Source organism: Rhipicephalus sanguineus, chromosome 4, assembly GCF_013339695.2.
Source record: "Rhipicephalus sanguineus isolate Rsan-2018 chromosome 4, BIME_Rsan_1.4, whole genome shotgun sequence".
In the NCBI taxonomy this organism is placed as follows: Eukaryota; Metazoa; Arthropoda; class Arachnida; order Ixodida; family Ixodidae; genus Rhipicephalus; species Rhipicephalus sanguineus.
In genome coordinates this window covers 67,741,558-67,802,505 of record NC_051179.1, presented here as the reverse complement: position 1 = coordinate 67,802,505, position 60,948 = coordinate 67,741,558, and the positions used below count along the sequence as shown (strand labels likewise).

Sequence of the window (60,948 nt, the reverse complement as noted above, 5' to 3'; positions counted from 1 at the left end):
ACTAATACACAAATAGAGAAGAAAGCTGATTGTGAAAGAGAAGATTGTGCGGATGCGAGTGCACGCGTAAATCAGATTAGCGCCTTTTTATTACAAACAAACGCACGCACACCTACCCACACGTTAAAGACGTGTGACTCACTTTATCCTCGAGCGATGAACTCTCCTGTTTAGCAAGAAATAAATCTGATTTCGGACATTCAGAGCCAGGTGTCTCACGCTTATTTAAACAGGCCAGACGCAATCAATATTGCACTGTTGCTTTGTTTCAACAACACAGCTCGGACGAAGTCGGCTTTCGCTTGAATCTCCTGCGGGCGAACATTGCTCACCTGGACGCCGACAATGCAGTGCACCCGTGCGTCGTTTCTATTGTTGATGCAAGATATATCATTATTCTTATTTTTATTTTATCATTCACGCCAGAAGTCTTGCGGCGCGTCCAGTGGCGATAAACGCCTCTGTAGCTGCGAGCCCACCACTTTATATGCGTTCCCGTCGGAGCAAATAGCTGAGGGAACTTACGCAATCTTTTAAGAAATAAGTTGGTGCGGTAAGAACAACAGAATAGTTGCCATTTGCAGGACCGGGTCACACGAACGCAGGAGCTCGAGAATTCAGTTTGCAGAGTGAGTAACAGTGGTGCTCATTGAACGCTCAGCTACACATGTATAATTGATATAACAAGAAAGCGTCGTCATCGCCATATACGTTGTGTACATTGTAGTATAGATGATTTAGGCTACGTCTTAGTTAATTATGGTATGTTGTGCCTATCTCTGTCAGTAAATTGATTACAGAAAATTTATAATTGAATGCTGAGGACCTTTCGTGAGGCGTGTTTAAGAATTCGATCTTTTTGCGATGGTAGTCCCCTACTTTTGTCGTGAGGCCTTCACCACAGCGTAGCCGCTGCCCATGTACCATACGAGGAAGCTTACATTTGCCGCATTGTAGTGAAAACACTAAAAAAAATTGAGGTAGCTTCGCGCTATTGGTGCCAAGCTTGAAGGAAGTGCGCAGCTGGGCAGCCTTCTTTGTTTCTCTTCTGTTTTCTCTTTCTTTCCTCCTCTCTTTCATACTTTTTCTCTTTTTACGCTTTTTTTTCTCTCTTTATTTCTATGCATTTCTATTTTTCTACCTATTCTTTCCCTTTTTTATCTCTCTTTCTATTTATCGTTTGCTTCCTCTTTTTTTGTTGCTTTTATACGTGGTTTTGCCTGCGTTACGCCAAGCGACGACGGCATACGACAGTCCGGGCCCCTGAAGTGCTCCACACGTAAAAAATCATTACGTGCGTATGTGCTGCGCCAACAGCAGCAATAAAGAATCGTTCTGATAGCTATAATCGCTTGCATAGACGAAGGCGAGAATTTAGGATAAAAGCGACCATCGTCTGTACGTGAGGCCACCCAGTATTTTGCCAAAACCTAATAGGCGCTGAAGACTGCAGTGTAGGTGATGTAGATTAAGGTATCTGCCATAAACATGGAAGGTAGGAGCCATAACAAAAGGGTTGGAACGCATGGAAACACGATGTGGGGATTTGCATGAAAAATGTGAAATTTTAGCTTGAAGAGAAATTGTATGGCACAAATTGTTGCTTGAAGTTAGTAATAGTGCTAGTAGCAGCAGGAGCAGTAGGCCGTACGAAAAACAGCAGCAGCAGTAGTAGTAGCAGTTGTAGCAGTAACAGCTGTAAGTGTTGAGTAGGTGTTCATGTTGCATTGGTGGCGTCATGAAGCACGTCCACTCGGAAACAGGCAATCATCGTGGGTCATACACATTAGACGAAGCAGACTGTATTTCTGGACAATAATATAATTTGTGCGGTTTTATTTACCAAAACCACAATATGATTATGAGGCACGCGTAGTGGAGGGCTCCGGAAATTTCGACCGTCTGGTGGTCTTTAACTTGCACTGTCATCACACAGTACACAGGCCTCTTGCATTTCGCCTGCATCGAAATGCGACCTTCATGGCCGGCATCGAGCCCGCAGACTTCAAGTCAACAGACGAGCACCGTAACCACTATACCACCGTGGCGGACCAGTATTCCAGGAGTAGTGATGATTAGGTCAGGGGAAGCCAAGCCAATCTAAAAGCCGGATACAGTTTTATGTTAGCACGAACGTGATTAAATATTTATTGCCTCAGAATAACAGAGATATGGTATCGGGTAGTTAAGTTATTCCTTTCACAGTGACGCAGATAAAACAAAAAAATGGTGTAAACAAGTGTGTCAAGGCTTCATAGCATCACAGTAAATATACCACGTTGTGTACCGACAGATGTAGTAGCGGACAAATGAAAAAGAAATCACACTGCTGCACGCTGTGATCCATTCACCCAGAATTGCAGGTACCATCGACATCATCGGGAGGCGCAAGTATGGTGAACAGGGCAGCCTTTCCTCTCCTGTGTGAGTGTGTCACACCATTCTTTTCAAGGTGCTTGATAGCACAACTGAAAATAAATGCTACGCTATATAACGCAGTGCTTGCGGCAGCGGTGGGAGCCCAAAGGCCGTGTGAACAATATACTACGACAATTAAGGCTCTGGTGAGTGAACGGTACAGATATAAATTCATCGCCGGAATCACTGGGTTCTTTGTAGCTGAAGTAAGAAGGGGTAGTTCTCTTAGATTTGCGAGTAAATTACTGGACTTTTATTGCAGCTAGTTTCTCAGTTCTGCTCCAAAGTCCTGCAACAACGAAGCGTAGAAAATCTGAAAGGAACACAAATAAAATGGTCATCTTGTTCTAGAGGGTGTCACAAAACCACGTATAGCTTCTGCACTAACAGTGAGGGTCCAAATCACTTAATTAGTTTACCGTGTGTCACATGACAATGCGCGAATTTCCACATTGTGATGACGCTAACACGACAAGCCAGCAACTAAAAAAATTTGGGAAGGGCCGAAGCATGTAGGGAAGGGTGTTTCAGCTTCATTAACGTGAAAGCTATGGTGGGGCGAAGTATGCAGTGTGCGCCGGTGTTTCCTACAGCAGAATCACTGCTAATGGGCAATGAGAGACAGAAGAAATTACACACAGAGACCCGCAGTCAGCCTTTAGTTAACGCTTGTTGTTAAGCTTTGTTGTTCAACTACGCACAAGAGAAATCTCCCAGCGGCACTACATTGTAGGTCAAAATCCAGTGCCCATATATACGGGGTGCAGAAGAGTGGTAAGTTGGGCTAGTTGGTAATGATCCATACTTAATGTAACTGCGGGGTGGCCGGTGAACGGTTGTGCTGTGCGAGCAGTCAGTTTTTTCAAGAAAATCACTAGCAGAAGCTTCCTGCGTCGGCGTTGTCTCTCACGGGTGAGGGCGCGTTCTCGTTACTCGCGAGCTGACAGTTCACCGTTCATCGCAGAAAGAGCGTTTCCATAGTCAACGCGCGCCGTTCACTCTCTCTCGCCACACGGCGAGCGCTGAGGCGGTGGTGCCCTCTCTTGCGCTCAAGCAAATGGACAGGACACGACAATGCAGGCAAGCAAATGGTCACGACGATGCACGCGGCGACAGCAGACGACGATGCACAGCCGACGAGCCGAGACCCTAAGGTGCTTTGCCCCTAGCAGGACGGTAAACGCAAAGAAATGGAGCAGCTTAAGATATGGCAAAAACATGTGAATTATTCATTCCTACAATTTGAGTAAATTGAGTAATTGATATGTACATATAAGTAAACACATATTACACAATATCATATTACTCATTTTTGTCGCTTCAATTGGATAGGAGCCTACTGCGTACTCCCTGAAAGACACAACCTTGCTCAGCCCACATGCACTTATTCCCTGGAACGTAGTTACCAGGAGAAGTGAATCAGTGCACTTGTCATAGAAACGACGGCCACATTTGTTGCATGAGCAATGAAATGATGAATTTGTGACGGAAGAGTCCGGTTAGATGTTGCATGCTTCTTTTGAAGACCTACTTTGCCAGTGCTATGTTGGTGATACAACTTCACATGCGCCGATTACGTCTTCTGTTCTTTGTAAAGTGTATGTTGAATTATGCATCTCGATCTAGAACGTTTGTAAATTTTTAACTGCAGGAACAGAGCACATGTATTCTTAGGAACACAACAAAATTTGAGGATGCCTTTGGCGGGTTCAATGGAACGCGGTGCAGGTCGACCTTGGTAAGTTGTTTTATTGCCATCGCACGCTTGATCAGAATTAGCAAACTCATTTTCTAATATTGTTCATATCCCGTGTTGGCGGAAGCCGATAGAAAGCTATTTAGAAATTAATGTCCGGCGCCCTAAAAATATGAAAACAAAATGAAGAAGGAACGCTAACTTTTTCGCAAGAAACATGTCTTGCAAAGGCATTTCGTGGCACTACAGCTCGGTATTTAAAAAAGGAGTTCCCATACGACGGAATAATATAAGAAATAAAGCTGTGAAACTATAAATAAAACAGCTCATGCTAGCTAACAATAAGATGGAAAACGAAGATGGCCTGACAATGTGCGTGGCCAGAGGTTTCTTCTGGGGGGGGGGGGGGAGATTGGGGGAGGGGTTCAGGCGTTTGTTTATGTATGTTCGTTAGTGTGTTCGTAAGTGTGCGCGCATAGATATATTGAGATACAAAATAAAAAAATATCGAGGGATGAAGCTTTTAAACCCTCAAACCAACTGGTCCAGTGGCTACCCAAGCATTACGGGGTCTGGTCCAGTGGCTACGCCACTGGACCAGACCCTGTAATGCTTGGGCTCATGCAGCGTGGTATATCATAGCTAAATATAAGGCGATAAAAGAAGCGAATCGCAGTCGAGTACGGTATATAATTGAGTAACCTGATGTAATTAGGAATCTGGCAGGTTCAGCTAGCAGCTCAGCCTCACATAGCAAAAGACAACGGTAAATGGAGATTTATGGGTGGGCCTGTCATCACACAGCGGACGGGAAAAACAACTGATGATGATAATAATTTAAGTCGTCATAAGTCGATATTTTGTATAAGCCTATTGCCCCAGGCGCTCATATGATCATATGATACTTAAACTTCAGTGAAACATTGCTCGCTTAACACGCGGGCATTGTATTTGCCCATCATGTAGTTGCATAGATACAGCGTAAAGTGCAGAAGAGACAAATGTTCTCTAATAACATATCCTCGCCCTCATCGTGCTTTAGTTAGTTCGACGCCTACAAATGTCTGTTTCTTCTGATGGGTATGTCTAATGCAGTTAGAAGTACATCGATGAACTTTTTTTTTTATTGACATGATGTAAGGAGATGTTGGCGCACAAATAAGGCGCCGGCTAGTCCTTAGCTCTTGGAGTACATAGGGTGCATAAACATAAAGTACATAGGGTCCAAATTTCTAATCACAGTTAACCCGCAGTACATAAAATCATAAAATATGCAACTTAGCGTAACAGTCAAGACATAACATAACAGTCAAAACAACATATTCAACAATCACATATATGTGCACACACGGTGATGTTAAAAAAAATAACAGCAACTGTTGCATAACATAACCAAGACAAAAATAGTCAACACACATAAATATACACCCTGCCGTTAATACAAAACAAAGCTTAAATGCGCTAGTAATGGCCAAGGATGCCACTCTCTTCAAGAAAAAATTCCGATGCTTTTAAAGCGCACTTCTGTAAGCCTCTTGTTGGCCACGGGCCCAAAAGTTTCCCTAAACTTAGTGGTCTGCGGTCTAATGTTATTAACGATGATTTTAGTCGGCGTCTTGGTGCGTCGTGCTGTGGGCATTCTAGCAGGAGGTGATATACGTCTTCATCTACGAATCCACAATCACATTCAGGAGTTTCAGCGCGGCTAATTTTGTGTAAAAAATGCTTGGTGTAGGCAGTTCCTAGCCTTAATCGGTGAATGAGGGTCTCCACACTTCTCTCTATAGATAACGGAATTTTAAATTCGATAAGTCGATCTACATGATATAAATCACAGCTTTTAGAATTTTCGTCGAACCACGTATTTCTACACATGTTGAAAGATTGTGTCTTTAAAATACTTCGCAATTCATTTTTCGATATTGGGATAGAAACGATATCTTTTTTGCTGTGTGCTTGTCGTGCTGCTTCATCAGCTGCTGTATTGCCAGGAATGTTGCAATGTCCCGGTATCCACTGGAACATAGTGTTAATTATGCTCTTCCATGTCTACAAAGTGTTTAAGCTAGCAACAAGATTTTTATTTACTTATTTCAGAGAGTCACGAGCAACTGCTCATGCACGGACGGAAGGGCTGCAGTGACCAAGCGATACTGTGCGGTATGACAATGAGCTGATTGCATCGCAATCTACTTTTACAGCGAAAGTTGTTATCAGATCATTTCACCGGCCGTTTTTGGCGCCGTAGTTGTCCGCCGCCGCCGCCGCCACCGGTGTCCGTAACCAGTATCGCTCGAAATAAGAAAAAAAACGAAATAAGAAAAAAATTCCAGGAGGAAACGAGGTTCGAACCTGGGCCCTCTGCGTGGGAGCCCAGTATTCACCCTCTGAGCCATGCCGGTGTTTGAAACTGCTTTGCAAAAAAGGTCCTATACAGGCTTCATGTCGGGAAGGAACCAGATTAGCATATGCAATATAGCGTGGTAGAAGCGTGAAATAAGCACCAAGCGTCGCACAACGCGAATTCTGTAACCAGGCGTCACACAATCCGAATTGCGCAACGAGTAGGTTGTTGAATGCTTCCAACCCATTACAAAGGGCTCTGCCATAATTCTTCATCGTCATCAGGCACAGCATCAACAAAGTGCGCATAATGCCTTACATGCGTTTAGCAGGTACCAACGCTCTCCGTAGAATGACGAAAAATGGCACAGTGCCTGCTGCCCTACTTCTCAAAAATTACAGTGATTAATAGCGTAGTGGGTTCCTCGCAAGTGCACTTGTATTGGTTGCCAAGGAAGCCCATAAGCGCATGATCCATTTCCTCGGGGTCTCAGTAAAGTTCTTCGCCCCCCCCCCCCCGTCTCTATCCCACGTCAACGTATGTTATACAGCATGACGGGAGAGGGAAATCGCGACCGGGCGTCACCCAATGCAAATTACATAACTGGTGGGCCGTTTAAAGATTCCAACCCATTACAAAGGGCTGAGCCATAATTCTTCATCGTCATCAGTCGTCGCGTCAACAAAGTGCACATAATGCCTTACAGACGTGTAGCTGGTGCCTCGCTTCTCCGCAGAATGACGAATAATGGCTTAGTAGGTGCTTCCCAACTTCACAAAAATTGTGATTTATGGCGTAGTGGGTACCTTTCTAGTGTACTTGTATTGTAGCCCCAAGAGAGCTTAACGGGCTCTAGAAACGCCGCTCTTCCAGCTTTCGCTGTGACTGTGCTGCGGTTTCAGCGCAGGCCTGGCGTTTTTTTCTCTACCAGGAGGAAAGTCTTAATTGAGAAATAACGATTTTCCGTGCAGCTTTGCGCCTTTTATCTGGAGCCCTATAGTTTCTTTCATTCCAGGTCGCACTTAGCCTATAGAGCGAAAAAGAGCCCTTGACATAGCTGTTCTAGATCAAATGTACTGCTTTTAAAGGAGGCATATATGCTTTCAATGGAGACGTCTGCAGGTCATAAGTATTTCTTTAAAATGTTCTCTATACCCAGCTTTTTATTTTTGAGTAACTTTCTAGTTGCGAGAAGGCAAGCTACGCGAGAGCCTGTAAACCGAACTTGCAGTTATAAAGTTCAAGCTTGGGTCTAGCCGGGTGGTGCGGGATCTTCCCTGCGTGTTCTCTGGGCCAGAATGAAGTTATTTCAACAACAACAACAATTCCTTTCTTCATATAACACGTACGCATATTCCATGAAAACCGCTCCGTAATAAACTCCCACCTCTTCTTTTCTAAGAAACGCAAATAAAAACATACAGAAGGGTACACACCGTTGCAACAGTAATAAACTTCTGAACTATCCCAAGATGCTGCATTAAGTTCATTGACAAATTTTGAAAAACACTGTTGAATGCAGCCAGTCACTGAAAAGGTTATAGAGAACATAAGAAAAGAAAACAAAATGAAAAAAAAGCAGATGAAGGGAGCAACATTGGGTATAAGCGGGAGGAAGCCCACTTTGATAGCGTGTTGCTAGAAGAAGAACAACCTATCAAGACCCAAAATGTTAAACGAGAGTGTAAGCTCTACAGTATGCAGAATCACGATGAACAAGCGCAGCCGAAACTTTTTTTCTTTCTTCGCGCAATGACCTGTACCGATGCCTCACGTGGTACATAGCATACCGGCTAGCTTACGCTTTGAGTATCTGCACATAATATCGATTTGCAAGTCGTTCTTCATGAACATGGCTAGTCGGTGGAGTTATTGCAGTGTTTTTACACGGAAGTGTACCATACATATTAACGGAATGACTAACGCACCACGAACCTGCGTAAAATGTCTTACAAGGGCGTGTGACACCGAAAAAAATTATAACCATGACATAACTGACAATTGACATTAACAAGGAGGACATAATCGATATATTTTTTTTTGGAATGAGGACGGAAGGAGATTGCACGTTGGGGCGCCAACAGATTCATGCTGCCAAAAATCTTTTAATATTGCTTTATGCTACTGTTCCATTACGGTGCAGCACAGTATTTTTTACACGAAAGACGAAAACGCAGTGAACGTTACTCTCGGATACTGCAATGATAAAGGATACTGCAGCATCAAAGACATTGAAGCATATTGGGAAGTGGACGTCAAAGCACCAGAGGTGGCAGGTAGGGACCAACTTAAATACTTTGTAAAATAACTTTCATTTTTTTATAGACTTGGGAGTCTGCATGCATTTGTTTAAACGCAGCAAGTAAAGAATAAATAAATAATGAGATATTGCTTTATGAGTAAGGTTTCTGAATCAAATATTTGCCACAATAGGCAAATACAAATGTTTTTGGAAAAGCGAACAAATATTTCAAATCATTTACCTCAATTTATGAAATACAATACTGGACGAAACATTTGTACTGCATACACGATGTGATTTGCTTATGTGAACGAGCTACTTATTGGTTGTAACTACGTCACATATTTCAAAAAACAATATGTATTTTAATGACATAAATATGAAGCTGCTGCGTATGCTAGCGATGTGAAATCTTGTTTGTTACACACAGCCGCTGAATATTTTTGTACTCTTCGAAGCGTACTCCTTTTTCGATTTTAAGCAGTTGTTGCGTTATTCGAAGTTTAGATCATTCGAATTAGAAACTCTACTATTCGGACACTCCCGCTACTTGTGCCATTGGAAAATCCTGTCGTGTTCATCGAAGCGACGTGAAAAGTAATTCTCTTAGCTAAATTCTGAGTGAAACTAAAAGTAAGAATATTTAAGGCGTGAATAAAACGCAAATTAGGCAGGACACACGGAAATGCATTCGCAAGTTCATTTTATTTTGCCATGCTTCACTTCAGATTTCGAATCTACTACTTTTTCTCTACCAGGAGGGAAGTCTTAATTGAGAAATAACGATTTTACGTGCAGCTTTGCGCCTGTTCTCTAGAGTCCTATAGTTAGTTTTATTCCAGGTCGCACTTAGACTAGAGCCAAAAAGAGCCCTTGACATAGTCTCTAATAATCATATCGTGGTTATGGGACGTTAAACCCCTGATATTATTATTATTATTATTATTATTATTATTATTATTATTATTATTATTATTATTATTATTATTATTATTATTATTTGCTTCAGATAGTTGTTCGCGTGCCCTCAAGAACACAACAAACGATTTATCGGCAGGCACACGTAGTTTACCACCTCCCATCATCAAAAGAAAAATAAACAAATTCGTGTAATTTGACAATGAAAGGTTACTGACACCGTTCACAAATTTGCTTAAAAATATAGCCTCTGGAAGTTTCGGCGCAATGAAAAGTCTACATTTCAGCATTATTTCAGCACAGGGTAAACACGATCACCCTGTCGCTTTTGGAATTTAATCACAAGGCGAACACTGGCAGGCGATCGCTTATACACCGACCGATTCGGCCGATGTAAACACTGCCGCCACATAATGAAATCAAACATGACTCCTCCAGAACATTAAAAAAATATCTGCGTGTTTCTCCTGTACTCAGCAGTGAGCGCTGCAATGCGAGCTCGAATGCATATCAACTATCCCGCATGTTGGCGTTTCCAATACCAATAGATTACGCATAACGATTCCGTGAGTGAATAATTTACTTGTGAATACCTTAAATATGAGCAATACACTGAAGGATTCTGCACCACGTGTCCTAGAGAATACAACAAATTGTACGGTCAGATACAATAGGAGCAGTGTATAACAACGTAACGAGCGTACTGCGTTGTACGAAGGTATCGATATGTATGGCGTTTCAGATGAGACATCAGGAAGTCCATTCCCAGGCTTTGCGTTTTGAGGTTATATGTTTAGGGCAAGCAGGTGTCTCTCGCTGTATATACGCTTTCTGTGGCACGAATGGAAATCTGCGCGATAATTTAGATCAAATCCATTTTTTACAGAACGACTTAAAGCCTACCCCAGACCGCCGTGCGTTGCTCCAAGCATTAATGTGTCACCTGAGGTGAGATGGCAGTCTCGCTCCGTTCTGGGATGGTGCACTTCTAACTCCCATATATGCGCAATTACAGACTTGGCGGTTGTGTGCACATAGCTTGGAGATAGCCTCCCGAGTCGCAAATAGGTGTTTACGTCACCACAATGGCTAACAATGTTAGTAAATGTCCTCTCCTTGCCGATGCGGCATAGCGAAGTCGCATCAGAGTAATAAATGCGCAATGGCAGTTTTATATTTGGAAAATGATGATTCAGCTTAGTATGCAGCCCACAGATGAGGTGTTGAGTAAATGCGCTCAATAGTGTGAATGAAATAACACTTTCCTAGCAAAGAGGCTTTTGATCGAGGTTCCTCAGATGGCTGACCGAGTGACATTTTTCGACGAAGTCATCAGGGTGCTAGTGGAATGTCCTGGAACCCACCGCGATATGCTGTCATATTGTTTACCGAGATCGTGGTTATTCTTTCCTGTCACCTATAACAATAGCTCACGAGTCCTGCAGCTCATGAAAAACTTTGAGCTCCGAACGCCGCAAAATGAAATCAGTTTGAGCAGCTGCCCTTGCAGGATGTAGTTTATATAGCAAGCAACTACGCATGGGCTCTGCGGATGTTGTTTTATGCGACAAAGTAACGACAAAGCAACTGTGGTTGTGATTATCGTGACCGCAATGGCAACACACCTGGCGGACGAAACCGACCCATTGGTATATATGGGCGTTGAATGTTGTCAATAATTATAACGCTATCGGTTTCCGAAACAATCTTAGGCGATTCGCCTTCCTCGTTGTTCCCGGAATAGTAATCTGTGTTTGTGATTGATGGAGATGCCACAAAGTTGAAAGTGTTCAGGCTCGCCGTGTAGCTCGGGGTAATTGTGGGATGCAAGAAGGCCACATGACGATCGAGAGTGCGGAAAAGGCGAATGTAAGACCTGAGACCATTGACAGGGGTGCATGTAGGCAGGGGATGATCTAAAGCAAGCGTGATTAGACCACAAGGAAATATACCATTGAAGAAAGTCCCAGGCTATTACAGAGATTCTTTCTGTCTAATGAACGGAAATTGGGCTCGCACAAAATGGCCAACACTGGCAAGCTGTACAGACGGAATGACACTTATCTAGAGCGGTGGAGCGCGAGGCTGTGGACGCTGTTGTTGTGCGCAGCTGCTACCTCACCTTAGCTACGAGCTTCCGTTCGTGCTTTAATTATAGCACAAGGACCTAAAATGCGGTATGAATACGTTTGGTATCATTTGATATCATTTGATATTATATTTATGCAGAAAACGGCAGCTGAAGCGGCCGGCTAGGCGCCCTACACAAATGCATTCCGTCTGCATAGTGTGATAATCCCTGCATCAAATCTCTGCATAAATGTAGCATGATATGCATTATTCTGTGGCTTGATATCGCGTGCATGGCTTTCAGTGCATGCTGTAATAATACGTACGAGCCTGTCGGGATAACATTTTTGGTCGTATGTAAGATAGTGCTACCTTTAAGTTCTAAAAACATATATGCCTCTATGTTTTGGTGTTGCTTCACAGCTTACTGCAGTGGCTGGTTGCGAGTTCTTCTGTTATAAAGGGCGTAACAAGGACATCGATGACGGAAGGCCATGCGTGGTAAGTAATGCAGTGGCAAAGAGTACGCTGTTTTGTGTCTCGTCTTTTGGTAAAAGCCTTGAAATATATTGCCGTATGATTGCAAAATGGTGTTACCGAGGTGGTTGCCAGTGGCATCAATGTGCTAATTAACCCAGTTATTTATACACTCAGACCTCGGGGCATAATGGCTAATAATGCTTGGACAGGTTAGTACATCTAGTAGAGTTACAGTCTTTGATTTACAAAGTTTCATTCCGTATAATCCCCGGAAATATGGAAGTCTGTAAATATGGAGGTAGCCTTAACCTTTTCGAGCTTGGTTTCATCAAAGAAGTATACGCAGTGAGATTACAGTTTGGCGGTCATAAAGAGAGATCTAAGCGAGAAATGTTACAGCGTTCCCTAAAAAGAGCCACGTCACACTGTTACACCATCGAACCAGCGCGTACTACCATACTGCCCCAGAATTGTACAATTGAGGTGTTCGGTTGCATTCGATGTAATGAAAGTACGCGCGCATGGTATAGGTTTCACACAGATAAAGAAGTGTTGACCTTAAAGGGCCCCTTATCGGGCCACGTTGCAACGTTTTGATTAGATATTGGAAGTTGAAAAGCGATGCTTGGGGTGAGTTCTAGTGAAAAAAAATCCGGCAGATCCCACGCACTGTGGGAAGCGATGTAATGCGAAGCAGCCAGCAAAGAGCTGCATAAATCCCCTTGTTTGTCTTTGAAGCAAATGAAATCATTCATGCCATGGCATCTAGTTCACTATACATCGCATGTTTGCCATGCACGCCTGTATGCACCATCTGGTATATACCATTCTAATGAAACGTATATTGTGGCATATACAATGCATGACCTGTCATTTATGTTCATCACACACTCGTGTCATGCCGAACCAATTTTGGTATATATCCAGTTAACAAAACAGCCGGAAGCGCACCATGACAGTGTCATGTAAATCATACCGCACATGACATGCATAACATGATTCGCATGTTGCGACCTGTCATTTATGTTCGTCATACAGTCACGTCGCGCAATACCAATTTTGGTGTATATCAAGCTGGCGAACCGGCCGCGGGCGCTCCATCAGCGTGGCATTTAAATAATGCCGTACATGACGTGCATGTCATGATTTCCATGTTACCATCTGTCATTTACGTTCGTTATAGGGTCCCGTCGCGCAATACCATTTTTGGCGTATATCAATCTAACCAAACGGCCGCGAGTGCACCATGAGGGTGGGATCTAAATGATGCCTTACATGACACGCATGTCATTGTTTTCATGTTAACACTTGCCACTTATATTCATCATACAATCACATCGTGGAATACCAATTTTGGTGTACATCAGGCAAGCGAAACGGCCGCGAGTGCACCATGAGCGTGGCATGTAAATCATGCCATACGTGACATGCAAGACATGGTTTTCATGTTACCACCTCTCATTTACGTTCGTCATACAGTCACGTCACGGAATACCAATTTTGGTGTATATCAAGCTAGCGAAACGGCCTCGATCGGACAATGAGCGTGGCATGTAAATCATGTCGTAAATGATACGCATATCATGATTTTGAAGTTACCACCTGTCATTTATGTTTGTCATACAGTCACGTCGCGCAATACCAGTTTTGGTGTATATGAAGCAAGCGAAGCGGCCACGAGTGCTCCATGAGCGTGGAATGTAAATGCATGCCATGATTTTCATTTTACCAGGTGTCAGTTGTTTTCGTCATAGAGAAATGGCTCGTCATACCAGTTTTCATATGTATCCATTCATTTAAACAGCCGCGAGCGCCCCGAGACCATGTCATGTAAATCATGCTGTACAGGACATGCGTATCATGATTTGCGCGTTGGGACATGTCACATATTCGTCCTGAGCCCTTGTCACGCCATACCAATTTTGGTATATATGAAATCAACGAAACGGCCGCAAGAACCCCGAGACAATGGAATGTAAATCATGCTGTTCACGACATCCATATCGTGATTTTCATGTTATGAGCTGTCATTTATGTTCTAATACGGTCATGTTATGCCATACCAATTTGGTATAGATCCCATTAATTAAACGGCCAGGAGAACACAAAGTCGTAGGCGGCTAGATAGATAGATAGATAGATAGATAGATAGATAGATAGATAGATAGATAGATAGATAGATAGATAGATAGATAGATAGATAGATAGATAGATAGATAGATAGATAGATAGATAGATAGATAGATAGATAGATAGATAATAGATAGATAGATAGATAGATAGATTTATACGCTCAAAGTCGAAGAAGTTGACTAAGAAATGCTTCGCATTTATTTATCTTGTACATCGGTTCATTAGTAATTAACTAAGAAGAATTTGAATTGTCGAGGTACCATACCCCTTGGCGGCGAGCTGCTCCGCTAAATAAGACAGTTCCTCCCTTTTGCCTCGGCTAGAGTCCTCAAGCAATATACAACCTTGCGATTTTCTAAGTGCCGATGGCGAGAGAGCGCGTCATGGTCACGTGATGAGCCTCACCAACTCTAACTTTTTATTATTCTTATTTTGCCTCACGCTGTTATTCCAGTGGCAGCGTTGCGCGCTGCGCATTAGATGAGGAAGCCATTGCACGGGCAGTGCACCGTGAGGTTCCAAGGAGCGCTTGTTACCTAGATATGCGTGTGTGATTTTCACTTTATAAGTGCGTCAACTTTGAGAAAGAAGGCGCGCACTTTTTTCTTCTGTGTTATCTTCAGGAGGATCACACTTAGCAAATACGATCACTACCAGCTGATCTAAGCGCCGTTTTGAATACTTGCGTTGTGGAACCCTGGTAAGAGACCATTTAGGTGTTGTTTGTAATAACTTGTCCTTGCATACCTCGCCACGTGCTCGATGATGTACCCGAAGGCCATAACTCTAAGCAGGTCATAAATGCGTCCAATAATCTCCCCCCCCCCACACACACAAAACACACACACACACACACACACACACACACACACACACACACACACACACACACACACACACACACACACACACACAAACTGCGAGATGTGGATTACTACGACACAAACTCGCCATTGACAATAAACTCACTTTGTTCGCTTAAACTGGTAAAACTAACTTGTGCATAATTATCAGTGTTCGCCAAATGTTTCACCTTCACGAAAAACAATCTAGACCGTCCCGCAACTGTGCAGAATCGAAATAACTGGTCATTTGTTATATAAGGCATAATCTTCCACCTGTTTGATGTTACGAAAAATAAGTGATTTATCAGTATCGAAAGCACTGAAAACACTAATGCGTGCTCGATCAGTTTGTTATAGAACTAGTCAATTAGTAAGTAGTCTCTAGATTTGTAGTCTTTCTTTATTTTTGGTTGGTGGTGCTGACATAAATCCATCGTCTACTTTCATGTAAGCCTTCAAGGATTTAAATATTACAATTAGGGCTAAGTAACGCACGTACACTTTCATCTCCACCGTCTTAAGCTTGTTTCTTATTGGTGTAATTTCGTTCCATATTGGTGTAATTTCGACTCAAACATATATATCAGGGCCCGCTTTATCTTTAGCGGCCAGTTTTGTAGCGACACGACGCGGTGATCTCGAAATTGCAAGTGCGCATATCCGTCGTTTTACTGAAAGCATGGATGTCGCGTTTCGATCCGTGAGGACTGTACAAACAATAAAAAAAAAAAACGAGAATCAGACATGAAACTTGAACGGCCAGTTTTGTATATGCTTCCAGATGGAGTGGTACTCGGCTAGCGTAACTGGGGAGCCAGTAGTGACACTTACTGGAACTTGCTTCCAAGGAATATGCCATCATTCTGGTATGTGGCACGTGAGCTTTATCAAGCATTCGTTGCGTGCGGATGATTGTTATGTAAGGTATGCACTCTTCATATCCGCAAACTTTCTCTTTTTTTTTTTTGCAGCATCGACCTGGCATACTATACGTGGCTTGTGTCATGACAGTGAGCGCTTCAGCAAGTACGGCGTAAGAAAATCACATTGTATTTAACTCATAGTTTAAAGGGACCCTGAAACACCTTTCAAGGTAATATTCGAATGACCTAACTATCTGAGCGTATTGCCTCGTGAATCGCTTGCCGCCAAATTATTCCCAATCCTTCAACAATAAGCAGAGTTACAGGGACGTGTCATAGGGATCCGATCACTTTTCATTCTTTTGTACCGACGAGCGTGTTAGAAGCTATACACGGGGAGGGAACCTACGTCAGGACCTTGAGGATTTGTCTTCTTTTTTTCTTTAAACGTGTTCTTATACCTCCGGTGTAATGACGAGCGCGCCGCCGGCATGGGCAGCACCCCCTGGCGGCCGCCGTAACTATGCAGTACTTGAAGCGTTACTGCTGTGCGAAAATCTGGCAAATGCATCGGTAAGTACTGTCGTAACATGGGAGAGGCCGGGCCTCTCCCATGTTCCGCCAATCAACCCGGTCCTGTGCTTGCTGCTGCCACTTCATACCCGCAAACTTCTTAATCTCATATGCCCACCTAACTTTCTGTCTCCCCCTCGCGCGTTTGCCGTCTCTTGGAATCCAGCCACTTACTCTTAATGACCAGCGGTTATTTTGCCTACTCGCTACATGCCCTGCCCATCTCTCTTCTTCTTGATTTCGACTAAAATGTCTTTAACACCCGTTTGTTCCCTGACCAACTCCGCTCACTTCTTGTCCTTTAAGGTTACACCCATCAGTTTCCTTTCCATTGATCGCTGCGTCATCCTCAGTTTAAGTTGAACCCTCTTTGTAAGCCTCCAGGTTTCTGCTCTGTAGTTAAATACCGGTAAGATGCAGCTGTTATATACTGTTATAGACTGCTATACTCTTGCGTAAATGTGAAATATTAAGTTTTTCTGTAGGATGTAGTAGAAAGTTGCAAGTATAGGTGCCCGGACAACTCTAATCGAAATCGACCCTACGGACTTACATGCTTGGTAAGTTTGCCCGTAAGAAAATTCCGTGCTGGAGGAGATATTTCGAATGCAGAATATGACTCCTCAAGCTCACTATTTTCCATAGATACGCAAGACACGGGTCACAAGCAGAAACGTGGTTGGAATTTGCAACAAAGGCTCGTGTGCAGACATTCGTAAGTATGCCACTTAACTCTTCAATCTCTTTCGCATATTAACGGTAAGTAAAACCTTATAAATGGAATCTGCATTCATAAAAACACGTCATGCGATGCATTCTAATCTACTCCACTTAATAACTTCAAGTTTTCATCTTTTTTGAAATTTTGTCTCGATAACGGCCGTTATGGAATCACTTATCCGACTTTTGGGGATATTGACGAAAGCTGTGCCGTTGCATGCTCAAGTAAATTTACACTGTCCTATTTTTCTTTACCTCCTGTTCATGGTATGTGGATTATAGATATTGCGTAGGTAACCTGTTAATAAAGGGCGATATGCAGCCACCGCCGTATCGCGCAGAAGTTGTGACAATAGCAAACATTCACTAATGCTTTGTCCTATTGAAGATTGCTCCCGAAAGCCTAGTTGTTTTCTATTGAGATCCCAAGGACCACTTTTAACTGAACCGAAAGGAACGCCCAATCTTGTTCCAATGAACGGTCCTGACCGCGGAATGTTCATCGGTTCAGCAATATGGTGATTGAATACATCCCATTTCACCCTCATTTCAGTTTTTAAATAGGTTATCTATGGGCCTTCTCTCCTGCCCATTACGACGGCCTGCGTAGGTAATAGTGTTTAGGCATTATTACACCAAATTTGTTTTACGCAAGCTTTTCCTGCTATGAAAGTCGCAAATTAATTTTCGGTATTTCGCAGTCACGACTCTGGAAAACGAAGGTAGGAGTGGAGGGCGGGGAGGGGGGGGGGGGAGGGGAGGTAGTAGCGCGTACGAAATGTGAGCGAGCATTTCCATTTTAAGGACGACCTCTCCCATATCTCATATATTGGTCATTTCTGAAGGGGATTTTGACCCAGGATTCGAACAAGATATCGCTACCGATATCCTATAGGTAACTAAAATGTAGACGCCAATCTGAAATACAGTTGTTTAACCGTTATTTATAAACGCATGGTGACTGCAGGAGGTGCCTCACGAAACAAATGCTTTAGGCCAGTCATGCCTGTGTAGCTCATGAACATACCTATTAAGAACATAAAAAAAAAAACATGTGGGGCGAAGACCTGTGCGGGTTGGTCCACTAGCAAGAGGTGCGCGGGCAGCGTGTCTGAGGCCTTTGATATTCACCGTTGTCACGACAATCGGGTCTTGTATACCAGCCGATTCAGTTCTCGGCAAATGAACGAACAAGCGTTCAAGCTATGGCTGAAATTTCGCTCTACCAAATAGCCGAATCCTGCATCGATGTGAAAGGCGGCGTGTTTGAACATGGTTAATCGACGTACACATCGTTTTGTAGAAATGTCACCGTGAGCGCTGGCCATTGATACAACGATGATTGATTACATAGAGTGTAGACGCTCTTTTCCTTCATAAATGTGTCGAAAGTGGCTTTATTTACGATACCCTTTACGTCATGAAAGTGCTTTTAGCCGTAGATTACCGCCGCAGCATAGTTCCCACCACTCGATCTATATTTCGTTTCCAAACTGTAAATTGAGAGAGAACGTATAGCAGTAAAACTGACCTTATATTTATTTTTTTATTTACTTAGTCAATACTGCCGGCTTCTATGCGAAGTCGTAGGCATGAGTGGGTTACAGATACATTTGAGAATACGTTTTACAATGCAAGAAAACAACAAAAGAGGCTTAAAACAAACACGGTGCGTCGGGGTAAAATGTAGAAGAATAGGAATTTACTAACATGGTAAACATAACAGTCAATGCAGTCTTTGTTTTTGCAGTCTCCCTTTTTTCTTCTTTTTCTCGCCCTCCCTTTCCTTTTTTTGTCACTTTTAATGAGCGAGCTTTGCTGCAAAATAGGCGAGAATAACAAATGCATCGACACAATGAGCAGAATGTGCATAAATATACAAACGAGCTAGCGCTGCTCATAGCAGAGACACGTAACTCGGGCACACACAGTATAGCGTACATACATTATCTTAAAATGACAAAAAAACGTTCAAGGGATAGCTGGTAGATTCGCTATCGGATTTATGAATGAAGAAACAGTTGTGGATGACAGCTTCGCCGGCCAATTCGCTATTCTCTAAACGCTATTCGCTATTCTCATCGGACATTTCGCTATTCTCTAAACCACAGCTTGTCAGCAGTTCTGACCAATCCTGTTTTACCTGCCTAATAATTCATGTACTCTCATGACAGGTCTGGATGATCCGTGTGCAATGAAGTTTCATAATGAAAGAACAGTGCCGGTAAGGGTGACAATTACAGATATTCTTATTTTATTTGTAGTTACTTATTATTTCATTCATGACATAAATTTTTGGTGCTGCACTCCGTCATTCACTTTCGTGTCAGGCTAAAAGAATTGCGTTGCAGTGAAATTTCCTTGCTACGCTTAGAGCTGACAAAAACCGCGTGTTAGATGAGTACAATTAACATTCTTGTTGTTCTTATAGCAAAGAGTATCCAAAAGTTGTCTCTGTCATGGCACGCCAGTGGCCAATGGAACTCTGTGTGCGGTAAGTTTTCCACCTTAGAGTGCCCTACAAAATTATGAACAGCAGGCCTGTTTTGCTACATGAAGCTCGCTGTTCGTAAAGCCTTGGAAGGAATTCGCAAAGAGATTTCTTTAAAGAAATTAGTGTGAGCTCTGTAGGTACTCGCAAGGACACATAATTACCGTTAAAAAGATGGAAACTAAGTTGAAATGAAGAAAGAAAACACGACGACGCAGACTTCCTGGCAATCAGCCGATGTCAGAACACTGTGTAGCATACTTCATGCCTTGTACTGTAGGGCATCACTCTTGTTTACTTCTGTTCGTGCTCGCTTTAGAGAACACCTAAAGTTGAAACACATTACTAAGCACCTAATGCGGGTAACCAAAAACCACTTTCGGATGTTAGGCCAAAACTATCAATACTTACTCAAATATTTGCATGAATCAAAGACCTTACTTTCGGCTCACTGCATTATTACTTTATTTTTCAGTTGGCATACTCCTTTGGTTTTGAAGGTTACATGTTACAAAGAGTAGGAGCCTGCTTTGGAGGCATATGTCAAGAACGACGTAAGTACGATGACAGGAATTTGCTCATCCAGCATATAGGTATAATTTGTGGTATGGTGATCGGCTAACCCGCATTGGCAGAGCTGACACACGTTGGCGCGCGCACTCGAGAAATTAAAACGGACTTTGAAGGGCTAGCTATGTGCATTAAAAAAACAGAAAACGAAAGAAAAGCTATAGTTAAATAGTGACTGTTTTAGGGAAGCAGGTGTTCACCGTTTGATTTGAGGAAAATGAACATTATGCACTTTAATTGATGATTTAAGTATTCCTTCCAAGAGGTTTGGAAAACACTGCGGTCAGAGCGCAGTTCCTGTTTACGGCATATGCACCAGTTTCCGTATGTTTAAATGTGCGATTTGCATGACAGCAGTAAGCACACTGCGTCCCTCGTAATCATATCGTGGTTTTGGGAGGTTAAACACGAACAATTACAGTAAGTACTTCGGATGCGGTACAAGCTAACCTGGTGCTACTTTTAACAACAAGTACGTCCAGACAAGATATATAAAAAACGCATATAAGAGCAGTAGGCTGCGATGCCATGGACAAGTTGGCATTGAAAAATCTATTTTTGCTTCATAGTAAGCGTAGTTCTCGTAGATTAGCTAATGTTAGATTCCAGCGAACAATTTTTACATCTGAAATTCGAGAATACACGTAGCAAGGGAAAAATAGAGGAAGGCACTACAACACACAAGGCTTGCGTGTACGTTGCCTTGTGAGATGTCAGAAGCATCCTCGAAAACTTCAAGTAGGAATGGATATATAGTGTTCAAAATACATAGAAGTGTGCAGGCTACCTATAGTATACAGTATTTGTGCGCCTTTCATTACGATCAGTGCAGGTAGAATATGTAATGCGACTTCCATTGAAGCAGTATAAAGAAGTTTTATACTAACGTAGATGCGCTGAGCGAAAGGCACAGAACACTAATGAAGAGAACAGGAGAAGTATGCAGGCAGTCGTTGTTGGTCTTTCGTGCCTTTCGCTAAGCGCAACTACATTAGAACGCCGTACACACGAGACCAAGTTGAGGCTTTACAGAAGTTTTAAAACTTATGCGGATTACTAACGCTGTTCGTTGACTGCCGATAAGTGCAGCGTAAATTGATTAAATTGTGCTGATAAAGAGCAAAAAGTTATGAGAAACCGTTGAACAGGGAATGACGCGGCAGCCAACGTTTCGACTAGCGGAATGGTCTTCGTCAAGGCAGCAACATTTGCTCCCTTGACGAAGACAAGTCCGCTAGTCAAAACGTTGGCTCCAGCGACATTTTCTATTTGTTTCAAGTCTTCATCTTCTCCTGAACTTCTATCTTGTTTAGAGTAAAAAGTTGTGTTTCGCACTGAATGTAATTACGCTGACGTAATTGTACCAGCATAAATACAAGAGAACACTCTCAAAGTTCAAATCACTGTCGCTGAAATGATGAAAATATTGTTGGACATCCGTCAGGCAGATTAACTTTTTGATTTTATTTCTCCAATCCTTCAGCCCCCGAGAGGCCTCCCAAACAAACATTTAAGAAAAGAGAGTGCAAAGTGGAGGACGTGCAGGTTACGCCAGAGGTGAGGCTTGAAATTTTCTATGAATTTTTCTCTAAACAAGCATACATGTACACTGTAAGGGTATTTATAAGAAGTAAGTAAAGATTGATTACTGTGATTGCCATAATAATTTTTCTTTCCTACAAAAGAAAGAAAATTATTAGAATAAAGAAAAAAAGTTGTATTCCCTGTTAAAGAGGAATGGTTCACCGCATTTGAACGCATTCGCTTAATATTTGTTTAAGCAGCGGGAAACAATCTGTGTATATCAGAGAGCTATATGGCACTGACAGTGTACAGCTTACACCTTATTTATAGCTTACTTTATTAATATCATGTGGGTACTTCGTTGCTTCACTTGAAGTTCGGCTTTGCGTTCCTTAGTTGGTTACTTGCCATCCTGGTCCCTTTTTATTTTGCGTTCACGGTGGAAAACTGAAGCTGAGAAAATTAAGGAGTTGCATGGAGACGCCACTCCCAGCCTAATAAAAGGATTCGGACAGAATCTAGAAAGCATATATGAAACCGTTTCAAAACATAGAAAAAAACGATGAACCCTATTGTATCAGTGTATTGGTCTATGCAGTGTCACGAATGATGCATAGATAGACGGCTAAAATGTTTTGCAAAATTTGTTTCTGATCGGTGCACTAAACTTCAAATTTTTATAGCTTCTGTGTTAACAGCGAGCTCAGTTTCCTAATTATGGTCAAAACTACTTGATGTTTTGACCGTGGTAGTGCGTAGGCAAGCTTTGGCAAGGAAATTACAGCCTGGATAGTTCGTAATCGACCGTTATATAAATACGGTAGACTACAAAGCAAGACGAGAAGAAGATATAAGCCGTGTGCGCTCTATATTGGCAACCATGCTGCTTTTTTTAATGTTATCGTGTTGTGCTGCGCTACACCGTGGAGTTATTAGAAACCATGAACCAATAATTTATTATAAACATGACTGGCTTTGAGGAACAAATTATCGTACTAGGGAGGGAGAGATAAAAGGGCTAAAACTTTAATATTGAATAAAGTAGAGTGGGGCATTCAGGCTATACGTCCAGGGATATATTTTTTTGTGCATGGATTAGAGGAAAGAAATATAAAAACAATAATATTGACAGCAAGGAATAGCGGTTCATAATTAAAACTACTATTACGTGGGAGTGGCGCTCAGTTCGCATATCATCACAATAATTACGCGCAGCCAGTGAATACAAGGCTAACATTGCAAGATAAATGCAATATTGAGGTTTCTGAGATGTAAGTAAAAGCCCATGTGTTCGTTGCTCGTTCTTGAGGTTATGAGGAGATCGAGCGCGGCCAATTAACCACGAAATATGGCCGTTAGCGCGATACTCAGCTTACAGCTCCAAACTTAAAATTCATTTCAGCTCATTGTGGCTGGTGGCTGCAGGGCAACGTGCAGACGCTATGAGACCGAAGACCGTCCAAATGGGACACTGTGTTTCGTAAGTTCGTTCACTTCAATTACAATAACATACGTCTCTAAATGGGCAAGCTGAGTCATCAAATGTTCTCTAGGGAAATGGTGGCTTACTTTTGGTAGAGAATGCGCAAAGAGTGCATTCGACGGCGTCAAGTAATATCAACTGTCCTTAACGTATCGATTGCAGTCTGCCATTCGTAGTTAGCAAGAGGCACTAGGCATCAGGAGACGAACAGTTGAACATGTCTCGGAGACCCTGGTACCAAGCTCGGTACCCAGCTTTGTCACTACTGTGTAATACGTCTAAATGAATGAATCAGTGACTCATACCTGTGCGATCGGAAGTGCTTGATACAGTTATATGGGGAGTGATTGTAGGTTTGCCAGAGCGCATAAAACATGCAACGAGGTTTCTCTGTGCCTTAGATGGTGTAGTCGTTACAACGTAATTTGTTGGCGAAACCCCGTGGGCGCTCTACACTCTAAGAAAAAAGAGAGTATGCGTGACTCTTTTCGGAGAGTTCTGACTTGCCACGTATAGGACTCTCTTTAAATAGTCACGGTGACTCTCTTGGTGGGTCAGGGTCGGCTCGCTCTAGGAGAGTCCCCTGACCCTCTAGGAAGAGTGGAAAGACTCTCATCCGGAGGATCACGTTATCACTTATAGGGAGTCAGACGACTCCTGCCGGTAACACTCCTACGGGGGTAAAGTGACCCACACCGAAGCGTCAAGTGACTCCACGAGTATTTTAAGCTACTCATTTGACCCTTGCTCTACTTTTGCGCGACTACTGTTGAAAATAGTCGAGTATTCATTTCAAGCAAGTCCAATAATACTTGCCGTTCTGCCCAGCGACTGTAGAAAAAGAATAGTTCAGTTTTACCATTATCTTAATAAAACTCGTCAAAACAACACATATTTTCCAGCAAAGTTATATAGAAAGCGCGAAAAGATGGTCTGTGATTTCCAGTTAAGAAGTTTGGGTATTCCTCATTTACATGCTTCTATGAGTATAGCCAACTAAAATGTGTGACTCTGATGTGCACAGTGTCATATGGTGCTAAATGAACAGCAGAAATCGCAATCATGTTTCCATATTTATTCCTTGGGATTAAGAATAAATCAAAAAGTAGTGACGGCTTGAGGCATCAGACTTGTGGCTTGCTAGGTTGTCGCTCCTTTCCAGCGTGAGCACATGAAAAACGGTATTTGAAAAGCAGAACGTGATATTATGATGAGAAAATTAAATTGCAGTAAAGGTTTGCAAAACCTACACAATAAGTGGTTCACACAGACATAATAAAGGCTAACAACAAAACAACAAAGCTTATCCTCCGGCAGCCAGGGGCATGCCGTGAGCGGTTATTGACCGCATGTTTTACAAACGTAACCCATCCTTAAATACTCAGATAAACAGATGCGAGTACTAGGGCCCGAATGACACCCAGCGCGTGCGTACGACGTCTATACGTCGAGATCAGACATGTCATATGCTAGAATTAGCGCACATAACTCCTACAATCACGCACACTCACTCGATTCTGTTATAGCGTCCAACGTCATCGCAGTGTATGCAAACCACGAAAACAGCAAACAGAAACAAGGGAAAAGAGTGCGCGCCGGCGGCCGCAACAACGCGCGCCGTCGAAATTCTAGAGCTTTTTCACTTTACCGGCGAGGCGTGTCCAACTTGAATGACTACCGCGTACGTTCTGGAAGCCACCGTACTATATCTGCACCTGAAACTACCGTCTTTAAGCCAACAAAAACCATTACATATAGTGCGTCTGAGCGTTCTGTACGCAGGCTTTTTTTTTCCACGTTCCCACGCGTGGAAGCACGCTGCACACTCAAGGTCGATGGAAATGTTATTATGAAGTAGACTAAAGTGCATCTTAAAACGACATCTTGCACCTTCAGTAGTGCAGACACGACGTGCGATCAGCAAGAAATGACCCTCGATTATTGTTTGCATCGCTCACTTTATGGGAGCTTGTACAGCAACGCGCATAACGGTGGCAACTCGTTAACTGACAGCTTTAATTGGGCATCCGCAACAGCCTCGCGGATACAGGCTACTGTTGGAAATGGCTGGCAGGTTCCGCAGAGCTGCTACAGACGCCAAGCTAAAGCTGTATAATTAGTACCTACGAAAGCAGTGCACTCACCGTTGACTGGCGCCCGTTGTCGGTGTCCGCAGCTCCATGAATATTTCGCCCTCCAAGCGTCACTTCGTGCACGGCTCGAGCCGGCGTCAACACCACCGAAGACGCGCAACCTACGCAATCACGCAGCGCATTCCAATAGACCAGGAGACTGAGAGACCGAGACGACTGAGAGAGGAAAGCGGCGCGCCACCCCGGCGCCAACCCCGACTACGTTGGCGAGCAAGGCGCCACAACGGCGCCAAAGGGCGAGCGTGCGATATGTATGGCGTATACGGCGGCTCTTCCGTATAGCGAAGCCAATCGAAACGCGCTTCAGGAGGGTCCAGTGACTCCTTCCCAAATGCGAACTCTTTTTCTCTGCCTGTACCTTCCAAAAGGGGTCAGATGGACACCCGAAGAGAGTCACGGTTCCATGACCCTCTTTTGACTCTCTTTTTTCTTAGAGTGTAGCTGACTTTGTTCACTGGGTTTGCGAAATCATGACGATTCCGCACGTATCTGAAGGTATCTTTCGAAAATGCCCTCCTGAGCAATTTAAACCCCAGCCAGTTAAGCCGTACTGCCTAAAGAGCCAATATAACGCGTGCAACGCTAAGAATGCACATTACGAGTCTGGAACAACGTCGATCTCAAGCATGCTGGCACAATTTAATAATAATATCTGGGGTTTAACGTCCCAAAACCACGATATGATTATGAGAGACGCCGTAGTGGAGGGCTCCGGAAATTTCGACCACCTGGGGTTCTTTAACGTGCACCTAAATTTAAGTACACGGGCCTCAAACATTTTCGCCTCCATCGAAAATGCAGCCGCCGCGGCCGGGATTCGATCCCGCGACATTCGGGTCAGCAGTCGAGCGCCATAACCACTAGACCACCGTGGCGGGGCGCTGGCACAATTTAGCGAAGGCTCAGCATTTTCAGTATCTTCATAACGACGGCGGATATCGATAAAAGTGGCGCAGAAGAAAAACTCAAGGACCCCGCTAAAAACTTATTGTGAATAACGTATACAGGCGCAGTGAAAAAATAACGATTTGAAATATATGTAAAAGAAACCTGAGTCCATATTCCGGCATTGAAACCTGTCGCCTATTGCTAATGATATGTGTCCTATCGGTTTTTGTTTTTACAGCGTCATTACACTCGGGACTCATTCGGTTACTTTCAAAAGGCGAGAACTTACCACATCGGTGAATGCGAAGCTGGCAAATGCCGATACTCCACAAATAGCTTCCTCATTAAGCTTTGAATCTGGATCATTATGTGGCATGCGAGCGTAAGCCTGTCGAAATAAACATCAGTGACCAATCGATTGTCTGCAATGTGAATGTTCTGAAATGACATCTTTTAACGCAGCTCGCTTCCCTTTGCTATAGGAACCTATCGGAAGCCCGATGGAAATGTTTTAATCGCTTTTATTGTTAAGCAACACTGAGGCGCTGTCAGCTCGTGGTGTCCATGATTTACTCCAGCCCTTCCATAGTATCCCTGATAAATCTGCCTTCAAGAAAACAATTGGCTGGACCTGACCTCCTACGTGGCACAAATCAAATAGGTACTTGAATATTCTATGGGAACTACTTAAGCGAGCTATAATGCCACAAATATGCAACTTGTTATATAAGGAGGCAGTAACAGAAAGATAAAAAAAGCTTGGTGTTGCTTTACCACTGTCAGACGAGCACCAGACAACTCCGTTAAACTGCGTAAATGTAAAACTCCGTAAGGTACTGCGATAGCAATGGAGTTGAGGCCATGCCACTTGGCCCTTTTATGAGCTTTGGAGAAAGGCCACAAGGGGCCCATTAGACGCCCCGCGGCGTGTGCAAGAGATCGCGCCTAATCAGGCTGAAAACAACTTAAATCATAGGCATGAATATAAAATGTATGATTTATTCATTCCGAAAGAAAAAAGTGGTTTGGTTTTTACTACAAAAACGTGTGTACCTGCATGCATGTTGGAAGGAGTGTTGACAGGGATGCTGGCCACACTGCACGTTTGTTTCGGTACGCGTTTTCTGAACGACTCGCGCTGGCTGTCAAACACACTGCAAGTTGTCATCGATTTATTTGAAAGTGTGTTTCTTCCGCAGTCATTTTGTCTTTGCATTATCGAATGGGCACAAATTTCACGTTCTGAGCATTAAGACCTTGCTGCTGGCGGGGCCCACAACTGTTCGCATGTGCTGCCGGCCCGACTGCCGGAAACGACGAAGCATAGTATGCACTCTCTGCTATGACGTCAGATAATGTTTAAGCAGAATTAAGAGCACCGCAATAAGTACGTAATTAGAATGACAGACGTAAACACTATAAACAAAGCGGCACACATGGCGACACTTATTTAAAATGGCCCCCTGACGGCTTTTCTCCAGGGATGGTACGGATAATAGGCAAATTTATGCGTGTGGTTTTTTCGTTAGATTACACCATGAATGAATTTCGCAGTGAAAGAACTTTTAATATCGACGAAGTTTAATATTATGTTGACCTCGACGATTTGTTTTCTAAATTTCTTTCGTAACTAGAGCTTACTGGGGACAAGAGCACTCCATTTCACTGCTAATTCACATCGCCGAACTTCTTTCGCGAAAAGGCGCGCTTAACTTCCTTGGCGTAAGGAAGACAGTAGGGGAGTAGGGTGCGCATTTGGGCTGGTTTCTATTGTTAAGAGGTTCTACTGTTAACAGTATTGGCATCTAGCTTGTACGTATACTATTTTACGTTACCGTGTTACCGGATACCGGACGGAGTCTGCGCATGCGCGGGCCTTTACGAAACGTAGATTTGCTTTCACAGAACGTAAATTACTCGCCCGATACGTTTTACGTTTGCGGCCATAGCTCGCGAATTCACATGTGGCGTTTTTTTTTTCAAAAAGAGCGAAATGCAGAAAGCGGAACTGTGTTAAATTTCGCGGGAGCGTAAAGCGCGTCGAACTATCTAACTTCTAAAGCATTTCGAATCAAAATGGGACATTTCCTGATTGTAACATGAGCTCAAAAAGGCAGTTTTTAATCAAGAACGAGCCAAATTCTGGATCTGTTTCAATCAAACTGAGCCATATTCATTAAACCAGCGCTGCCTCAACAATTATGACCAAAACAACCAACATGGTATCATCTAATCTGTTTCATTGGTGTCCTTGTTGCTTTGTCATCGTGTTTATGTTCCACAATTAGTTTTTCTAGGGCGAGTTCGCACTTACCGAAGAACATGATGTTGTAGGGCAGAACTCGAATATGAAGAGTAAGAGGTCGACTTTCCTACTTATTTTTGCCTCTTGGCGTTTCTTTTCGAGTTTAACGCTACAGTGTCAGGTCCTTCTTTTGCTCCAAGATGGTATATTGGAAATAAAATACATTTGAAATGAAGATATTGGGCCTCAATCTATTCCTTCAAGAAGAAGTGATTCGAAATGGCACGGCATAAAACGAGCTCAGAAGAAGAACAGTTGGAGCACTTTTCAACGCCTTCAATAGATGCCAAGAACAAGAAAACGCTGCCGACAATCCAGAGTAGTGCTCCTTATGCCAGGAACGACCACTCGCTCTTCAAGTCTAGTCATCGCCATTACGCGCATGCGGTGGAGGACGGCACCGACGGAGGCAGAAGGATGGTGCTCATTTTATCGCAAAATATTGCTATACCGTACATTCGAATCGTTTTAGACTTCTTTTACAAGCTAATTTAAGCCCAAATGAAATGTTCGAATCTATATGAGCCAAATACAAAGCTTTCTCTTGAATACCGACGATCGTGGGCTATATAGATTTTAGCGGCAATATAGATTTGAAGTATTTAGAGAAGAGGAACACACTGGCAAAAAATTGTTGAAGCAGGCCCGACCATATTGGCAGTAGCAAAAAAAGCCGGCAGATCCCACGCATTGTGGGAATCGATGTAATGCGAAGCAGCCAGCAAAGAGCTGCATACATCGTCTTGTATGTCGTTTAGCAAAATGCGTGTCATGGTTTTCATGTTAACACCTATTATTTATGTTCGTCACACAGTAACGTCGCGCAATACCAACTTCGGGGTAGATCAAGCTAGCGAAACGGCCGCCAGAGCACCATGAGCCTGGCACGTAAGTCATGCTGTACATGACATGTGTGTCATGACTTTCGTGTTAACTCGTGTTATTTATGTTCGTCACACAGTCACGTCGCAAGATACCAATTTCGGTGTATATCGAGCTAGCGAAACGGCCGCCAGCGCACCATGAGCGTGGCACGTGTCATGTTCTACATGACATGCGTGTCATGATTTTCATGTTAACTCGTGTTTTTATGTTCGTCACACAGTCACGTCGCGCAATACCAATTTCGGGGTAGATCAAGCTAGCGAAACGGCGCCAGCGCCCCATGAGCGTGGCACGTAAGTCATGCTGTACATGACATGCGTGTCACGATTTTCGTGTTATGACTTGTCATTTATGTTCGCCATACAGTCATGTTGCACCATACCAACTTTGGTGTACATTCGATTAACCAAGCGACCAGGAGAGCACAAAGTCGTAGGCGGCTAGATAGATAGATAGATAGATAGATAGATAGATAGATAGATAGATAGATAGATAGATAGATAGATAGATAGATAGATAGATAGATAGATAGATAGATAGATAGATAGATAGATAGATAGATAGATAGATAGATACGCTCAAAGTCGCAGAAGTTCGCTAAGAAATGCTTCGCATTTAAAGGAGTACTGACACGATTTTGAAGTGCAGCAAAACGGACGTTTTTGGTTTCCTTGGCATGTAGTGTTAACGCTCTCCCCACACCGCATCCGGGAAACACGTATAAATATTTAAGTTTGATTTTAAAGTTTTCATCTCCCAGCATCTGCAAGGCAGCTTCACCGCATGGAGAGCCCTATGACGTTTCAAGTCAGCTCACTTGGTTTGCGAAGTTTGGGTTCTGCATGCAGCCTAAATCACAGAAATCGCTGTCGGAGGCACTGGACGACAGTTCACTCATCATGAACCACGTTGGACTGACAGCAAAGGACAGCAGGTGCATATTTCGTGGGTTGCAGTCTGCCCGTGACGTCACGGGCAGACTTGACACGTCACTATGAAGCCGCCCTCTCGAAACCGAAACCGAAAGTTCTGGTTGAAAGAAGCGGTATTAAAAATATATGGAATGCATCCCCAGGCACCACGACACTCTTTTTAGGGTTCTCGACACCCGTGCTTTCATTTAGAGCAACAACCCGAAAATTTTTAAAATTCATGTCAGTACTCCTTTAAAAGTGCGTTTTTCTCAGTTTCAGTTAAGGTGCATTTGGCTCCTTTAGGAAAAAAAAAAACGCCAGATATTCGTTCGTGGCTACTCGCGATACCCACTTTTCGGAGACTCCAGCCGCCGAGTCAAAATAAGCCGATGTGCGAGCGCCCATTACGACCACGTTGTTTGATCCGGGTTACCGAAGCTAGCGTGACCTAGAATACCGAAGCCGTAAACGTTGCCATCTAGCGGGGCCGAGATATACCAGGCATAGAGTTTCCTAAAATTAACTAGAGGGGACTGTGGCGCTGTGATCGTTCAGCCCATGGAGGAATTACAATTTTTTTTTCTTTCCTCCATGGCTGAGCCACCACGGGAATGATGGGTAGTACACGGATTTGCCTAGTCTTCGTACTTGTGGGCCTAGAACGCACTTGTGGCTTTGTTTATTGCTGTGTTTCGGTTTTCTTTCGGATAAAAGAATGGATCGTCGTGAACTTCGTGACAAGATTTCAATTCGGGAGCCTGAAAAAGTTAAAGTGACGAAGTGGAACTGCTGAATTTTGCTCAATTTCGTTTTGCGACAAAGTGGATGCAGGCGACGCGGAGCCAAACGGAGCCGTGAGAACGAAGTTTAGACAAATCCGTGTACTACGCATCATTCCCATGCTGGCTGAAGCGCCATAGACACTAGCGCCCAGAGACCCCATAGTTGCCGTTCCCATAGACACTAACGCCAGAGTTCCCTCTAGTGTATCTATATGAAACTCTATGATACCAGGCAAGCACGAAAGTGTTCTTGTAGAAACGTGGTGCATTCTATTTGTGGTGTAAATGCCTTGCAACGGCTTAATTACGAATGATCGAGTTGCCTTTTTATTCCGTTTTTCCCTGAAAAAACAATACGCGAAAATAAACGCGTCCATGATTGTGGTTGCACAAAGCGTCACAAGATGTGGGCACCATCGTTCGGTAACCCGGTATTCCTACACCCCTTTTCGTATACCGGGATGCCTAACGCGCTAACAATCTCTATTGCGATTTTGCCGCAGCGGTGATTGAATCTTATCTAAAGTAAATATAGCTTGAATGCAGTTATTATCATCATTTAGTGGTATGCGCAAACGTAAAGGTAAACGTTTACGTACATCCGTAAACGTTTACGTATGGGAAGTTAAAACATTCCTAAAACATGCCTTCCGTTAACACGGTAAACGCAATCCGGTATTCCGGTAACACGGTAACATATAGAAGTATACGTACAAGCTAAAAGCCCCTAGTGTGGCACGAACCGCATCTCCCTTAGCGTGAAGACAAGGGAGTTAAACTTTTGTCATTTTGTCTGTCGTTCTATCACGGTCCCCTACCTAGCGCTGTTTGTTCCCGTCATAAAGAGCTGAAATGGAGTTTGCGGGGCCTCGTGGGACAGGAGTATTAGTGACACCGAGCCTTGCATACCTAAAATAGTCAGGCTCACACCCCCACTTAATTGTGTCGCAGTGACTGATTTCCTCGTAGTGCCATCTCTAATTTCTTACTTACATACGTATTTGATATGTGGGCTGGTGCCCATCAAGGCATAGTCAATAACATGGCATTGCATCGCAACAACGAAACATGCTGCGGAAACGAAGATGCAAATGAGTCGCACGCTCGTGCTACTGATGACTGCTTACTTTTAAACACATCTGCAAATAGAATCCAGCTCGCCTTCGCGCGCTAAGCGACACTCTGAGATAATCGTCGGGTGATCACGCACGAAGCCACCTTATCGCAACGAACGTAAGACGAAGAAGAAGGAAAAGAAGATGACACATACGCACCAGGCCAGATCCCAATGTCTATAGGGTGATTTCTTTCTGCCGGCTATTTTAATTGTCGGAGAGAAACATTATCAGGAAGAATTTCAGGATTGACGTCGTATTACCAGAAATAAAATGTGCATTACGCACGTCATTTGAGTGTCCGTACATGCCTGCCGTTTGTTTCGACACGATTTTCTACAACTGTAATAATTTTATTTGCGTTTTAATACAGTGTCTGAAGTCTGTATTGACATGTACCCTAAGAGGTCTCGTCTGTCGAGTATATTGTAGACAACGCCTTATAACGATTATCTGTTCACAATTAATGCGAACCGCTTGTTATGCCTAAATGTGTGGTGTATTACACAAAAATAAACATTATTTTTAGTTCAGCTGAGGGTGCCCGGAATACTACGGTGTAACAAAATAAGTATGAAACCTCGGTAACGCGTCAATGGAAATAACGGGAATGTCTCCTCAGTGACGCAGAGCAGGGGCGTAGCCAATTTTCGGGGGGGGGGGGGTCCAACCCCCCCCCCCGAAAATTTTCAATTTTGCTTGCGTATATATACACGCACACATACAAACGCACGCACGAACATACATGAAGTATGGGTGAACCTCCCCCGAAAAAAATTTCTGGCTACGCCCCTGACGCAGAGGTATCACCAAATGGCTCAAAACACAAAAAACAAGGCGGGAAACTCGGCAAACTCCATACTTCACAACAACGATCCAAAGCACACACTAGAGAGCGCTCACACGTAAGAACAAAAAGAAAACAAAGACGTGAGCCGTCTAACGTTCTCCTGTCCGAGAAAGCATGATACTAACAGGTCTGACCATCAAGAGTCACAGTGTGTCAGTGTCAGTGATGACTCAGAGACATACAGCACGTGACTCTGCCGAGACGTTCAACCACATCGCAGCGTTTCCTACGGCAGTCAGTGGGACCTGACGCACGCGTGTGCCCTTTACATGCAGCCGCAATCTTGACAGAAGCCCCGCGCCCCTAATTAAGGCCTCCGAGGCGCACGGTCTCCCACACTGAGAAATATACGACCGGCCGGGCAAGAAAAGCCGAAGGTGACACACGGCGACGACGTCTTCGTTTCCTCGTCTATTGAGACGGAAGACGGTATTTAAACGACCTTTGCTGTTTTTTTTTCTTTGCTCGTTATCCTTCTATCTCATTGTGTTTCAGACCGTATAGAAAGGAGTACCAAGCAGTGACGAACAAAGGCATAGCGGCCACCAGAAACTAAACACCGTCACCCAGAAAGAGGAAACGAGCAAATCACGATAGACAAGCGTAAACTCTATAAAGAGGTTGCTTTTCTTATCTTTGTTTTTCTTTCGGCACGAGGCTTAAACAAACCGCCTGAAGGTGTAGGCGCCTCGTGTTACGCTTTCCTTAAGGTTCCTCGTACATTTGTACACATTTTCTCGTTACATTCCCTCCCGCCATGACGCACCGCTGTCGACACGTTGAGAAGACTACGCTCGAAGTGACGTCACCCGATCAAGGTCATCCCCCTACCCTCCCCCCTCTCGCACCCGCAACCCCCACGTGAGACATCTCTCACGCAGCACGACAGCCTTAGAGGAAATCCCGGCCCCCCACCCTTTCGTCGTCGGCAGCTCTCTGCATTCAACGCGATTATTTTTTATGCAAGCTTCTCTCTCTCTCATGATATCATGGTGGTCTCGCCGAGCACGTAGCAAGCTCACGAACACGTATATAGGGTCCTGTGCTGAAGTCGGCTTGCTCACATTGAAGTTGTGCATCGAGGCGTAGCCCCTCTGCTGTGACCATTGCATTCGTGCATCGTACACGAGACCTGTTGACGTTTGCAACACGCTACTCGTTCACGACATAAACATGAAGACGATAGCCGCGTGCATCGCCGCGATCGTTGTTTTGGGTAAGTGACAATTCGTGCACCTTTCTTTTGCTGCCCGGACTGGCACCAATTCTAGAGCAGCATATTCTCTGCTCCCAGAACGCGAGAGTGGTGCCGTTTTGATGTACAGTACACTAATCCACGTTTAAACTATAAATTAAAGCTCAAGTAACTGCCGGCTCTAGCAAAAAAAAAAAAAAAAATTCGGCAGATCCATCGCCTTGTGGGAATCGGTATCATACGAAGCAGTCGGCGAGTAGTTCTATGCTGCATTTTTTGGCTTTGAACCAAGCGTTACGAGGTGGATCGACGTGCTTTTGTAACTGAAGTAGTTGTGTGCACATCGTGAGCTTACAGGGCACGTCGACAATGTGTATTAACGCGATAGCGTTAAAGAGCTCGTATCGCAGAAATTCCGCCGTCGGCGTCGGCACCGTTGGTTGTGAGCGAAAAATCATCATCTTGTCCGTGACCGAAAAATGGAAAAAGCTGCAAATAAAATGAATAATAAAAATGTTGGGTTCGAGTGAGAATCGAACCCTGGCCGTCTGCGTGGCAAGCAGGTGTTCTACCACACAGCCACGCCTCTGCTTGGAGCTGCACTGAAAGTAGCTTTCATGCTTCCCAAAAATACGCGTCCTGCATATGGGTGTCACAGTACGAGATGTAATATCGCAGTAATATTGCGTGGTACAAGCGTACATTGCCATCGGGCGTCACACCACTCAATATCATAACGACTTGGTGGTTTAAAGACAGCCACCCATTACAAAAGGCACACACATTACTGCGCGTATTCCCTTAAGACCACGTAGTCGGTGCATCGCAACTTCGAAAAAGTTTCTCGCGCATAATTGCTCCTGGTTTAAAGCATGCTACCCATTACATAAGGCACACACCTTAGTGCGCGCATTCTGTTAAACACTCGTAGTGTTCGAAGTGCGCACTAGGGGCAGGATATCGCTATCGCGTTCAACTCTTAAAGGCGAAGCTTAAGCGTCCCCCAATTTTGAACGCTCTTCCGGTTGCATATGTTGCTTGCGAGTCAATTTTGCATAAAATAATTGCGTATCAAGCGATGCGATCGCACACAAAGCGTTTATTTGTTTTCTTATTTTTTTCGGGCTAGGGGGAGGGGAGGGAGGGGGGGCAAGGTGTATAGAGGTTGCTGTCAGGCTACGCGCAGGGTGCGGTGCTGTAAATATAGAGTCGCAAAAAGCCGAAAACGAAGTGTGGCACTACACTTGAGAAGACACGACTATGGGAATCCGTAGTTTTGAAAAAAAATATTGAAGTATGCAAAAAATGAAACTTGATTTGCCTTAACAGTGATTTGATCTTGGGGCACGCGACTATAGGCAACGGCGCAATGAATTTTGACCACCCGTGCAATTCACGAAGGTGCGCCGGATGCGCGGTACGCCAGCGATTCTTGCATTTCATTCCCTTCTAAATGCGGCCACCATTCGCGGGAGTCGACCCTGCTGCCCCTCCTTTAGCAGCGCAGCATAGGCTTCATGTGCACTAAGCGCCCCAGGCTCGTTTACCGTCTACGGAACATCTATTAATCGTGATGTTTATTATAAGTAGCCTAGCGCAGATGATGCAACACAGCTAGACAGGGTGTCCCGACTATCACTCTGTAGGATTTAAAGAAAGAGCAGTGGCGTTACGTGTAGCAAACCTAGTACATATTGGTCCCAATACACCGGAGCAGCCACTGCTAATTTTTTCGGTAATGAGATTTAACCAATCAGCCATAATTTTATTGGTATCTCGACTTGTACTCATTTAATAATAAAAATGACATTGAGTCATGTGTAGGTATGTTAAAATGGCATATAACTGGGTTATTTTCGATGACGTACTAATTGCGTGCCCATGTTTTCTGGTTGATAAAGAAAGCCCGCCAAATCCGAAAAACGACACGTGACAAGGCCACAGCGCACATTAGGAAGCAGCGTCCTCAAACAAGCTCAATGTGAGGTAGCCAGTATCAAGCAAAAATTCAGAAAAAAGATATCAATTGCCTTATCTACCACTCGCTGACCGAAGAAATGCGTCGCTTTGGCCTTACAGAGTCGGCAGTCATCAGAACAATGCTACGGCCGCATTAACAAAGCGAACATTCTGCCTAGAGGTACAGATAATGATTGTAACCTACAGTCTAGTGGAAGGAATCCCTGCCAAAATTGCGACACATACTGTTGGCACTCGTCCTATGCCCTTGCTAATGTGCGGAAGGCTGTCTCTGGCAGCGGGCAACAGGCAAAGCGGTTGCTTGCAGTAAGCTTATTTGAGGGCGGTGTTTTCTTTCGGGGGTGGGGGCGTAGTCACGTGTTATTTTTTTAGATTTCGCGGGCTTTCTTTATTAGCCGGGAAAAAAATGAGCTCGCAATTAATACTTTGTTGAAAATAGCACACTTAGCTTTCATTTGAACATGCTTACATATGCCTCTTTGATGTTTTGATAATTAGGTGAGTACTTGTTCGAGCTTGAAATATAACTATGGCTAATTAATTAAACCTCATTAACAAAAAAAATTGTTATGGCTACTCCAGTGTATTGGGAAAAATATGCAGTAGGTCCGTTTCGCGTAACGCCGTTCCTTCTTTTTTTAAATCTTGCTGCGTGACAGTTGGGACACCCTGTGTTCTGTAACAGTTGTATTCCAACGTAGTGCGGCGCGAAGATTTCAGAGAACACGAGTAAGGACGCGTAATTTTGGGGGTCCTAATGGTAAATGCTCCTTTTTCTTCCTAATGAGCCCCTTGCTATGGCGAGACAAAATTTTGAGCTAAAAGGTATTGCTTGGTTACGTATAAAGCCAGCGCAAGATTGCTCCTTTGATTTTTGTTGTTGGCTGTTTGGAAGTGTGTACAAGTCCGCTTAAATGGAATTTTAGTTCTCTTCAGTGCTGGGCAGTATCGAAGATACATGTATCTTAGATACTATCTTAGATACTCTATGGGTATCTTGTATCTGTATCGCGATACGTCCCGCAAAACGAGTATCTGTATCTGTATTTCCGATACATTCAAAATTGTATCGAGTATCTTAAGCTACAAGATACTTCTATAGAAACACCACCGAGCGAAACAATAAACCTCGGCTGAACTCCGCTTGTGAAGGTGATACTGCTACCACTAAGCCACCAGAATAAAACTAGGCGACAGTGACATTCTTTTATTTTTCCGCCAGAATGCTTCAGCGAGCACACGCTATTAGGTCTACGCGTCCCCATTGGTGGAGCAGAGCCACGTGATGGCACTCGGGCCATCTCGACAAAAACTAGCGCGCGAAAGTCTATGCCCATCCGGCCTCTTGTTTTCTCAATGTTTACTTTCTCTTTAGTTGTGTCAGTGTTATGACATTTGTTCGTAGCCATGGTATTGTGTTGCGTACTCCAATGCGTGCGGCGTCTTCCGCTCAGATTCTGATGCCGCTATAATGTCGTTATCGAACTTTTCTTGCGTTGTGCTTCGTTTGCAGTCTCAAGAAGGCAAGAATGCTTTGCGTCTCGCTGTTTTCACACGTCAGCGATTAGCGATATCTCGTGGATGTAAGCTTAACTTACAGACGACGAGATTCATTTATATACAAATGAGATAATAGCAACCGTTGCACACCCGTTACCGATGCTAGATGGAGTAGAACGAGCATTTACGTAAAAGTAAATATTTTGGCGTACTGTATCTTTGTTCTTCCTGCTGAAATATTCAAGAAGTTATTTTAATGATAATTTGATTGTTAGCACAAGTGCTCTCTTTGCTGTCCTCCGTTTGCATTACCTGGGCTTCTGCGTAGTCTTTGCCCGCCTGTTTACTGTAATATGTCTTTTGTAACCTGTTCCTAAATTCCTTCTCTGCTTTATTTTTATTTTTTAACTGTCTGCGTCATTGCTACTGTTCACATATATAAATTCAATGTGCGTTTACTCTTATGTAAAGCCGATTGTGAGGGCAAAGGTAGAATAATCTGAGCGTGCCTAGAGTATACCATAACAAAAGTTCTGCTTACGATTTAGTAAAATAGCGAAATTGAGTTTGCATTATAATAAACGAAATTATAAAAAAATCAAAAGATGTTATGAAGGCGAAGAAACATAATACTAAGTACTCCGTTTTTCTCATGAGCGCCCCCACGAGCCGTTTCATGATATTTTCCATGGGCACTGAGTTTTCTCTTGTCTCGCCTTAAGATCTAAATTGGGTACATCATGCTCCGGATATCGCTATCGCGTTCAACACTTAAAGGCGAAGCTTAAGCGTCCCCCAATTTTTTGTCATACCTATAAAAGGTGCCGCCTCTATCGTGTTTATACAGGGTTCTTCACGTAACTGGAACCTAATGTTTACAAAGAAGTGGTTAACCTCAACTCAATAGAACCAACGACATGGTTTATCGTCATGGGGCAAACTATGTCGTCTTTTTATATATCGCTTAATTTGTTAATTCACTAAGGGGAATTGTGCAACATGTGTAATATTCGCTTTAGGGCCAACTGCGTTTCGTTACTTTGTATCTAAAACGAACAATCCAACTTTTTGTGGAAACGTACAAGGGGGATGGAAAGAAACGCGAACAGTGCGGCATCTACATTCGCCACTGTTTCGCATTTCTTTTCAAACGATTGTAGCCTGGATGGTAATAAAAGCCAATAGAGTCTTCCATTATACAAACAAGAACCATTCTAGCATTTTTTTATTGTCACCAAGGTCGCAGCATGAGGAAAACAGAGCGCAGCGCTCTTCACATTTCTTTCCATCCCCACTGTACATGCTACGTAGTGGCTTTTTCCGGCGTCTAAAGAAAGCCGGAGAAATATTACCACGTTACTGTCTTCGTGCGCTACTCTACATGCAGCGCTCTCAAACGTGCACTGAGCGCAACGACCAGCGAGTGGACCTCGGCAAAATGAGCGGCCGCTGCTCTAAGCATGGGCTCCACAGTGCGTCCGCATTTGTGACTGCCGCACACGGAAAGTAAACGCCATCGTCCCTTAGATGCGATAGGCTCACGGCTCGCGCACCGGTTGTTTGGGTGGAAGCACGTTTGAGAGTTCAGCCGTACGGTAGCGCATGAGCGCAGTAGCGTGGTGTGATTTCATTCAACACGCAGCATGTACGTCGCCAAAAAAGATTTATCGGTGGTTTTTAAATGCGCTCTATTACGTGACGAAGCGCACTTGGCCTTAAAGGGAATATTGAAAATGTTGCATAATTGCCCTTAGTTCATTAACGAATGAAGCGCAATGTAAAAATACTACAACGAGCCCCACTTGACGGTAGACCATATGCCGTCGGTTTCATTCAGTCGCGGTTAACCACTTCTTTTTTAAATATTTGGTTCTGCTTACATGAAACGTGTATACTTATTCACTTTGATTGTTTAATACGGAACGGCCCTGCTATTTCGCTTATATTCGTTTTCCTTGTTTAGGTCACCGTAATTTCTTTTTTTTTTTACTTTTAGAAATCAGCAGGTAGCGGAGCTAGAAGTGGCAATAGTGTGAATAGCAGTGATATCCTGCGACGCTTTGTGTCGGTATACTATACGTCTGAGACGCTTCTGGGTGGCACAACTCCTCTCGGAGAATAAATGGTACAAGACTGCACATTAGTGAATATGTTGCTAACGAACGCTTTACGTCAGCTGATAAGTATAATATGAAAACCCATTGCAGTTTTATGTCCTCAATGAATTTTGAGCGCTGACTCCGTAGTTATCATCTTCAAACGATCCATCACAAGAAATATCGCTGCCAGCGTTGCTGCTCTAGGACTGTCGGGTGAAGCGGTATTGCGAAAACGGTAATACGCTTACGGACAAGGTAAGACTGAACAGCGGCAACCGCGACATCGTGCGGATGCTTCTTAATGGTGTTCTGGCAAATAGATGGCAACTCGCTAGCTGATCGCCAAGTAGAGCATCGACACCCATCAATAAAAAAAATGTCAACCAAAAGCACTGGCAGCGCAGCGTATAAAGAACTGTCATGTTAACCCTTTTGACCCTGGCGTCGTCAATTGACGATACCACACAGAATTTTCCTCGAAAACAAAACGAAAACAGCTAATTCTTGCGGAGCTATTTCTTCAACGATCCCCACTGTGATCAACACCACAATTGCAGCATTTTTCCAGAATTGGGAGCCGCAAAGAAAAAGAAGCTTGACCGAAGTCATGGGTGACGCCTACGCGGGTAAATTGCGGCGGGTAAGCGCCGTTTTTGGGATGAAGTCCTGAAGTTGTTTCGAAGACTTCCACACTTCCAAACATGGCGTTGGTTCAGGTTTTGTTTACTCTTGTCAGTAGCACGAATTAAAAGGCAATTTTTCTCATTTCATGGCCACTGAGTCCTAATGACCTAATATGAGGTCATGTCTGTAAATCCATAAATACATACAGCACTGGCTCAATTTTTTGTTTGTGGTCTTCTGACGTCTCAACTATTAGGAAAACAAGTGCTAAAAGTCTCCGGTAAAAATAAAAATTCCAGGGCTGAAAGAGTTAAACAGCCAAAGAAAACTAAATAACTTGTTTCAGAATGAAGCTAGTATACTTTCAGCAAGAAGGATTAAGCTTTCGAGATACAAACAGGCATTTCAATAAAATTATACAGAGTTGGTCGCATTAAGAAATTTTCCAGTAAATACTTTTGTAAATAGGTCTTTGCTGCTTCCTTATATTGATCTATAATACCAAATTTGCAAATGTATCGAAGTATCTTAAGATACAATTTGGAAGTATCGTATCGGATACAATTATTGCGCTAGTATCTTGTATCTGTATCTCAAATACTTCTCGCCCGAGTATCTTGTATCGTATCGCGATACAATTTCAAAGTATCTTTGCCCAGCCCTGGTTCTCTTATATATAGAATGAAAAAAAAAAGATGAGTAGCCGTGCAGCCAAGGCATCCTGCATACATAAGGAAGTCGTTGTCAATTATTTGTAAAGCGAACAAATGTAAGCAGGTAGGGTTAAAACGCCTCGGGGACCCATCGGTATTGACAATGTTAATCACTGTTGGTCTAGATCGCGACCAAAAAGTGTTCGTGTGACATCATTATTCGTTTTTAATGCTGAGATTCAAATGAGTTCATTCCTATAGTCATGCCGAACGCGTATAGCGATGCTATACTGTGAACTGCTTTCAAAAGAAGCGGCAGTTGGATGATACCTCTGAGTTGGCCCATGAAGAACCCCTTCACGAAAACTTTTCTGCATGCAGCCTGCAGCATAAAAGTGAATTAAAATATTTCTCGGGTCCGCCTATCAAGACAAGGCTAATAGCTGCTTCACGCAGAAGTCTCTTTCTAGCATATTTTTTTTTGTTAAAAACAACGCCAGGGTTATATTCGAAGTTTTCTAAGTAATCTCTGTGGACGCAGGAGTGCTTGCGGAGATGAGCGGCGCCACGATGACAACGGACCCGGAATGCCACAGACTGCGAACTAAAGTGGTGAGCGCTATAGAGAAATAAAGATGGGATATTATAATGCTTCCGTACTGTCTACTCTTTTATGCTATTACACTGGAATCTGTCTAGCACCCATGAAATAAGTTTTCGCTAATACGGGTATTAGTACGAGGTAGAGAAACAAAAGGTAGTGATATTTGGGATACTATGTGCTTGTTAGTAAGCTACAAGATTTTAAAGAAACGAAACAATGCAGCTCCACTTCTGAGCAGGCACGTGTATTGTAATGCGGGCCGACTATGGTAGATGACTGATGGAAGGTGCACTCCGATAATCACTGCAGTTGTATGTTCATGAAAGGGGCCTCTGCGCTTAGTTATACGGTTCATCTCAAGCTCAAGTGAACCATCCCAGAAAATTTCGATATGTGTCGCACCACTGGTGTACTTATGCTCCCTCGTCATTTAAGACCTCATATTGAAGCCTGTGAATTACAGTAAGTAAATAAAAATAATTCCCATTTAATGTTAACCTGATTTGTGACGTACTCAAATTAATCATTACGAAGACGTTGAAGCAGATTTTCTTGTTAGTGGTGTTTGCTGCTGCGGTATGGTCTTATAGAGGAACAGATGAACATATCACACAAGCTGAATTGAAGCTTTATTTTGTATTAAAAATGGACAAGGGTGAGGACGAAAATTGCACGGAGACAGCTTGACAATGCACAACCATCAAGCGCCCGAAACAATTATTTTATGCCCACTACCGTTTGCGAATTCCTTGAAGTCTTGCGAATCTCTTAATAAGTACGTGAGAAAAACTTGGCAGTGGGCTTAATAATTAATAATTGATAATTAATAAGTGCAACAAAAATTCTGACTCCTGTGCTAAGTGTACAAAAGAGGAGAAAAATCGATTGGAACCGCAGAAAGCGATACCTTCCCTGCCTTGACACTAATCCATAGCGAGAGATTTTCGAAGGAAAATAAAAAAAAAAAGAATACGAACAGTCAAAGTTGCACGCACGACAGGAAATACGCACTTAATACTGAGAAATACTGCGAACACGCGTACGTCATCATCCAACAATGGCAAGTGTCACGCGATACCGAACGGGTCAAGCATAACGTTCTTATTTATACCTGTACGGGCAGAAGAAACGCGCCACGTGTGTCCTTCGCCATTCAGTCGAGAAGGCCGAAGTAACACGCACAAGAGCTGGTGAAAGTAGCTATATCACGGAAGATGCGAGAGTGTGCAAAAAAAAGAAAACAAAAAAAGAAATACGCAAAGCACTTTATAGACTAGTCACGTCCTGCAGCAATAAGCTAAAAATAGAAAGAAAGAAGACGTAACCACTGCAGCGGCCGCAGACATGTTATGCTCCCTTATCTCGTCCCGTCCTCTTCGCGCAGTTAAAGAATTTTAAAAATTTGCTGAATCTGAGAACAGGTTGGCAGAACAACATGCCTTGCTTCATGATACGTAAGTTTGCCTAGCTGTAGTGCGGATGCGCGTGCAGTAAGCTGTCGGGCAAGCATTTTATAAGCTCTTACAGCAAAGCTGTGGAATTTCACAGCTGTTCTGGTGCGGCAGGGAAAAAGGCCGTGGAAAGCGTATAAACAGACAAGGCCAGTATAAACTTAAATCGGAGAACAGCCATAGCAAGAGCCATCGCATCAATGCTTCTTATTATGAGATGAACCATATTTTCAGTCACGAAATAATGTTATGCATGCAAACACGGACACAACAGAACCAGACAACACAAAAGCCAGCGATGACATCCTAAAAACTGGCTCAACTTTCTGTTAGTGTAGGCAGTACTTTTTGTTTTCGACAGTGTTGGAAAAATGCGAACTGCATGGTACGCCAGTATTTATAGTTTCGTGTATTGTGGGCGTATTACTCATGGAAGCTACGCGGTATGCAACTAGTGGCCGAAATGTACGCATGGCATTCAAGCTAATTGGAGGGGGCATTGCCATCGCGTTCGTTAAGGGACCTCCGACAGGCGCTGCCGAAGAAGAAAATATATAAAAATTAATATTATCTTGGAAAATAATACAAAAAAGGTTACAAAAATAGTCGCAGTGTCCCTTCTGCATTCACTTAAGACGACTCGACGGCGAAAGCCATCTTCTCTTCCTTCTCAGTTGATGTATTGATCCTGCCCCACCACCCTTCGAAAGCTTTCTGCACCTAATGCGGTTTTGCACAGCCTCCAAGATGGAAGGCACCTCACCTGGTTTTGCATTGCCTCCGTGATCGGGCCTCCTTTGACCAAGTTACGATGTCATGAGATGACGTAATCATGTGACGTTACTTCACGTGACGTCACAGTGACGTCACAAATTTTGTCGATCTGTGACGTCATATGGTGACGTCATGACGTGATGATGATTTCTTGCCTCACTCGTTCCCGACGCCGCGGGACGCTGACGCCGACGGTCAAATTTCGCGTTTGAGGCAGCATTTAAGGCTTTCGCCTTAACGAAAATAATACAACAATATTTAAAACCATAAAAGTTAACGAGAAACATTAGCATGAAATAGTGCACATACACATATCGGTTTGAAGTTCCTTGCCTCAGTATATCGCCAAATGAAAGCACGCGTACAGCTGCGCTCACACTTCGTATTAAGGAGTATCGTAATCATCGGTAATTCTTTTGCGTTTGAGATTTTTATAATTTAATGTGCAGGTCTGTGACTGGCAATCATCAAACTGAATTGTGCGTGCTTTCACGTAACGTTTAAAAAATGCTAGCGCCACCTACTGTAATGAATTTTGGTGTCATCTTAAAATGGCAGCCCAAAATTATAAGAAACTAGTACGCCACCGCTGATTGAGCACCATAACTGAAGCTACGGTGACGTGGAAAGCGCAGTTTTTGAAGCAGCGCCCCCTCCCCCTCCTTTCGGTGTGAGGGGGTGAGGGGAGGAATGAAACTTCATGGCTGCTGCGCTCTGAGCCAGAATTTACCAGACCAGGCGCATTCTCCTGCCGCAATCTCTGTCGACTATATGGCACCTACAATAAAATGACAAGCGACACACCCGCTGCTCATCACCCACTCTACAGTCAAGAGTGTCTTACCCCGCAAACTTCTTCGTCAGAAGAGTTGAGATCTGGGCCAGTTGGTTCATGATACTTGACGAAAGCCAGCAAAAGAACGAGACACAAGAAAGGCAGACACACACACCACTGGAACTAACAACTGTTCTTCGTCACTGACGGTGAGAATACTTGCAAAACAGGCTAAATGCCACGGAAAACCCCGAGGAGCCACTAAACTCGCCGTACTCGTATTTATGACGATGTATCGAGGTGCTGCCAACGGAGATAGGTGCTCGCGCTTATACTGAAACCACATGAAATGTGTCCAAGGTCAGGCATATCTGTGCATGAATGAGAATGAAACTGCACAAACATTCAGGGTTGAATGCTGAAGCATTCAATTTATGAAGTTCGCAAATACCACTTTATGGCTCTACTATTCATAAGTGATTATCAGAATAACATTTCCTTCCAGCTGCGGGATGGCCTACATAAGGATACTTTCATAACCTCTGTGGTTGTTTAAAGCCAGTTGATGTTTGCCTTAATGCGCTGAACATGTTTACACATAGGTGTTTTCTCGTCTCGCCTTCCACTCGCTCCGTTCTTCGAACGGGACGCGCTGTCGCACGCGAACGTAATTACGATCCAGCGGGTCCTTGGCGCTTTCGTTCACTGAAGCTCGCTTTATGAGGATAACATTACGTGGTCTTATAAAGGTCATTCGCTGAGGCACGCAACTGAGTCATAATGCAGCGAGAGTGCTATATACGCATGTGTTTCGACGCAGGAAAAAGTGCGCCCGTACTGCGTCTACCTGTGCCACATGCCCGAAGGTTACATCAAAATGGGCTTGGAGGAAGACGGCACACCCTGCAGGGTAAGGCAGACTATGTTTATTTGTTTTTTTAAACACCTCACCGCACTCACACCACGACTGGACTGTAGAAAACACCTTGCCCCACAAACGGCTTTCACGAAGTGTGTCATGTTGACTCCTAATACCATTGTTTGCCCTTCACACGGCGATGTCACATGAGCAAGGAACGGCGTAATCATGTTGACGCTTAATATCATTGTGTGCCACTCACACGATGATGTCAGAGCAGCTAGGTATTGCGCAATGATCCAGATAATGATGACTTGAGAAAAACACTGTGATCTTTGTAAAATTTTATGACGGTTTCGCATTATTACATTGGAAGAATGAGGCTGCAGTCAAGGCCGCTTTGCATTTGAGACGTTCCCATAAGCATTGGCCTGTCGCCCGAGCTATAAAATCGGGAGTACCTCGAGATAGAATAATGAATATAACGTTCGCTAATGTCTCGCAATGAAAATTTTGTTCGGAACATTCGATGGTACTGATCTAGAAGCACTTGCTGAATCCGTGTAAAGAGGAGAAAGAAAATATTGCGAGATTACTAGACGTAAACACAAAATCAACATCCAGCGAAATGTCCATTTTAACTATCAGTGAATCGCTTGAACTTTTTTTTTCTCCAAATTCCAAAACAAAACAACGCATCTGTGATGCAGCACGGAAGCAGCTCAGTACGGCATTATGAGCCGAGTAATAAAAATAGAATTACAAAGAACTACACCAATTCAGGCACGTTAACTGGCTGAATTAACTTAATTTGCGGAGTCATGCTAAAACCGATATGATTATAAGGCATACTCATATCGTGTGAACCATGACACCGAGCTTCGCATTAAATTTTTGTTACCACTGGGGTTCTTTAACACGTTCCTAAACCTTAGTACACAGGTATCACTGCATTTTGCTGCATATATAAAAGCGATCTTCATGGCGAAGACTAGAATCCGCGTCCTTGACGTTAGCATCGCGATATCTTGAGCGCTGAGCAACCACGGGCAGTGTCTTGCTGAGGCGAGATTGAACGCCCCTTTACTGCAATATCTTCTGCACTCGTACCTAACGCAGCTAACGTAACACGAACATGCACGTTTCTATTTTTGCATTCGCGCATGTATGCATTGAGCGACTTACGACATTGAATCTCGCTCTGCTGACGCACGCGTGCTAAAGGTGTACGTCCCCTCTCCGATACGACAACCTCGTTGTTTATGCAGTTCTTCGTGCACGAAGGCGTGTGCCAGAACGGTCTCTGCCTGTTGGACAAACCCAGAAAGGATCGCCCGGCGAAAGGCGACGGTGACAAGGAAGGCGGCGCCGTGACGCCCAAGGCCGACGAGAGCAACGAGTGATTCACGCGAGATGCGAACAGCGTAACGGCACGCAGGCTTTGGCAGCAACTGACGTTTTCTTATTTCTTTGTTGTCTTTCTTTACTTAGCTGAGACCAGTGAAAGCGAGAAGGTCTGTTAGACGTCATGCATATGAATTGCGCGGATCAAGTCTGTGATATACATCTACAAATTACGAGAACCACGCTGAACTTGTTATAGCCGTTGCCTCTATATACGGCACGAGTGGGTCTGTTTGTTATTATATACCTGGATGTTTACAAAATAGGCCTCACTGGAAAAAAACCGTGTTCCCTTGGCTTCGCGCGCCATGTGCAGAAAGGATTATTTTGTGTGTGTGGAGAAAAAGCTATGGAAGTATCAGATGCGCCGTGGAACAGTCTTGGTAATACGATTGTTGAGCGTTGCTTGTTTTTTTATTACATTATAAATCCGCCCAACAAGTTCGCAAATGAACGAGAGAAGAAAACGTTGAAATAAATCAAAATCAAGACGACATCTTTTTCAATGTCTTTGCGTTGCTTTGCTTTGGTTGGATGTTGATCACAGGTTCAAGCGAGCTTACATTGCTTTTAAGCACTTTTAATTGCCCGTGCTTACGTTGGGCAAAAAAATAAAATCGAGGTATCACAGGAACAAACAAAAATTATTCCCAATGCCCAACTTCATACTTTTGATGTGACGCACCATGTTTTTGTTACGATTCGAATAAACATTGCAACGAAACTGCATTTTCGATTGCTAATTCAGAGGTCCTAGATATGCGCTGCGGATACCTTCTTGCCCGTGCAGCGTTTGTTCTCATTCGTAACGCCTCCTTCTCCTTGTATTACCCCTTTACCCCTTTATCTCCATTCTCAAGGATGACATAGCAAATACACGTATGTATGTATGTATGTATGTATGTATGTATGTATGTATGTATGTATGTATGTATGTATGTATGTATGTATGTATGTATGTATGTATGTATGTATGTATGTATGTATGTATGTATGTATGTATGTATGTATGTATGTATGTATGTATGTATGCATGCATGCATGCATGCATGCATGCATGTATGTATGTATGTATGTATGTATGTATGTATGTATGTATGTATGTATGTATGTATGTATACATGTATCTGCGTTAGTATGGCTGCGAATGCAATGATGAAATGATGAAATATGCATTGACGTGTCGTTAATAATATATATATATATATATATATATATATATATAGTTGCTGGCGTTTACAGTCCCAAAACCACGATATGATTGTGAGGGACGTATTAGCTCTCCGGCAATTTCGACCACCTGGGGTTCTTTAACGTGCACCTAAATGTAGGCACAAGGCCTGAAGCATTTTCGCCTGCATCGAAAATGGGGCCGCTGCGGCCGGAATTCGATCCCGTGAGCATCGGGTCCGCAGTCGAGCTTTAAAGGTCGATTATTTTAAAGGTGCTTTTACGTACAGTACACCGTGCTTTCTCGCTTACGTTATCTATACGTATATGCACACTTATAACAAGATATTCTCCGCGAGAGACGTTCCCAGCAATATTTCTGCTCACCCAAGGCTGTCAAATTGCCCCGAAAAGCAGCCGAAGGGCATGTCTAGTTATTACGACACCGAATGACAAGTTGGCGAACCATGTGACACGTCAACCATAAGCACTTCATCGTCGAAAACGGTCACCTTGAGAAATATTGGCAGGCAATGCGCTCCTGCTTATCAGTCGGTATAGTCCCATGCGGGCATGTGATATATGCTTTTGAAAACTTTGTCACGACTTCGTAAACAAGCCCCGCGTGATTGCGACACAAGTCATATTTGTCCGTAGGAAAGAAACAAACATCCTTCGATATGTAGACGCATGAGATAATCGCAAGAAGCAAGCAGGTAAAAATCAAATCTTAGCACGGTCGGGAAAATACCCGAACAAAAAACACAAGACGCCTGAACAACGCCGCGGGATGATACGGAGCAATTACATATGAAGGGAAAGTATTACAGTAGCTTGCTTTCTTATGTATGCATCCGAGTTTGTGTTAGCGGTGTTTACACCGTGGTGCGTACAACTATGGCTTCGCAACACTATACATGAAGCTGTCATGGCTCGATGCTAGTCGCAACACAACAGTGGTTGCAACAGCACATTGGCAGGTATAGTGCATTCGTGTCGAAGGTTGGCATGATGACAAAGAAAGATAAAACTTTATTGCGCCAGGTGAGGGGTGCAGAACGCCTGAGGCGAGCCCATAGAGGAGCGCCGCTACGAGCCGTGAAATATTGTGAAACAGTGCCTGCGGCTTTGTACCAGAAGCGCACCTTGAATCTCACCGTGAAGCCGTAGGTTATAATGGAATTTGTAATCGTCATATCGGTAATAAATGACCACAATGTGTTACAACGAAGTCTGACACCCACCACAGCAACCTTTGGTAACTTTTGTTGAGCCAACAGGGCTAAAGTAATAAAAACGAAATTGCAAAGTTTGTGACGTCGCAGTGACCTAGACCTATAATCGTTGTGTTTTCGGTGCGAAATTATGACAGAAAAGGAATTTCAATGCACGTTTTCCTTCGTAGGGATGATGCTGTCATATCGCCCCGCCACGGTGGTCCAGTGGTTATGGCGCTCGACTGCTGCCCCAATGGTCGCGGTATCGAATCCCGGCCGCGGCGGCTGCATTTTCCATGGAGGCAAAAATGTTTGAGGGCCGTGTACTTAGATTTAGGTGCACGTTATAGAACCCCAGGTGGTCGAAATTTCGGATGCGCTCCACTACGGCGTCCCTCATAATCATATCGTGGTTTGGGACGTTAAACGCCAGTTATTATTATTATGCTGTATTCTACGAATTACGGACACAATGTTATGAAGTAATAATACATTTGTCTAAGTGGATTTAGTGTTTCGCTTGATTGTCTCTTTAATAGAACATATAGCGCGGGTTGTAGGATACAGCCGCTGAGAATGTCGCTAATACATGCTGCAGTCCCAGGCTGAACAGGATTGTATATTTTTCTCAAATGTCATGTCCTCTTAACTTTTTGCGCTGGATACCAGCTCCTGAAAGTGTCTTTATTATAGTTTTCTTTGCTCTGCCGGAGTTGAGAACGAGAAGGTAAAACATCAAGGACCCTTGCCGTGCGACCGCACTTAAGGGTTTGACACTGAGTTTCCATCTTTCCATTTCGTTACGCTGACAATGACAGTTGTCGTCATCAACGGTAGCCAAAGACGATCACGGGTGTTTTGCCTTCGACGTGACACCTCGTCATCTCTAGCTTCGCTAACCGCGTGACGATGACGTTACGCCTCAGTGTAAATGACCAAAGTCCGTTTCCTGCACACGGCCAAGTGATCACGTGAACTGGCAAAGTGACGTGACATTAACGACGGAAAATAAAAGTCACAGTTTTGCCGCAAGGGCGAGGCAATGAATGTGATAGCAAGAAACTAATGCTATACGAAGTGAGGCTCGCCAATGGATACTCTCAGTTTGAACAGCGCTCCTGTTGCAAAGGCGGCCGAAGCAGCGAAGGAAACTAGCGTGCTTAAAGTGTCGAGCTGTGACACTTGATAGTTCGCGCTCATCTTCTGTTTGTTCGTTTAGCGGCGTCCCTTGAGTTCGAGTGACTTTCGTACGCTCCGTAACATGAGCGCGGACATCACGGTGAAAGCTTGAAACATCCCTCTTCCCCTCACCACGAGAAAACCGCGCGAGCAGACAGCGGAAGGGCAAGGTTCTCCCTGCGCAAATCTAAGAAGAAGCGAGCCAGCTCGCCGGCGACTTTTAAATGCGCCCGTCGCGCTCCTCGCGCCATCTCGCTGGTAATGAAGCGACGCTTATAAGCTTCTGCCGTCTACGAGTCTTGCCAGCGGTAAAGGTTGTGTATATAACGCTCGCCGTTAGCTATCTGAAGGATCTGCGCTTTCTGGCATAGTGGTTAGCGTCACGCGCTGCGGAACGAGAGGTCGCTGGTTCGATTCCGCGCTTCGGAAACATTTTGCTGAATTATTTTTCTTTGGGACTTTGATATAATATATATATATATATATATATATATATATATATATATACGGCACATGACGACGGCGTCGGCGACGGCAAAATCCTGCCGAGACTGTCCATATAATTGCTATCGCAACATATATATATATATATATATATATATATATATATATATATATATATATATATATATATATGATGAGAACTAACAGACAATAATGCCAAGGAAAGTATAGGGGATGTTTTTAGTAGTAAATGTAAGGTAAATGTGAAGAAAGAAAAGTGGACGAAAAGATAGCTTGCCGCGGGCAGGGACCGAACCTGCGACCTTCGAATAACGCGTCCGATGCTCTACCAACTGAGCTACCGCGGCGGCCATCCCCCCGTCCACTTTATAGGGTATATATGTTCATTTAAACGTGGGAGCGTCACATTTACCTTTATTCACATTTACCTTACATTTACTACTAAAAGCATCCCCTATACTTTTCTTGGCATTATTGTCTGCTAGTTCTCATCAATATTGTGTACAACAAAGAAAACGAGCCCTTGAAATTAACACTTCTTTCCTTCATATATATATATATATATATATATATATATATATATATATATATATATATATATACATGTGTGTGTGTGTGTGTGTGTGTGTGTGTGTGTGTGTGTGTGTACAGACACACACGTCGGTAGAGTCGACACGCCCAGACGCCCCGCATCCCCTTCCGCGCCAGTCTAAAGCTCGGGCGCTTTACGCCTGTCTGCTCAAAGTCATTTTAGGTGCTCCGCACTGCTTTTGCATTCAGTACACGTAACGAGACTTTTTCACCGCGACCAGCACAACAATCGTCAATGTCATCGCCTCGGTGCTGTACCTACACACTATACTTTTTTTTTACACAGAAACAATTATTCAGTGTTTATGCTGCTCAGCAACCAGGTGCCTATTTATATATTATCAAATTCGGAATCACATATTAGGAAGTTCAGACTATCTCGTTCTGTGTAATGTCTCGATGTATTAGTCAAGTGAACAAAGAAATGCACTGGAAAATGCCAACAAACCTACCGTTGTCCTATTTTTGAGAGGAGCACAACTAACCTTGACACGTTGACCGGGGAGATAAGGAGACGTTCTCTGATGGTCGAGAAAGTTTAGGAAGATTTTCGTGGTGGCGGTTGAGGGTGTTACCATCGCTTGCATCGTATACATAGCTTTCTGTCCCGGCGAAAAGCGTGTCGTGAGTTTATCTGGCGGCCATGTCAAATGATTTGCTGAACTGGCTAAAGTTCTTTCGTGAAACGCTAGTGGATAGTACAAAAAAACTTCGCTTCTTAATAAGCTTGCTTTATGCGGTAAGAGAGAGGTTACAGAAAAATAATTATACAGTTTTGTGCGTGATCAGCATGACTACAGCGGACCTGCTTTTTGGCTGCTCTGTACTTCTCTAAACAATGCGCATAGTCAACTTTAACTGTAGATAGTTGCCACGGAAATGTCAGAGGGAAGGACAGTAACTTTCGGTTTAGATTGTTAGATCCGTAATTTGCGGTACAAAGGAACGGCAAGTATTAACACCGAGAAGAATACTCAGTATGGTCAAGCCTAGTGCGCAAGGTGGTTAGTTCTTTTTGGCATGTTGTTTATTCTTTCGCGCATGCGTCCAACGCCCACCTGAAGTTGTTCGAAAGCCGGATTTCCATTTTTGCAATGCCTGTGGACAGATATTATTGCCCGATACGGCAGTGATTACTGAAGCATGTGCAAGAAAGATGTGCTGTATACTAACAACGTACTGAACTAGCTGGCCCAAATTTGGGATGCAACCTGCATTTAGTTACTTCGCTATTTTATGCATTTCATCCACGGGTCCCGGATTCGCTCGGCGTCGCCACACAACGTCGATAAAAAAAAAGGAAAAACAAAGCAACAAGAAATTCAGGCTAGGCACTGTGGCACAGAAAAAAAAATCACCGATTATGATACTGCATAGTGCGACTTCTGAGCGCAGCTTCGTGTTGGGGCAACGCCAACTATGTTTGAAGTTTTGGCTTTCCGTAGTCGTAGCAATGTAACATTCGGTACGTATTGTCACAGAAACTGCCAGCGCTCGAGTGCTACGTCCACCACTCTGCGCATTGCAGGCGTCACGAACCAAGCGAAACGCTGACAGTGACGCCAGGCCTGCACGGAATGCGCAGCACAGTCCTAGTGAAAGCTGGAAGAGCGGCCTTTCTAGAGCCCGTTCTAAACTTTCTTGCGGCAAATAACACAAGCACACATGCAGCGTATCCAATACACCATGCATAAATCATAATTTTTATGAAGTAGGGAAGCACCCACTGCTCCATTATTCGTCTTTCTGCGGATAAGCGAGGTACCCGCTACACATGTGTAAGGTATTATGTGCACTTTGTTGATGCTGCATGTAGTTGATGACGATGAAGAATTATGTCTGAGCACTTTGCAGTGTGTGGGAAGCTTTAAACCACACACTCGTTCAGCAATTAGCAGTCTGTGACGCCTGGTTGTTATTTTACTCTTCCGCCACGCTATGTTATATAGGTTATCGAGAATCCTTTCCCGACATGACGTCTGTATATGGTCTTTTTGCAAATGAGTTTCAAGCACCAGAGTGGCTCTTTGGTAGAATACTGGTCTGCCACGCAGAGGGTCCGGGTTCGAATCCCATTTTATCCTGGATATTTTTTTTTCTGATTTCATTTTCTTATGTCTGTCAGTTACGCCGACACCGCTCAGCGCAGGAACAGGTGCCTAAGAGCTGCGCTCTAAAACAAAGCACAGGTCATCTAAACAGGTGGTATAAATGAACGGCCACTAACCTGCACCGTGATGCAAGAGACGCGTGAGTGCAGCATTTCACTTGGTCTTCCAGGCCTACTGACGATATCATTCCTTCGACGCCGTTTTAGCTGCTCCGCCAAATGGGTGCACGACATCGTTGCGGCGAGGAAGCCGTAGTGGCGGGCGGACCGGGCAAACTGCGGGAAAGCGGCGCATGCACCGTTATCACCATCAGTCAGTGGCCAAGGAAGTTGGGCGCCCTTAGTAAACCCACAAAAAGGGTCGTAGGCAATGTCCCTGCTGGGAACGCTGCAGTTTTACGAGCCCACGAAATGGACAGCTTCGACTCTGCTGCCAACCACGAGGAAACGAAGAAACTGAGTGTGGATGAAAAAGAATCGCTAGTGTCGCATTCTCATTTTACTTTCGCGCCCGATGAAGCTGAAGCGTATAGTTAAATATTGTGGATTGGCTCGCACTAATGCCGCTACTACCTAGGCCATGCTGATAAAAAGGCTGATGGCGTCTGAGAACCATGACGGCAAGCCACTCGAGATACATACAGTGAGTGTATAAGGTTGGATGAATAATGTACACATAAAATGAAAAACGTAAAACAGACAAGCAGCGCCGTCAGCAGGCATTCGTATTATTTGCGTGCATGGTGTTAGGATAGTCGCAAGTATGTACAAGTGTACTCACACAGTCCTGCTATACCTCTGTATAGCTAGCGCTAATTATTACAGCGAAGCCGTATATGGCAGTTGCACTTTGGTTTTGCTATGGAAAGGACTCACGTAGTCCGTACTGAAGAAGAAGAACGTGCATGGGAAGAGGGCCGGCGTGAGCAGCACCGTGAATGATTGCGAATTCGAATGGAAGCCGCTACAGACGAATACGTGTCGTCCGAAGGATCCGTAACGTTGGATAGCCGCTGTGTAAACGATGAAGAACGACAGCGTAAGCTTTGGTGTAAGGGTTACAGTGTAATAAATGTGCCGACCATGCGTCACCGGCCGTATATCGATTTGATACTCGGCGAGAACGTGGCCAGTGTACAAGTGCAACCGATTACAGTGTAACACAGTGACCGCGAAGCAGCTGTTGCCATGGTCACAAAGTAAAGAGAAAATAAAAAAACGACAACAGCAACGAAGCTATATGTATGTGTACTTATTCAATCAATACTGCAATTAACCATATATAACTCAATATATTTATAACAAACACGGATTCACTGGCCGTCTATCTTCCCATATAGTGGGAGGGTTCTGAAGTTTTTTGTCTCCGAGCAGTGACCTTGTTTGCTGCCTTTTTAATTGTTCTGAATCATCGTTTCTGTTATTCAGTAGCATTTAAAAGAATATGGAAATGACGGATGCCTACAACACAGTTTCTTTTTATGTAAAAGGAACAATAAGTGTCCAAATACATTTGTGCTGTATCCGTTGCAAGATATCTGGTATTGCACAAAAATGTGGAAATAGGACGTATTTTAGAAAGGTCTGCTCATTAAACGGGATGTTTCTCATTAAAAAAATTGCAGCCACTGAACGTGGATTTGAAACACGACATGTAATGGAATAGCGGGGGGACGAGTGGGGCTTTTGCAGACTATTCTTTCACTTATTTTGCCAAATAATCTTGGCGGAAAATAAACGTTGGCTTGAATTGTTGAGTTCCACTTAATATCTAAGCGCCATGCATTAAACATACAAGGACCTTTATAGTAATCCCATATATAGGGTAGGGCGGGGCAAAATGCGACAAAAATTTGAAAATAGCGAATATTTTATTTCATTTCACTCGTTACCATAAAACATCAATGCAGAAACTTTCTTTTGGGTACAAGGTATGTGCTACAAAAATATGGCGATGTTGCAACTGTTCAAAAGTTTACTTTAAAGAGAAACAAAAAATGCATCAGATGTCTCATTTTGCCCCAACCTGCGGGGCAAAACGAGACGCTGCGCGAGGCAAAACGAGACAGTGTGAAAAAATTTTATCCTTTGAGTTCTTGCAGTAGAAGCACTTCAAATTCACTCCGTGGGCCTCTTTCAGTCTTCATAAGCTCAGTCTTTGCACTCCACGCATTGAATACAAACAGAACGTGACGTTGTGTTGCTTCGAAACTCCTGAAAAGCATTCAGTGCATTTGTCATGTCGTTTTCCTCCCAGGAAACTCTAAATGATATTCTCTTGTATGTCCGTACCATCCTAAACAAAAAATATTATATATAATGAGTGCAAATAAATGGTTCACTTAATAAGACACTCTCTAAGGCAATTCAATGCCTTTTTGTCGCGATTTGCCCCTCTCACATGCCCGAATGAAAAAAAAATTTGCCCTTTGGCCCATGGCACCAAATGAACTAAACTTTTGGTTGAATGTAGCTAGTAGTGTAAAGTAACAATATAAATAGTTACGTTGTTGTACTGGCGCCGGAGTAGCTTCATGCACGGATCCGAAAGTTTGGCCGAGCAGAACTTCACCCCTTTTTGGCGGGTCACGAACACACTGACATCAGCCGCGCAATTTTTCCTGCGCGAACGCTCTGAGCAATCAACTATTTCCAGAAAAAAGGTCGAAATCTACCGGCACCTATCGCTGAAATAGAGCAACAAAGAAAATGTACTTTTTGTATTAGCTGTAGAGGGCGACAAAGTCAAAATGTCGCGTTTTGCCCCGCCGTACCCCCTATATATGTATATATATACACAGGTGCCCGAGCATTTCGCCTTCATCGAAATGCGACTGCCCTACATGCTTACGTCACACATTGGCGTCATTGACGCTTTGGTAAACGAAGCAGTAGGGACTCTACGAACGGGAATCACTGGGTGGCCGTGCTACGCACTTCCTCAGGTTTCACAGCAGTGGAGCAGCCATACTTTTTTCTTGTGGACGACGCCCATGCTACCGGCAATCCCGAGCAAGCTAAGAAAGTTCGCGTAGATGAGAAAGAAACCCGAGGATAGCGTTTTGGTCGTGTTGTCACGCCCGACGAAGCGCGTCGCGTTGTAGTGGATTGATACGCATGAAATCGCGCTACTGTAGTGACTATACCGATAACTGGGCAGATATATCTTTAGAAAACCACATCGGGAAGACGAGCGATGTGCGGTGTACAGCGTGCTTCACATAACTGGAACCAAATATTTTTAGAAAGTGGTTATCCAGAACCGAATGAAACCATTTACATAAGGTTTGCCGTTATGTGGCGGTCGATACAGAACTTTATAAAAATGCGCTTTAAAGAGGTATCAACTTGAGCTTGTTGGCATGGCTTTATCATAGGAAACAGCGCAGGCAAACGGGACAAGAAAGGCCGACAGGACTTTGCGCTGGCTAACAACATGAGCGTTTGTTTCGCGGGAACAAATATATACGCTTCCTTGGAAGGGGAAAATAACAAGAAAAAGATCAGGGGAAAGGGGAAGCCCAACGCAGGCGTCTCTACCTGTACTAGATAATCTAAAGAATTGTACTAGAGAAACTTAAATAAATTTATGCAATGTGTTGCAAAAAGGTATTCAAGTACAGCGCAGTTTTCTTTACGCAATTTACTAAGTGTGGCGATCACCGTTCTTGCTGGACGCACGTGGCATGACACAAGCGACAGCGCGGTAACAGGTTTCCCGTGAAGTTTTTCGGGAACAATGTAGGAATAAGTCTCCGCGTTCCATAAAATCGATGCAAGACCTCATATGCATTCATTGCGTTGCCAAGTTATTCATTCCAGGCCACGAACATCTAAATGCGGTCATTTTTTTTCGTATACTGAAAATGCATTGTTTGCTTTCTATTAGAAAAAGTCAGTCATGAAAGTTTTATGTAAATGATAGCAGCGCAAGTGCGCACTGTTCCCGACAGTACTTTTTCAAAGACCATGTATAAATCAGGCGTAGAAAGCGCACCATTGCTTCCAGGAATTGCCGTAGCTCTGGACATTGTGTAAGAATATACACGACGGCATATGTTATCTTCAGCTTGTTACCTCGCTAAATGCCGATATGATATTCAATAATATAATAGACAATAATAAAAGTTTACGCCTTTATTCTTTACTCGCACGTGACCGATCTCGCCTTGTCGCACATCAACGCAGTTTGGTGGTTATCAGTGCAATCTGCCTGATGACTTGAACGCCTGAGGACGGCTCCCATGGTGTACGAAATAGGCCGGTGCTGTTCGATTGTTGCACTCTTTTTTAGATCGGCACCAATTAACTTTAAAGTTTAAGAGAGCTTTAAACACGCATAATTGGCGTAGTAATAGTGGTGATACAATTTCTTGCGCACATGAAATTGTACAGAGGGTGTAAAGAGGCGAACTATACTTACGTTTAGTATCTTCAAGTAGATGCAATTTTTATGGCGAAGCCAGAAGTGTTAAGCGGCTTATAAAGAGAGAAGTTCAAGTGTAGTGACTCCGAAAAAAAAACATTTTTAAGTTGGACCATTACATAGAAAATACGCTGGGCATTAAGAAATTGAAAAAAAAAGAAACGACTTAAGTATCACGTTTGAAGTTCGAGCTCGGTAATCAGATAAGATATCGAAATGCTGTAAACTGCAGTAGTTGTACATTGTAAGCGGGTTTGCCGTATTACACGGGGTTATTATAAACACGACTAATCCGTATTAAGGACTTCTGTAACTACTGCGTAAGTACCGTAACATTTGCAGTAGAAATGTATATGTATTCGTGAGACTTAGGTGTTTTGTACGTTCGAAGAGGTGCAATTAGCAGGAAAGGAGTACCTGTTTTTGGTGCGCAATCAATAATTTGTAAATTGCTGCACCGTAACAAATATGGAAAAAAAACGAGGGTCATGTGTCGAAAACAAGGATGTTTCCGCGACTGCTTTTGCAGTGAGCAGTTTAACTTGCGCGCGAGTTCTCGAAGGCTGATTAAGCGTCGCGGTGGTTTGAAACTCGCACCACGGGACGGCTGTCCTCCTCTCCTCCATAAGTGAACGATGTTGCCGCATGGGCCGGCGGTTAGTGTGGCGTCCGTTAGTGCATACCAGCGCCTCCTCTATTTTTCTGTGCCTGGGCGAAGGAGCGGAGCACAATGGGAACCGACCGTCGGCGTTAGTGCGGCTTTTAGCCGCCGGGCGCCGCCACCATAGTAGACCAGCCGTCGCGTCGTCGCTCGCGGAAACGAATGCCGTGGCTGCATTCGAAGCTGCTATATGGTTCAGTTTTCGGCTGTATTCGCGTTGTTTAATGTATAATGAAAACTTGTAAACTGGAATCATGAAGCAATTGTCGTTCTGGGCAACCAGCCCATTTCGAAGGCATGTGTCTTTCGCGGCTATTTGATCGAGACGCTCGCGCGTCGTCTGCTAGCCCGATTCCAGAGAGCGCATGCCAGTGACGCGCGGAAAATTGTTTTGTCACCGTTACGTTCGCTTGACTGAGAGTCGGTTATTGACTGTCTGGAAGTCGATTTTCGAAAGCAGCATTTGCCAAGAGCTAATACTGAAAGCTTGGGCGCTTAAAGTTCCATGATGCGTGCTACCGTCTACTGGTGTAGCACACTATACGCAAGCCATGAGTTCATGGGCTAAATAGCATGAAATGTCACTAAGCTGCTTCCGGTGACAATGTACATGATTGTCGGTTGTTTCGCCGGTAGCGCATGGAGTGTCCATGGGCTCCGATTCTTCAGCTTCGGGACCTAATGTCAGCGCTTCATGCACATGGCGGTGATCGCGAGGCAACGTTGCTACTGGTACTACATGCATTCGTTGACTGTTCGGACGCAACATGGTCACGTTTAGGGATACTTGCCATCCTTGATTCAGTTGTTACCTTGGGCTGCAAACGTGAAGGGTAGTCTGCAAACAGTGACGCTACTGTATCCTTCGTAAGCCGCCGCTTCTTATACTCTATGAAATCTTCGCATCGTAAACGAAGGCTGCATATTCTAGTGTAGTTTGAAGATGTGTTAGGAGACTAATTATCCCGCCTAATTACTGCAAGCCACCTCTACCGAACACCAACGGCAGCTGGAATTTCATGGAACGACAGCCGAACAGTGTATTAAGGCGAAAGCCTTAGATGCCTCATCAAAAGCGAAAATTGACCATCGGCGGCGTCAGCACGAGTGGTGCAAGAAATTATTACGTGATGACGTCATCATATGACGTCAAAGATCATAAAATTCAGTGACATCGCCGTGACGTCACATAATGTGACGTCGTCATATTACATATTCGCTTGGTCAAAATGGGCCGATCACGGAGGCAGTGGATGCCTCCGCTGATGTGCAGAAAGCTTGCACTGCCTCCGATCCTTGAGGCTGTAAGAAAACCACGTTAGGTGCAGAAATATCTCGGAGGGAGGCAGGAAATGTTCAATACATTGACTGCCCCGCCACGGTGGTCTAGTGGTTATGGCGCTCGACTGCTGACCCGAAAGTCGCGGGATCGAATCCCGGCCGCGGCGGCTGCATTTTCGATGGAGGCGAAAATGTCGGAGGCCCGTGTACTTAGATTTAGGTGCACGTTAAAGAACCCCAGGTGGTCGAAATTTCCGGAGCCCTCCACTACGGCGTCTCTCATAATCATATCGTGGTTTTGGGACGTTAAACCCCAGATATTAATTATTATTCAATACATTGACTGGAAGAAAAAGAAGAAGGTGGCTTTCGCCTTTCGGTCGTCTTGGATGAATGCATAAGGGACCCTGTGAGATTTTTTTCTTTATCAATAAAGGGAAATAAAAAAAAAGACAATCGTGATTTCTTTCAGTTCCATTTGCAGAGTGGAACACAACAGTATGACATAATAAGGCATTGGGGCGGTTACAATAGACTGAAATAGAAAATAAAATGCGAATACTATCAAACTCGAGTGCAAGTATCGAACCGGCAGCACGGCCTGACAGTCTGTTTGCATGTTGCGAAATACTTACAGCGGGGATGGAAAGACACGCGAACATGTGGCA

The 60,948-nt window shown here is 43.8% G+C and overlaps 2 protein-coding genes across 5 annotated transcripts; both read left to right on the top strand.

Moving 5' to 3' along the window:
- The first annotated feature begins 330 nt into the window (after window positions 1–330).
- LOC119390179 (uncharacterized) lies at window positions 331–26,827 on the top strand. 4 transcript variants are annotated; one of them, XM_037657730.1, is made up of 18 exons: window positions 331–358; window positions 2,356–2,424; window positions 2,500–2,564; window positions 4,070–4,156; window positions 6,212–6,274; window positions 8,602–8,734; window positions 10,505–10,566; window positions 12,112–12,189; window positions 15,928–16,012; window positions 16,118–16,179; window positions 17,068–17,142; window positions 17,228–17,297; window positions 19,477–19,526; window positions 19,734–19,796; window positions 20,269–20,347; window positions 21,847–21,920; window positions 23,290–23,367; window positions 26,650–26,827. In XM_037657730.1, the coding sequence occupies exons 1-18, from the start codon at window positions 346–348 to the stop codon at window positions 26,764–26,766; spliced, it is 1,323 nt and encodes a 440-aa protein (XP_037513658.1). In that variant the 5' UTR covers window positions 331–345; the 3' UTR covers window positions 26,767–26,827. The 4 variants fall into 4 exon arrangements, with proteins under 4 accessions (XP_037513658.1, XP_037513662.1, XP_037513661.1 ...); XM_037657733.2 differs by lacking the exon at window positions 331–358 and adding an exon at window positions 449–629 and having other exon boundaries at window positions 2,294–2,424; XM_037657731.2 differs by lacking the exon at window positions 331–358 and adding an exon at window positions 450–629.
- Window positions 26,828–34,238: 7,411 nt separating this feature from the next.
- LOC119390180 (uncharacterized) lies at window positions 34,239–47,919 on the top strand. The gene is made up of 4 exons (XM_037657735.2): window positions 34,239–34,478; window positions 41,855–41,925; window positions 45,738–45,827; window positions 47,045–47,919. Exons 1-4 carry the CDS (start codon window positions 34,436–34,438, stop codon window positions 47,177–47,179), a joined length of 339 nt encoding a protein of 112 aa, XP_037513663.1. The 5' UTR covers window positions 34,239–34,435; the 3' UTR covers window positions 47,180–47,919.
- Window positions 47,920–60,948: the final 13,029 nt, after the last annotated feature.

Bases quoted from the DNA above. Each gene is read 5' to 3' on its own strand.
- LOC119390179 (XM_037657730.1), top strand. The intron at 4,157-6,211 runs GTAAGTTGTTTT...TACTTATTTCAG, and splicing joins CGCGGTGCAGGTCGACCTTG to AGAGTCACGAGCAACTGCTC. The intron at 21,921-23,289 runs GTGAGGCTTGAA...AATTCATTTCAG, and splicing joins ACGTGCAGGTTACGCCAGAG to CTCATTGTGGCTGGTGGCTG.
- LOC119390180 (XM_037657735.2), top strand. From the start codon at position 34,436: ATGAAGACGATAGCCGCGTGCATCGCCGCGATCGTTGTTTTGG. The intron at 34,479-41,854 runs GTAAGTGACAAT...CTGTGGACGCAG, and splicing joins CGCCGCGATCGTTGTTTTGG to GAGTGCTTGCGGAGATGAGC. The intron at 41,926-45,737 runs GTGAGCGCTATA...GTTTCGACGCAG, and splicing joins ACAGACTGCGAACTAAAGTG to GAAAAAGTGCGCCCGTACTG.